The sequence below is a fragment of the Arachis ipaensis genome, chromosome B7 (assembly GCF_059453495.1).
Source record: "Arachis ipaensis isolate K30076 ecotype BB chromosome B7, ASM5945349v1, whole genome shotgun sequence".
NCBI lineage: Eukaryota > Viridiplantae > Streptophyta > Magnoliopsida > Fabales > Fabaceae > Arachis > Arachis ipaensis.
Window position 1 is genome coordinate 27,891,063 of NC_142442.1, and position 72,089 is coordinate 27,963,151.

At 36.2% G+C, this 72,089-nt stretch overlaps 2 protein-coding genes and 1 non-coding gene across 3 annotated transcripts; 2 read left to right on the plus strand and 1 right to left on the minus strand.

The window, feature by feature from the left end:
* Positions 1-9,990: 9,990 nt before the first annotated feature.
* Positions 9,991-11,091, plus strand: LOC107608473 (protein STRUBBELIG-RECEPTOR FAMILY 7-like). The gene is made up of 6 exons (XM_021107522.2): positions 9,991-10,175; positions 10,257-10,322; positions 10,448-10,519; positions 10,618-10,689; positions 10,853-10,924; positions 11,013-11,091. The coding sequence occupies exons 1-6, from the start codon at positions 9,991-9,993 to the stop codon at positions 11,089-11,091; spliced, it is 546 nt and encodes a 181-aa protein (XP_020963181.2).
* Positions 11,092-14,601: 3,510 nt separating this feature from the next.
* Positions 14,602-19,057, minus strand: LOC107608137 (putative peroxygenase 5). The gene is made up of 6 exons (XM_016310020.3): positions 18,829-19,057; positions 18,599-18,718; positions 17,356-17,441; positions 16,141-16,235; positions 15,904-16,029; positions 14,602-14,892 (listed from the first exon to the last, which is right to left on the minus strand). The coding sequence occupies exons 1-6, from the start codon at positions 18,866-18,868 to the stop codon at positions 14,745-14,747; spliced, it is 615 nt and encodes a 204-aa protein (XP_016165506.1). The 5' UTR covers positions 18,869-19,057; the 3' UTR covers positions 14,602-14,744.
* A 25,248-nt stretch (positions 19,058-44,305) lies between these two features.
* Positions 44,306-44,412, plus strand: LOC148550663 (small nucleolar RNA R71). The gene has a single exon (XR_015892986.1). It is a non-coding gene; the product is annotated as a small nucleolar RNA R71 (small nucleolar RNA).
* Positions 44,413-72,089: the final 27,677 nt, after the last annotated feature.

Below are 72,089 nucleotides of genomic sequence, written 5' to 3' on the forward strand. Positions count from 1 at the left end.
ACCAATTTCAGAGTGTTGCAGCCCTGGAGGAAGGGACATGTAGACGTCTTCGTTTAATTCACCGTGTAGAAAAATAGTATTGACATTCAACTGCTTGATGTGCCAATGCTTGGCTGCTGCTAGTGCTAGAACAACCCTCAATGTGGTCATGCGCACGAGTGGACTAAATGTATCTAGAAAATCTACACCCTCTATTTGCGTGAAATCTTTGGCCACAAGTCTGGCCTTGTATCTTTCGATTGAGCCGTCAGGGTGAAATTTGATTTGAAAAATCCACTTACAACCTATAGCTCTTTTGCCATCAGAGAGCTTCATGATCCGCCAAGTTTGATTACTCTTCAAAGTTTCAAGTTCACTTTGGATGGCTTCTCTCCAGCAAGGATGGCAGCAGACTCCCCATAATCACTAGGTACAATAGTTGTAGCAACAGCCAAAGAGAAGGATTTGTGTGTTGAACTAAGTGCATTATAAGACATGTATGTTGAGATAGGGTACCTACAAAAAGAGTCAGCAATAGTATGTGTGCTATTTATCTTACAATGATAGTCCTGAAGATAAGATGGAGTTCTTTTAATTCTGGTTGATTTTCTTGTTTCAATTGGAGTGGGTGCATTGTTGTCAAGCTCTCGAGTTAACTCGTAAACTCATACGAGTTTACGAGTTTAGGTAGTGAAATTGAGTTAATTCAGGTACAAACTCATTTCCGGGTAGACTCAAGTAAACTCGCATAAACTCGGTCAAACTCACAAGTTTACGGGCGAGTCAGTGAGTTTGTTTTGTTTGGCCTTTTTTGCAAAAACAGAGCCGTTTTAGGCCCAAAAAAAGGAGAAAAAAATGGGATCAACGTATGAACGTAACCCTAAACAGCTAAATCCCTCACTTTGCTCGCCGCACTCATTCAATCACTCTCTTCTCCAAGCCCTTTTCACATTTTATGTTGAACTAGATGCATACTTGTGAAGGATTTGAATGTGTGTTTTAGAGTACTTGTTATAATTGTAGTATTATGTTAATTTATTATATTTTTTATGTTAAAATTATTGAGTTTGAATGCCTATATTTGAGTAAACATATATATTATACACGATATATATATTTTTTGCAAAATAATTATAACAGGTAAACTCATACGAGTTTACAAGTCAAGTCTAGGTCAGCTCCACGAGTTTACCTAGACTCGCGAGTTTGACAACCTTGAGTGGGTGTGTGTGAAATGTCATGAATGCATGGAGTATTTTATGAAGTTTGATTTGTGGCATGAGTTTTTTGAGATGAGACTAATGGCGATGAAATTGGTAAATTTAGTGTGAGTGGTGTGTGTGCAGTTAGGGCCGCTGTTGTGTGTGTGTCACTAACATAAGAAGTGTCATAAGTGAATGGGTCAAATGAATGATTTTCTGAACTATGCAGGTATGGTGCATATTGAGGCAATAAGTCAACATGAGATGCACAAGATGTTATTGAGTATGAAAATTGAGATTCATAAAAAATTATATCTTTTGAAGTGAATATATTTTTGGAGCTTAGATCCATAAAAGTAAAACTTTTAGTCCCTTCTTTGAATCCTAAGAAAATGCATTTCCTAGCTCTCGGATCAGGTTTACTTCTTGCATTAGTTAGAGTAGAGGCATAGGATAAGCAACCAAAGACTTTTAAGTTTGATAAATCTGGAATTTTGTTAAAAAGACGTTCAAATGGGAACTTGTTTTTAAGAAATTGGCTTGGCTGCACACTGATTAAATGCACAGCATGTTAAATTGCAAAACTCCAAAAGTATTTTGGCAAAGAAGAATGAAAGAGTAGTGCTCTTGCCACATTGAGGATATGTTGATGCTTTTGCTCAACTATTTTATTTTGTTGTGGGGTTTCCGCACAAGATGTATGATGCATGAAACATAAACTTTGAGGCTCAATAGCTAAATACATGGCAATTGAATCATGAGTAGTGGTAGAAATACAAAAATATTTCATTATCGAGATTCTTTCTGAACTCCCCTATGACCGAGAAGCTTTTTCCTACCGTGTATGGTGTAACGGCATCTCGTGCCAAGAAAAAAGAAGGGGGGAACCTGGCTCACAAACCGGGGGATATGGGGCTTTTGCCCGCTCATCATCAATAGAATTCTACTACATTCCATTTGATGCATAAATTTTTTTTAAAGAAAATTCAGGTCCATTGTCAGTTCTTAAACATTTCATAGTTTTATTGAATTGAGTTTGTACAAATTTGACAAAATTCTTTACAATTTCAGAAGTTTAAAATTTGGCTTTCATGCAATGTACCCAAGTGTATCTACTCTTATCATCGACAATTGTAAGAAAGTATTTGTAACCATGAATTGAAAGAGTGGATATGGGATACCAAATGTCAAGATGTAACATATCAAAACAGTTACTTGATTTTAAAGTGCTATAAGAAAAAGATAATTTCTTTTATTTAGCTAAGTGACAAGAATAACATGGATTTATTCCTTCGTTACAATCAATAAAGGGATGTGTTTTATGCATTATTTGCAATCTATGTAGAGGTATATGGCCTAATCGAGAATGCCAAAGTGCATTCACTTTATTAGATGATGCAGTGCTAAGTTGAGTGTGGTTGCCATCTGTTATGATAGTTGTAGCAAGAATGATTGATGATTTGTGTGTGTCATGCATATTATGAGGGTTGCGTGAGTTAAAAACTTGACTATCCATTGTATAGAGTCCATCTGCACACTTAGCTACTCCAATCCTTTTCAAAGTAGCTCGGTCCTGTATCTCACAAATGATATCATTTATAAGCATATGGCACTTTAGTCCGTTAGTTCATTTTGAAACCAAAATTAATTTGAAGTCAAAACTTGGAATAAACAGCACATTTGAGAGAAATAGTTGGTTAGAAAACCTAATTGTGCCAACAATGCTACTAATTATGTGGCTTCCATTAGGCTTCCATTTTAACCTGTGACACAGACAGAGTTTTTTATTTCCACTTTTATCTTTGTTATCTTTTTTTTTATTTTCATTTATACCCTTCTCCTTTTAACCTTAATCCACTTCTTTTTCTCTTCTTTCTCACCTTCTTCCTCAGTGCCTCTTTTCTTCCTCCATGCCTTCTACCCCAACCGCCGCCTCACCTTCTCTGTCCCTCTCCACCACCTCCATTCCTTTGTCCTTTTTTGCTGCCTCTGCTCCTCCTCCTCCATTGCCTCTCCTTATCTTCCTTATCTCCACTGCCTCAAGTCTTCTCTCCCTCCCTGGCTCCCTTATCTTTGAGCCTCCCTCTGCTTAGATTCGTCGCTGCCTCTGCTTTGCATCTGTCTTTACCAAATCCACCGACGTCGCCTCTGTCGCGCCTCCCGTTTCCTCTCTCAATCTACCTCATAGATCTACCTTCGTCTCTCCGGCTATTCCAATTTTGCCTCCACTTCTCTTCTACAATTCTTCCGCCTCTCTTCCACGTTACCAGATCCATTTAGTTTTCTATTTTTTTTAATTCATATATTATTTATCTATTTTTTATTTAGATGTTGATTGAAAATTGTGTTTATATATTAAATTAGATTGGATCTGAATTTTTAATTTATTATGTGTTTGTTATTATTAATAGTTGTAATTTGTATCGAAATGGTGGTAGAGAGGTGGTTATGGTGGTTTTAATGGTGGTAATTTGATCTGAAATAATGATAAAGAGGTGGTGTTGATAGTTTGTGGCAGGGATAACATTGTCATTTTGTTAGAATGGTAAATTGTAAATAGTGTTATGTCCTTGAGTACCAAACAAGTTCTCAAATTTCATGTCTCATTGTGTCTATGACATTTTGTCTCTTTGTATCTGTGTCCTATTTATCTCTACCCACTAACCAAACGAAGCCTTAGTAACATATATATACCTCTTTTTTTCATTAATCAATGTCATCAACATTCTTTTCATATGCATCAAACTGAACCATTAAGAAAAAGAAAGAAAGAGAGCGAACCATGGGTGAGGAGAACCGTGGAACCTTCGAGCTTCTGGTTTTCATTTCTTGAGATCCGTAACTCTAATAAAAAATATAATCCAATAAAAGTATTCGTATCTTCCTCCTCTTCACATTGATGTCACTTTTGTTTGGGAGAAATCGATGGTGGAGTTGCTGTCCTTCCATGCAAAGTTTGGCCGAGGAAGCCCCGGAGGTGGAGTAGCCAATTCTAACGTTTTCCTCTTCAGCAGCTCGGTCAGAAAGTTTCTCCGGAGCTTCTGTTGATTTGATTTCACACGGAGGTAGGGTTTGGTAATTTTATAATAATTAAATGTGAATTTGATAAGTGAATATTTGTTTGATTGATTATTGTTTGAGTTTGATTAAGTTTATGTTGAATTATTATTGTTTGCTTGAGAGTTATGTATTTTGGGGTTTTGTTTTTAAACAGAATTAAAGAATGGACTTTTGAAGTTGATTTGAGACTTTTGGTTTAATGAAAATGAGTTTAAGGAAAGAGAAATGGATTTGATTTGTTTTTAAAGAGAGATTCTGATATTTGAAAATACATGGACAATACGCAAGGGTTATAACTTAGTCCCACTTGCTCCGGAAAAGAGATGAGGAAGAAGAATGATGAAAACTGAGTTTGAATTATGAAATTGAATGAATATGATAAACAAGGCATGATTGTGGTTGATTGATGATAAGTATGTCTGTGTTTTCTCTCTGGTTGTAAGCGTGACAGGGCATCGATACCCACTAATGGTGACAGGGTACATATACCCTCTAATGGTGACAGAGCACGTATTCCCTCTAATTGTATTAAGGCGCAACAGAGAGACTGTGCCCCGATTAGCTACCGGACATGTCGGGTTGGCTATATAACCGACAGATGATATCATCACCCATAGGAAAGGCATGCATGATATGCATTGTTTGTCTTGCTTGTTTATTCATACTTCTTTATGATATGTGTTGTCTGTGATTATGTGTGTGTCTTGACTTGTGATTTTCTCTGTATCTCTGGTCTATTAAAGTTATTTGTATTCTGAGGTTTGCTGCCATTGGCCACCTGTTGAGGATTGCAAGTACGCTGTTATGGAATTCCTGTATAACAAATAATAAAATGAATATAACTATACACTCCGACTCTACTAAGAACTCCACAGTTCTTACCCCCTATTTCCACCCCCTTTCAGCTACAGGTGTGAAGGTTTAGTACGGAGTTGCAGGAGCATAGAAGATTGAGTTTACGAGTTAAGTTCTTAGATTTTATTTTCCCCTCGTCGATTAATGTTTTAGTTTTTAGAAGGGATAGGACTTGTATTTCAGAATCTCGAAATAAGTCTATGTATATAATGCTATATGTGAATATATATATATATATATATATGTATGTATTTTGTGATTAAGTGATTAAAAGTAAAAATTTTCCGTGTTCTTAATTAAAGTTTCGGTTCGTATTCGTGAAGGCTCAATATTAAATAAACGTAGTATATAAATAAAGGAATACAGGTAAGTAGCGCTCGGACTTTTAGTGCGATCATGAGGTGTTAAAAGTTAGGGTTTTACATTATGGTATCATAGCAGTTCGTTCCTATTAGAGCCTTGGGAATGGACTGACTATATTTCACTGCATACTCTGAGTGTCTGTCATGCGATAGAACTTGTCTTAATGACAAGAGTATAGATTTTATATGCATGACTGTCTGTTGATTAATGCTGTTAGCTTACAATTGCATTTCTCATGGTATTAGGTCTGGCCAATTTAGTACTGATGATTTTTGTATACGGGAACGCTAATGGATTATGATAGACGAAATAAAAATAATAGGTTATACGAATCACAGGGTTTGAGAACGTTAGAAGTTACATTTTAAGGATTCGTTTTGACATAAACCATTTATTCGTACTATGTGACTTGGTGTCATCTCTTCTTTCATTATTTTCATTGGAATCCGTTGTTTCGGATTCCCTCCTTAAAATGTGGTTTGATTATTTTTCGACCAAATCTTATTGTCCCTATATATCTCTGTTTACCTATACTTCTCTTCGTGGACCCTATTTTCTTTGATTTGAGCTTTAACTTATTTCAATGTAATAATTTTCGAGGATGAAAATTTTTATAAGTGGGGTAGGATATAAGACCCGAAATTTTTGAAAATTAAATAATTAGCTATTTATGAGTTAATATATTATATTGAGATGTAATTTTTTAAAAAAATTATTTTTAACAAAAATAATTAAATAGAATTTTATAGTTTATTTTAATTATTACTTATTCTATTAAATTTGAATTATTTATTAAAAAAATTTGATAAAACAAAAATTAAATTAATTTTTATAATAATAATAATAATAATAATAATAATAATATTATTATTATTATTATTATTATTATTATTATTATTATTATTATTATTATTAAAGTTTAAAAGAGAAAAAAAAAACAAGAAGAAAGTGGCCGAAGCCTTTAAGAAAATGAAAAAAGAAAATTTAAAACTTGGTTCATATGCATATAATATATATATAACATGGATTCATTAAGCCAATATGAAAGCAAAAGAAAGAAGTTGGTATGCATGTGTATATATATAACCTTGACATGTGGAGTTAGTAACATATATATATACCTTTTTTTTTCATTAATCACCGTCATCATCATTCTTTTCATATACATCAACCGAACCATTAAGAAAAAGAAAGAGAGTGAACCATGGGTGAGGAGAACCGTGGAAACCTCTGAGCTTTCGGTTTCGATTTCTTGAGATTCATAATTCTAATAAAAAATTTAATCTGATAAAAATATTCGTATCTTCTTTCTTTTTATATTGACATCATTTTTATTTGGGAGAAATCGATGGTAGAGTTACTGTCTTTCCATGCAAAGTTCGGCTGAGGAAGCTCTAGAGGTGGAGTAGCCGATTCTAATGTTTTCCTCTTCAACAGCTCGGTTAAAAAGTTTTTCCGGAGCTTCCGTTAACTTGATTTCATACAGAAGTAGGGTTTCGTAATTTTATAATAATTAAATGTGAATTTGATAAGTGAATGTTAGTTTGATTGATTATTGTTTGAGTTTGATTAAGTTTATGTTGAATTATTATTGTTTGCTTGAGAGTTATGTATTTTGGGGTTTTATTTTTAAATGGAATTAAAGAATGGACTTTTGAAGTTGATTCGAGACTTTTCTTTTAATGAAAAGGAGTTTAAGGAAAGAGAATGGATTTGATTTATTTTTAAATAGAGATTCTGATATTTGAAAATACATGGGCAATACGCAAGGGTTGTGGCTTAGTCCCACTTGCTCCGGGAAAGAGATGAGGAAGAGTAATAATGAAAATTGAGTTTGAATTATGAAATTGAATGAATATGATAAACGATGCATGATTGTGGTTGATTGATGATAAGTATGTCTGTGTTTTCTCTCTGGTTGTAAAGGTAACAGGGTACCGATACCCTCTAATGGTGACAGGGCACATATACCCTCTAATGGTGACAGGGTACAGATAGCCTCTAATGATGACACAACACAAATACCCTCTAATGGCACTACAAAAAAAGAGACATAAAATGGCACTAATATTACGGCGGTTCTACAAAATCGCCGTAATATTCGGATATTACTACATTTTTTTGTGGTGCCATAATTAATTTACACTTGATGGCGGTTCTTGTGGATTCAGGCGGTTTTTAAATGCCATTACCACAATGTATAAAAAGGTCCAACCCTAACTTAACCTTCATTACATTGTTCCATGCGAGACGATGGCCACTGTTAGAGAACGGTTGAATCTCTGCCACTCGCGATCTCCTCTGTTTACAATCTCCTCCGGCGATGATCCTCGATCTCCAACGATGACCTCCTCCGGCGATGTCTCCTCACGCGACAGTCTCCTCACACGACTTCTCCTCCAGCAACGGTTTCCTCACACGATGTCTCCTCCTGCGACATCTCCTCCAGCGCCGGTCTCCTCTTATGACGTCTCCTCCAGTGACGTCTCCTCTTGTCTTCTCTGGCGACGTCTCCTCTAGTGACAATTTCCTCCGACGATGTTTTCCTACGCGGCGATCTCTTCCATCAAGCTACCGTGCTGCGAATTTCTCCTCCAGCGGTAGACTGGCGAGGTAGGTTCTTCTCCCTTTTTTCCTTTGTTCTCTTGAAAATATTTCATTCTAATCGATTGTCTTAGGGTTTCATATGCATGTGAATGGCAATTAGATTGTTGTTTCTACCATTGATCTGATAAGCAATAAGTAAATCATTTGGCTCTTTGCGATGATTCCAAGCTTTTGCCCTTGTGCTCCAAGCTCATATCTCTCTGCATCTCCTCACTCTCCTCAAACTCTGTGCTGTTCGCAACAAGGTTTGTCAATTCTCTATTTATCAGCAATTTTGAGTGTTTTTCTTTTATAATTGAAGATGTTGTTGCTGATGTGTGTTGATTGTCCACTTTTTGCTAATTCCAGGACTTCCGTCTAGATAATATGTCCTCATAAGAAAAGTTGAAAATTGAACTTGCAAAGGTTAGAGATGAGTTCAAAATGTCAGAGTCAGATTGTGGATCGGCTCGAGTTCAAGGTAAGGACTATTATTAATTAAATGTTTTATTTATGAGAAACATGTGGAAAGAAGGGAATGAATTTGCTTTAGTTACCTTCCTATCAATTTGAAACATTGTGTGGCTGTCTTATTGCAATATAGGTTCATAATTAGATGAAAGTGATAATATTAAAAGTGTCTTGAAAATACTTATGAAAATGGTTATAAGAACTTGTTAAGGAATCAATGATGTCATTTTGGATTCATGCAGTTGCACAACTCACAACTAAGATTTAGCATCTATTAGCTGTTGTACACAAGAAGGTTAGTTACTTCTTTCAACATCTCTCGTTAATCTTAATCTTCTATATATTGAAATGAAAATAACTATTGGTGGCAAAAGAGAATTTTGAACCAACCAATTTCATATGGATCTGGAGCTATTTCTGTTTGAGTTGGACTTCTATCAAGCTGTATGTATGTAAAGTTATGGATAAAAACTAATGGTCCAAATAAGCATCCTTACTACTAATATATCAGATGAACGAAAAATAGTGTATTATTATTGCTGGTCATAAGATTGCTTCTTAATTCAATTTGCACTTTTGCAGTCTTGCCATGATCCATCTTATTAGTTCACCCTTGAAATCCCTTTTGTGCAATGTCACCACTGTTTTGATTTCAACCCGTTTCTTGACCCTTCGATTTTTATTTCAGATTACATGGTGAAAATATTTCTTAACATATTACTCTCTTAAATACCTTACTTGATTCATTCTATCATGATTTAGGATGTGCATTCTCGTAAAGGCTTGATAGCAATGGTTCAGAGGAGAAAATGATTATTGAAATACCTTAGCAATGGTTCTTTGGCTTCAATTTGTGGATTCAATCTGGTTCTCTAGCTGCTGCGAAGCTATTGTTGCTGCCTCTAACTAAGCTTGTATGATTTGGTTCTGTCATCTATATCAATTCAGTAATCTACTTCATCTTCGTTTGATTTTCCTCCTCTATACGATTAAAATAGTGTTAACTAATTTAAATTACATGATTAATGTGCAATTAATTGATGATTACCTTACTGATATTAAAGTTTCAGGAAAAAAGAGGCTGCAAGTACGTTTGTTCTACTGTTAACAAGGTACTCTCATCTCACGATTCTTAGCTATCATGTTCACATTAAAACATTATTTTACGTGAATAGTCGCTGTATTAGTATTTCTAACATACATGCTTTAGGGTGAGGAGCAAAAGAAATTGAACGTGCTTTCTAATGAGGTGTTTGTTAACGCCTTAATCAGTAGCGGGCATGCTGTAAGTCTCTCTATCTCTGTAACTGTCAAATGCTCCAAGTCTAATCTACCTATTACATATAAATTACTGCAATTTGTTTTCTTTTCAATGCCTTCTTGTTTCAGAAGAGCTTGAAGATGCTGTTTTTGTGAAGCCAAAACAGTAGGAAAAGTGAGTTCTGGAGCTTTAGAAATAACTAATACCCATAACATGCTCAAACAACTGAGTTACAGAGATGTAGTCTCACACTCTTCACTTTATACCACTTTTTATCATGATTGCATTTTGATGCTGATTTCTAAAATTATTGTTTTATTTACCAGTAAGTTATCCAATCTTAAACTAATGGGAACATTGCCTTATGGATTACAACCCTTGACATCTTTGACCAACCCGTATGATTCACTATTCTTTCATACAATATCCAGTTTTGTGTGGAAATGTAACTCGCGATGTGACTCTTCTTTTTATTGTAGAGACCTGAGTAGCAACAATCTTGGAGGTGGCATACCATACCAGCTTTCTCCAAATATGCAGCGCTTGTATGTTTCTATAATATATATATATATATATATATATATATATATATATGGTTGTTACCCTTAAGTTTATTTCACCCATAATATTATGATTATAAGTTCTAACATAATTAATTCTTTGTATGCAGGAATCTGGCTTATAATAACTTCACTGGGGCAATCCCTTACTCTGTTTCTGATATGACCTCTCTTACAGACCTGTGTGTAATTATCTTCTTGAGCATTTATCATAATAATACCTTATCAACCAACTCCATGAGCTATTGGAGTAACTTTTTTATTATTTTTGAGAACATAGGAATCTTGCTCACAATCAGTTCCAGCAAGGATTGAACGTTAACTTCATGAAGCTTTCTGCCCTCTCTTCATTGTGAGACTTCCTCCTCCTGTGAACTGTATAGAAATGTAATCTAGATGGCTGTCAAGTTATTGTTCATGTGCAGTCTAAATGTATAGAACTGCTGAGGCTATATTTGATTTTTCTGATTATTTAGGACCAAGATGATAAAACAAATTTTTTTAACTTTTTGCAGGGATCTCTCCTTCAATTTATTGACAAGTGACCTTCTGCAGACTTTGAGCTCACTTTTAGGCATTACCAGCATGTGAGAATCTAGATTATCAATATTCTTTCTATCAATACTTTACATCATATTGATTATATTCCAAGTTGACTTATTTATATTTGTGCAGGTATCTGCAGAACAACCAGTTTACAGGCACTATTGATGTCCTTGCTAATCTGCCTCATTATGATATCATTGGTTTGTAAGAGATGAGTTTGGATAATAAAGTTGGAGTGTTGGAGCAAGAAACAAAGATGTCGAAGCAAGTCCTCGGGATGAAACTCACACAAGAGACCAAGAAACTAAGGCATGCTTGTTTTAAAGTTAATTACAAAAGGAGGAAACTTTTGGCCTCTAAATTTTATTCATCATCACTTATCTAAGCTAATTGTCTTGTATGTTCATATTCTAAGTAGTAAAAATAGCACTTATTAGATGGTTTAAATACATTATTAGATATTAACATAGTTTAGGGAACTCGATGGTAGATTTGACTGATTAGTGTTTATTGCAATGCTTGTATTTTGGTAAGTTTAGTAAGACAAGGTTTTGTATAGGAGTTATTACTTTTGATATTCAATAATAAAAAATTATATATTATATTAATATTTTGTTTATGACTTATATAATATTTCATTTATGGATTATGATTTTTTGCTATTGTGAAATTTTAATCACAATTATTTATTTAACGCGATAAAAAAGACGGTAAAAATTATTTTTTTAAACGATAAAAAATGTCACTGTCAGGGTAAAACGTCGGTTCAAAAATGCCATTTTAACCAACCAAAACGCTACTGTCAGGGTAAAAATGGCGATTCAAAAATGCCGTTTTAACCAACCAAAACGCCACTCTGCCAGGGTAATAATGGCGGTTCAAACCGCCGTTTTAACCTATCTAAAAACCGCTATTTTAACCCTGAAAATAACGGCGGTTTGAACCGCCATTTTAACCAACCAAAATGCCACTCTGTCAGGGTAATAATGGCGGTTCAAACTGCCATTTTAACCTATCCAAAAACTGCCATTTTAACCCTGGAAATAACGGTGATTTGAACCGCCGTTTTAACCTATTCAAAAACCGCCGTTTTAACCCAGGGAATTGTGGCGGTTTTCAGAAAACTGCCGTAATAACCAGAATGGCGCTCAGAATTACATCGCTTTATGAAACCGCCATTATTGGTAATAATGACGGTTCAAACCGCCGTAAATACAAAAAAACCGCCGTTTCTACCAAAATTTTTTGTAGTGTGGTATTAAGGCGCAACAGAGAGACTGTGCTCGGCTTAGCTACCGGACATGTTGGGTTGGCTATATAACCGACAGATGATATCATCAGCTACAGGAAAGGCATGCATCATATGCATTGTTTGTCTTGCTTGTTTATGCATACTTCTTTGTGATATGTGTTGTCTGTGATTGTGTGTGTGTGCTTCTTGAATTGTGATTTTTTCTGTATCTCTAGTCTGTTAAAGTTGTTTGTATTCTGAAGTTTGCTGCCATTGGCCACCTGTTGAGGATTGCAAGTACGCTGTTATGAAATTTCTGTGTAACAAATAATAAAATGAATATAACTATACCCTTCGACCCTATTAAGAACTCCCCAGTTCTTACCCCTATTTTCACTCATTTCAGTTACAGGTGCGAAGATTTAGTGCAGAGCTGTAAGAGCATAGAAGATTGAGTTTACGAGTTAAGTTCTTAGATTTTATTTTTCCCTCGTCGATTAATGTTTTTAGTTTTTAGAAGGGATAGGACTTGTATTTCAGAATCTCGAAATAAGTCTATGTATAGAATGCTAGATGTGAATATATATATATATATATATATATATATATATATATATATATATTGTGATTAAGTGATTAAAAGTAAAAACTTTCTGTGTTCTTAATTAAAGTTTCGGTTCGTATTCGCGAATGCTCAATATTAAATAAACGTAGTATATAAATAAAAGAATACAAGTAAGTAGCGCTCTGACTTTTAGTGCGATCATGAGGTGCTAAAAGTTAGGGTGTTATATTGTCACTAATTTTTTATTTTTCAGAATTTGATACTTGGAAAACAGATGAGAAATTAAAAAATATAAGGAGGTAGAGAAGCCTGAAGCAGATGATCAATTCATGACTCCACTGTTTGAATCAATGGACACAATAATAATGAATGGTTTCTGTACAGATGAAGTTCCAATTTTAGAACCTGATTAAGCAACCTTATTGTATATTGACTTAATTAGAGGACAATAGTTGATGTATCAATACACTTTGTTGATATATGGTTGTTACTTATTATTATAGTTGATGTATCAATACACTTTGTTTATGTTTTGAATTATATTGACTTGCTTGTTTATAGTATTTTTCTTTTAGTTTGATAATATGATGAATTTGTTTATTTTTTAAAATATTATAAATATTCGAATACAAATTAGATAAAAACTTGTATTTATTAAATTTATATTTATTTTGTATGAAAACAGGTTTATTTTGTAATAAAAAATCTAAAAAAAATTTATTTTACCTTACTGACGGATTTTCTGTCTGTATTCAAAGTTTGGAATGGTTTTCCAAGGCTCCAATTACCGACGAAAAATCTGTTGCTAATTACCGACAGAAAATTCATCCAAAAATCTGTTTTTAATTACTGACAGAAAATCCGTCGAAAAGTTTGATGTTCTAGGGAAATTTAGGAGAGAATTTACTGAAAAAAAATTTGTCGGTAACTGTTAAAAATCTGTCGGTAAATTACCGACGGAAAAAATATGTCGGTAAATAATTTCCAATGAAACTTTTACAGAGAGACGAAATCTGTCGGTAACCAAAAATTCGTCTATAATAAAGATCAAATCTATCTGTATTAAATAATTTTCTAGTTATGTGTCCCACATAATCTGTAACCTATAATTTTCTCTTTTCATCTCACAATTTTATTTAAGAAATTTTTTTTCTAGGTTTTCTTCTCTGTGTTTAGCCTTTTTTGTTTCATCCTTAATTTTCTTTATTAATCACTTTCAACACTTGAATTTCTTGTTAATTTCTTTATCTTCAAAGCTCTTACTCTAACTTTCTAGCTCGAGATTTCATATTTTTTTTAGTTAGAGTTTTACTGTATGCATGAAGCTTTGTAATTTCATGGATATATATAGAAGGCAAAGATTGGTTAAATATTTAAAAAGTTCAAGGGTTTGCCATAAGATCCAAATACTTCAAATTTATAATGGTTGTATTTTCAGTTCTCTCTATATCTCGGGCTAACAAATTGGTCGGATTGTCTTGAATTAGATGCCTAATAATTATATACCAATAAAGCAATAAGTGATTGGACGTCCAATTTGGATAAACAACTTAATTAAGTTATTTTTGAAAAAATAGCTTAAACAATAAATATTTATATTAAAAGTAACTTATAAATAAATTATTTTGTGTTTGATTTTTTAATTCTAAAAGTACTTATTTTAAGAGAAAAGTGATAAAAAAATTTTTATTATGGGAGAAATCATTTTTTTTAGCTTCTTCTTAAGTACCAAAATAATTTTTTAGAAAGTTGTAATTTCGTTTTAAAAATTATACCAGACATTAATATTACACTTTTTCATAAGCCAAAAGTTAAAAAAAGTCAGTTATGAACCTATTCAAACGGGTCATAATTTGTTGAGAGTTTGTTATAACAAAAAAAACTTATTTATATAATAAGGCCGAAAATAAGAACATAGAATGTATAAAGGAATACTAAACATTTTATTTCATTATAAGCATCAATTCTTAAAATATCAATCTTTGTACCTTATACAACATGTGCATTTTTATCCAAAGAAATAAATTATCATTATTAATGATTATATCAAATGGATTTTGATTAATCAGTTCTTTTTGTCCGACGAGTGCTCCTTTTTCAGTATTTCAAAGACGCTACCATCATAAACGCCTCTGATAGTTTCTTTTTGTAGGAGTCCGTCCTTGTCTTTACCAATCTTGTACAAGAGGTGCCATTCAACAAAACTTCCAATCCTGATCATCAAATGGTTATAATCAAGTTTTGAAATGCAAAATTAAATTAGCATTACTATCCGTACCCTATATTTGAATTTGATATCCAATTTGGCATTCATCATAATTTCCAATATTCTTAGACTATTGGTTGAAATGATCCTAACCCTTTTTAAGATTAAAAATATAAAATAAAAATAAAAATTTAATTTTAATACACTAACAAATAAAAAATTATATACATTTATTTAATTATGTTCGTTTCTTTTAATAATTTTTCATGCGGTTAATATTAATAGTGTATCAAAATAAATTCTAAAGATAAAAGGTTTGTAATCTTAATTATCACTTTTAAAACAAGTCAATAATATGTCACTATTTTGTATGATAATAAATGTTTTATTTATAAAAATTTTCTTAGAGTTTTGAACCCCAAAATTGCTTTTGGGTAGAAAAAATTAACTCAAACTATTATATTATTGATTGAGTAGGAAATTTTTTAGAATTTGAAAAAACCAAGTATTTTGAAAATCGGATTGAATTAGTTGGTTTAATGGAATTAACCAAAAATTGATTATCATAGATCGGTCAAAATTGATAAAAGTCGATTAATAAATTGAATCAATACAACTTTTTTTACTGAAAATTCGGTTCAAAAATAAAAAAATTAAAACAAAATCAGTTTCTCGTCTTATGCATAAATATATTATTTTATTATGTTCAATTTAATTTTGATCAAATTTCAATTAAACTTTTAAATTTTTAAAACTTTAATTTACTAGTTCAACCATCGATTTGATTTTCATAACCTAAAAAACTCCAAATAACATACCATAAAAAACCATGACAAAATACAATATTTTATTTGTTATATATATGAAAATCAATGGCACATTATTATTAGTTTGTTTCAAAATATGGTATTCAAGTAATCTTTTTTAAACATAGAGGTAATTAAGTGGATAAGCCAAGATAAAAGAAAAAACGGAAAATAATGGATTACCAAAGATATGGGGTACACAACAGCCCTACCTTCCTTTCAAATCTTTTGGCTGTCTATTGGCCTTTATCATCTCCTTCAACTCATCATATGTCAAAGCATTTGGATGTGTATGTGCATGCTTAATGAAAATTTCTTCAAATTTTGAAGGAACAAACCTAAAACGTTTGTCAACAAGTACATTATTATTATTATTTGTACAAATAAAAATAAAAATAATAATAATTAAGACATACTGGAAAGTGAATGTATAAAATAAAGCAAACTACCTTCCTTCGGTATCATAGACACCGGTGTCACTTCCATGTTTGCCGAGTTGTATGTTCTTCACTTCAATTGGTAAAAGTGGAGATGGAAATTTCCCCTACATCACCACAACAAGTATTTGATGATATAGTAATGTGTGTTAAGTTTTATGTATATACATGCATGTGTGAGAATGTTTCCTTTACTAGTAAATTCTAATAAATTCTAATATATATATATATATATTTTAAGCTGACACACTAAGAATTAATCTGTCACAAATTTAAGTTTAATTTAAGAGTCTGTTACTGCATATATAAAGGATTCGAATTTTCAACAACTTGCTTAAGCGGACGAGTGGTTTACCACTCCATCAACCAAGTTAGTTTGTAAATTGTAATACTATATTAACATTTTCGTCCTTTAATGAAAATTTTAGTGGCTAATTCTCTATTATTGTAGGTGGTGTTTAGTTTCTGTTTCTAACACAAATATGCATAGGATATAATACAAATAAAAACGCACGCGTACTTGGGTTTCTGTAGTGTTAAAAAAAATGTGTGTATTTTCTAAACTTTGAAAATGTAAAAATAAGATTAAATTAGTTCTCCAAATTATTCATAACAATTATCTTTGTCCTAGTGCTAGCAAATTATAACTTAAATGACATAATCTTTCTATACTCACCTAAAAATTGCGAGTTCGAATCTCATTCTTAACCTTAAAAAAAATGTTTGTCCTAGCTAATTCTGAATTCACACAATATTATTCTACTCATAGGAGACGTTTTTTAAATTTTTCAAAAATATTTAAATTATCTATTATGTGTTTTAAGTGCACGTATTAAAATTATAAAATAAAATTTTTTTATTAAAATATAAAAAATTTAATTTTTTTATTAAAATATAAAAAAATTAATTTTTAAATATATTTATTTTATATTTATTAAATAAAAATATTTAAAATTTTTAATTAATGATAAATTTATCATGTGTTCTAAGAACACATATTAACTAAATTTTATTTTTTATATTAGAATAATTAAATTTAACGTGATAAAATAATCAAATTTATTATAAATAGATGAATAATTAAATTTATAATAATAATATAATAATAAAAAATTCATATGAAATATTAAATAAGTATTTTTTTTATATGTAGTAACATACTAACGTTGTTGATTAATGCTTTTATACATTTAACATGTTTTCAATTTAAGGAGCAGAGAGTCGTACTGGGCGAGTGCTGCCACTGAGAGACACATTGATAAAAAGAGAACCGCCAATTGACAGTAATATCCCAACTCCAATTTCTCGCAACCCTAAAATTGTAGATAATTTAACTTCATTAATTAATCAACACGATAATGGATTCAGCAATTTCTTTTTTTATTTATTGATTAATTTTTACTTTTTTTAATTAACTAAGTTAAATTTTAAAGATCATTTTATATATAAAAAAAATTAAAAACAAAAAACCTACTACTTAAATACAAAAATCGTACATTTATCCGATCCCCTAATATCGAATCATTAAGTCAACAACATTTGAAAATTTTTTTCATTCATCAACGATTCTATTCATATCGGATATTCCGAAAAAAAAAAACGTTTGAAAGGTCATATTTATTAAAAAAAAAAATATAGGCACATTTATCCGATCCCTTAATATCGAATCACTAAGTCAACAACATTTGATTTTTCATTCATCAACGATTCTGTCTCGTGTGTGTCTTTTTTAAATACTTTTCTCCCCGAAATAATCTTTATCATTGACATTTAAAAGAAAATAAAAGCAAAAGCGTATATATAAAGGAATGTTAGCCTTCACTCTTTTGCTAACTTTCATTCTTATAACAGAGTACACGTTAACAATAGAGGAATGCTAGGGAGTCAGCAATTTTGTAATTTGTAGACATTAAATAGTCATTAATGATAGTTTTAATAGTGTGAGATGGATGTAAAATTTTATCCAATAACTCACTTTTCTTTGCTAGTTATATGCTGACCAGAATTTAACAAAATTGCTGACCTCCTAAACTTTTCCTAAACAATATTCACTTTTTATTGTATAAAAAGGTGAAATATCAGGCTAAAAAATTTGGATATAGAAATCTATACGTTGACGTGGTGATTTATGGTATTTTTTAAAACTATGAGAGGTACATAAATTAAAGGGTCCGATTTGTATTTAAAAAATTTTAAAAGTTTGGAGTACACAAATCGGTGGTCGGTCTGAGTACAGAAATCGGACGATTCGATTTGTGTACCTAAAAATCAGACGATCCAATTTCTGTACCTCTTAAAAATCGGTCCGATTTATACTTTATACATTAAATCATCCCACATTTTAAAAAAATACTACAATAGATCACAATTTAAAAAAATACCATTATTAATTTAATATTAAAAATAAAAAAGTGAAAAAGTCACACAGATAAAAATAATTAAACACCGTCATGAAATTTGAGAGAGAGACCTTTATAAGTTTCCCATGGATAAATAACACCATCATGATTGGTGTCAAAGAATGCAGCGTGCTTTTGCATAACATTCTCATGAAGTGGAATTGGTTTCTCTTCGGCACCACCTCCAACTCCTGCACATTAATTTACAATGAAATTTCTTAACATCATAGAATTCCAAATATATAAATAAGAGACCAAAACTAAGAAATTGAAATTTGAGTTTGTATATATATATATATACCCTCAAGTGTTCTGTTTTCTGCAGCAGAAGTAGCAGCCATATGGATAGATGGATAATAAAATAACAAAAAAATAGAGGGGACGAAATCACGGAGGAACTTATAGATGTTTTATTCTTAGAATAAGCTTTAGCAATATGATGATAATAATAATGAGTTCTGAACTTCTGATTTTAGGGGATATATAATAATATTTAATTAAATATAAAATATTATTATATTGCCATTGATTATTATATTGATGGTGAATGGAAGAGTATGGAATAACATAACGTGTGGGCCTTTAATTGAGTTCTCAACGCCTTCACTGATTTTTAGAAGATGTGATATGAGAGTTATTGCTGTTCCTTCCAAACAACATATTATAATCATCAAAATCTTACTTGTATGCCACGTTCTGGTGCAGAATTCAAATTTAATATAACTATAATAAATTAATAATAATGGATTTAAATTTTTTAGAGTTTAAATTTTATTTTAAAAAATAAAATGTGATTTATTATCATTTATTTTATAGGTAGAATCAAGAATAAACATGAGAGAAAAATCATTTAAAAGTAGAAGATCACGCTTTGTCCTTTGAAATATAAATTTAAAATTTAGAGAATCTAAATTCAATAATAATAATATAATAGAATAAAATAATATAATATAATTTTAATTTTTAAGCGAACTGGGCTTCTAAGGCAATGATTGTTTTCGCAATAATATAAGGTGCCAAATATCAGTTTATGACGATGACTTGTGACTTAACTCAAATGGACATCAAATGAAAAATGAAGAGGAAGAAACCAAATTAAAGTGGAATGGATAGATAGCAAATTCCCGACCCAAAAAAAAGAGAAATTAATTATATAATCCTGCTCGTATGTAACCTTGTATATTGTTAATGTTCACTGTTCACTCATGAATAATGTTTTAGCCCAGTTAAACAAAATTCGTGAAATCTATATATAGTCGATTCTTTTTAATAAAATAAGAATTGTATAAAAGTAATAAAAAAGTAGACCAATAGTAAGGATAAATTATACGGAACGTTCTTGAAGTTCAGTGTAATTACACTTTTATTATTCTCTTTAATAAACTAGTATAAAAAATATTTAGAATATAATAAAAAATAGTCTAGGATAAAATTATTTTATTTTATATTTTTAATTATTATTTATCTTATTCTATAAATTCTTTAATTACTGTTAGAATAGTTAAGTAATATTAAATATAATAGGTGTATAATTATAAATATTATACATATAAAATTATATATATTAAAAATATAAAATAATTTTAAATTATTATCATTTTAGCATTATAAAATTAGTATATACTAAGTTACTAACATTTTTTTAATAATACATATTTGTTTTCTGCTAAAACAACTATCTTTTTTTTTGTATTTATCCCATATTTTTTTTCGTAATTATCAGAATCAAATCCGCAATCAATCCATTTAAAATGCTGAATTAACGGATCACTAGTTTAACTGTTAGGTGATTAGTGAATTAATTAACTTGGTCATAATTAAATAACTATAATTTTTTTCATAACAAGTATCTTTTATTTTATTTTTATATTAAATTGATTATTATTTTTTTATTTTAAAAATTTATTAATTAATTTGTATAATATAATAATGATTTTTATTTATTTAATTTTGTTATTAGTCTGATTGAAATTGATAAACAAAAATTATTGTTCTAGATTTTTGGTATCTAAAAAATAAAAGAAATGATATTTTAATTTTTGTTTTATAAAAAATAAATTAATTAAACAAGTTCAGTAGACACCCAAAAAAAACAAAAAAGTTCTACAACTAAGTATTTTAAGTAACCAAGTCTAACCAAGTTATTTTAACCTATTTTTCATCCATGCGTCATATCAGAATCCTAACTAACTGATTTTTAACATTTTTTTCATGATTTTATTGCGAATTTTTTTTTGTTTTTCTTCTCTGCATTTTCAGATTTTTTGCTCTTCTTCTCTTCTTTCTTAGATTTTTTAATCTTCTTCTCTGCGTTCTCGCTTTCGATCGTTGTTTCGCTGTGTTCTGAATCAAACATTTAAAGCAAACAATGTATGATGCAAGTTCGAATGCGTTGAACCAGAGCGAGTTGGATGATGAAAGTTCGAATATATTGAATTAGGGCGAGTTGGATGATTTTTTCAATCGAATGTAGTCAATGAGGTTTGATTGAGAAAATAAATGTAGTTAGTTTTTGTTACGTTTATCTTTGTGAAAATCAATGTTGATGATTAAGGGTTTAAATTTGAATGAAATATGAGTTTTGAATCGTTTTAAATTTGATTGTGAAAATATGTTTATGTTATGTTTAATGAGAGTTTCGGTGTTTTCCAGAATCAAGAATGGCATTGTATTGATAAGTTTGTTTTTGTCATGGACTGGTTTGTGAAGATCAATGTTAATGATTTGGTGTTTTGTACATTAAATTTCTGTGCTAAATAGAATTAGTGATTGTGTGCTTAGTTTTATGTGATTTTCATTTAGCAATGAGTTAATGAAATTCTTTGATGTCAAATATGAATAATCTCGCTGTTGTTTTGAGTTAATAATGGTGCTGTATTGACCAGTTTTCTATGTTATTGCAGTTTTTGTTTGATGTTGATGAGCAGTTTGTGTCAAAAGTTGAGATGACTTTCAACACACTTGAAGAAGTTGGAAAATTTTACAAAGATTATGCTAAACTAGCAGGTTTTGCTACGAAAATAAGGAACACAAATAGAAAGGAAAATTAAATAAAAAATCAATTAATTACATGCAATAGAGAAGGGAAATGAAAATCCAACATATCTCCTAATGAGAAGACAAACCCGTTAGTTGGATTAAATTGTCCAGCAAAAATTTATATACATATATTGAAGGAGACTGATGTTTGAGTTATTTTCAAGGTTGTTTTGAATCATGCACATGCATGTTGTCCAAATCAAGTAGAGATGCTTAACCAACATAGGCAGCTAAGCATGTTTGACCGTCGAACAATTGAGAATAACGATGAAGCTGGTATTTGGCCAAGTAAGACATATCAATCCTTTGTTGCAGCGGCAAGAGGTCATCGTGAACTAAGGTTTATTGAAAAAGATATTAGAAATTACATTACAAGAAAAGTTCGTAATATTTTTGAACAAGATGAAACCAAAGAATTTGGAACATACTTATTCAGAATGAAAGAGAAGAATTAAAACTTTTTTTATGAGCTTGAACTTGAGGCTGGTGAATAAATTAAAAATGCTTTTTGGGCTGATGCACAAACCCGGGCTGCTTTTGAGTATTTTGACGATATTGTTTCATTTGATACCACTTATATACAAACAAGTACTTTGTTGTGCTGGTCTGAAACATTTTTTGTGTCAATTATAAACAGTTGTTGTGTTTTTAGAAATACATTTCGGTGCATATTTGAGTTTTTTTGTTATGTTGTTGAGTTTAGGTATAATTTAGTTTTTGGTTCTACACTTCTTGGATGTGCTTTGATGAAAAATGAGGATATTCAATAATTCAAATAGTTATTTGAATGTTGGCTTTGTTGCATGGGAGGAAAGGCTCCAAAAGGCATTCTTACCGACCAATGTGCGTCAATATAAAGGGCTATTGATATTTTCATGCCAATTACAATTCATAGGTGGTGTATTTGGCATATTATGAAAAAGATTTCACAAAAATTAAACGGCTACAAGAGACATGAAGAATTCAACAAGAGATGAGTCATGTTGTTTGAAACTCTTTTGCAAAAGATGCATTTGATAGAAATTAAAATGATTTTGTTACGAAGTATGATGTTGTAGACAATAAGTGGCTATCAGGTAACAATGACTTTATTAGATATTTCGGTGTTGTTGCATTGTAATACCAGTGCGAAATTATATACATTTTGGGTGTTGTGCTATCTAATTTATTGTTTTGATGTTTTTCAGAACTTTTTGAAGATCGGCATTTTTGGACATCAATATATCTAGATCACCACTTTTGGAATGGGATGAGAAGCACATAAAGGAGTGAAAGCATGCATATTTTTTTAACAATTTGTGAAACAATATGATAATTGCCTAGGAAGCAAGGAGCAAAAAGAGAAAGAATCTGATGCTACAAATTTTTATACTATCATACCTTGTGCAACAAATTCATCAATAGAAGCTCATTTTTAGCACGTGCATACTCATGTGAAGTTCAAACACAATTTAAAGGAAATGTGAATTGTATCACAAGATTGGCAGAATTCACTATAGGTTTCACGGTATATGAAGTTTTAGAACATGTTTCAAACTCCAAATTCAATAAGTTTGTGGATACATACGACGCAATATCATGTGAAGTAAAATGCCAATGCTTATTATGCGAGTCAAGAGGCATTTTGTGCTATCTTTCTTTGAGTGCATTAAGTTTTGAGCGAGTAGATAAAGTGCACCAAGATATATATTGGAACGTTGGAGTAAGAATATAAAAAGGAGGCACACACATATTAAGAGCAGCCATGATGAGACTTTATTGGAACCAACAAGTAGGAGATTTGATGATTTTGTATTTCGGTCACAAAATATATATGAATTTGTATCAAAATCATTAATTGCGATTTTGCAGTGTGCTTATGCTAATGTAATGGTTGAGATGCAAGAACACAAAGCCAAACGTAAAGGAAAATGCTTGTTATCACATGAGGTTGCTTCCTTGGATGAGATTAATGACCATCAAAGCCTGCAATGTGTAAGAACAAGAGAATATCCCAAAAATAGATTGAGATCAAATACTGAAAAGTAAATTGCAAATGCATCAAAGAAAAAGACAGAAGTTAGTGTGGTAAAATTGATATGTTTTGATTAGGTAAAATCGAGGTTTTGCAAATACTTATGCTAATATATGTGACGTGTCGGAAAATTGACGATTAAGAAATTTATAATAAAAACGACGTTGCAAGTACAGTTCTTAACCGACGAAAATTCCGCTTATCAATTTAGAAAGATTGTCATAAATTGAGAATAAAAATACTGGGAGTAGAATCCCAGGTCGTCTCCCAACGAGTTGACAAAAGAGTGCAGTTTATTGGTCAGGGGTTTTCTGAGAAATTTTTGAGTTTGAGAAACAGAAAAATAAATGATTGTAAATTAAAGCAGTGAAAATTAACAAGAGAATTTATATAATCAAAATAAAAAGCCTTGACCGGGAGAAGATTAATTGGAGGTTCTATCCTTGTTGAATTTTCTCAAGTATAATAATAAGAGGTTGTTGTTCTACTTAGTCATCCCTTACTTAATAAAGGAAAGTCAAGTAACTAACTAAACAACTCTATCCTCAAGTCCTAATCCTCTCCTAAGGAAGGATTAGAGTCAGAGACTAGAGCCAGCCAACAACTTCCAATTAAGATTAACACTTGAGTATTCCAACTCAAGGTTCTCATCTTAATCAACTCCCAATCAAGTTAGGAGTCTACTCCATTGACATGAATACAATGTTCGCAGGCATATAAAGGGAATAAAAAGAAGACATAATAAATTGAATAATAACTGAAAATTGATTAAAGGTAAAAATAGTTCTTTGCATTAATAAATTCCAAAATCAAACATATCTATCTGAATAAGGTTAATGGAAGATAAAAGTAAGGGAATAAGGAAACAAACTAGAATAATGGAAACTTCAACGAAGGTAATGACTCTTCTCAATATCCAAATCAAAAGCATAAAACTCTAAAAACTATGAATATAAAGAACCCTAGAGGAAGTAGTGATTTCTCTCTCTAAGATTCAAAAACTAAAACAAAATTATGCGTGATGTCAGTGTGTGTTGAGTCTCTGCTTGTCTCCTGACTCTAGTCTGTGTTTCTGGGCCGAAAACTGGATCTAAACTCAGCCCAAAATCGCCCCCAGCGTTTTCTGCACGTGGCGCATATCATGCGTACGCGTCAGGTACGCGCACGCGTCGATGGTCAATTTCGCGTGTCACGCGTACGCGTCAAGTACGCGCACGCGTCGCTGTACAAAGCTTCAATTCACGCGTGTGCGTCAGGTACGCGTGCGCATCGATCCTCGCTGGTCATCTCCTTTGTTTCTTGTGTTCCTTCCATTTTTGCAAGCTTTCTTTCCATCCTCTAAGCCATTCCTGTTCTATAAAACCTGAAAATACTTGACACACAGATCACGGCATCAAATGGTATAAAGGGAAATTAAAAATACACAATTTAAAGGCTTAGGAAGGAAGTTTTCAATCATATAACAAAATTAGGAAGGGATTGTAAAATCATGCAAATTGTGTGAATAAGTGTGCAAAGACTTGATTAAAACCACTCAATTGAGCACAAGATAAATCATAAAATAGTGGCTTATCAATCTGCCCACACTTAAACATTAGCATGTCCTCATGCTAAGCTCAAGGAGATAGAAAGAATGAGTAGGCGAAAATAAGACTCATGCAATGCAATGCAACCTATGAATGAATGCAACTATATGCTAGGATGTTTCTATTTACTTGGTTAAAAATAAACAAGTTCTCCAAGACAAATATAAATCAAATTCCACTAATTCAAATCATACAATAAGAAGCAAGTAAACTTGTAAGAAGATAGCTCATGAAAGCAGGGAACACAGAATCAAGCATTGAACCCTCACTGGTAGTGTATATGCACTCTAATTGCTCAAGTATCTAGGGTTAATCCACTCTACTCTTCTCTAGTCATGCTTTCTAAAACTTTGTTCTTCATCTAACCAATCAACAAATATTTAGTGTACCAATGCAAACATCATGAGGTCTTTTCAGGGTTGTAATGGGGCTAAGGTAAGGGTAAAGACATATGTATGGCCAAGTGAGCTATAAATTGAATCTTTGACTAACTAAGTTCTCACCTAACATACATACACACTCTATATACTTTTAAAATTATGCCTAGCTACCCTTTATCTCACTTTTTGTGTATTTCACATACTCATGTATCAAATTTCCTTTAATTTCACCACATATGCATTGATCTTTTATTAAACTTAACATTCAGGTAATTTTGCCCCCTATTTATTTATTTATATTGAAATATCAGGTATTTTTATTTTTATTTTTATTTTTATTATATTTTATTTATTTATTTATTTATTTTGTTTTTTTTTTTTTGTAAATATGAAAGCAAACATAACATATCAATGCATATGATTTTTCTGGTTTCACATAAGTATGCACCCAAAATTCCAATATCTTCTCAATACAACTCAACACTTCCTCATCAACCCAAGTTCTCACAATTCCCCACACTTAATTGACACACAATCTCTATGTTAAGCTAACCAAAGATTCAATTGGGGTAATTCATTGTTTTTCTTCTTAAGACTAGTAATGTGGTAAAATACAGAACAAATGGGGATTAAAAGGCTCAAAGTGACAGACAAGAATAATTGAAATGGTAGGCTTATTTGGGATAAGTGAGCTAATAATAATTAATGGCCTCAATCACATGCATGCATGAATATACACTAAACAATGGACATATAGAGTGGAGCAAAGCAAAGATTACAATCACAGAGAAGCAAACACACAAGAATAAAAATCATGGTTAAATAATGTAACCATATAATTAAGCTCAAATCTCACGGGTTGTGTGTTCTTAGCTATAAGCTATGTTCCAAGTACAATCTTCAAACAAGTTTAACACAAATTTTCAATTTAAATTAGTGAAATACTATAAAATAGGGTCTTGAAAAGAAACTCATTACTTTAACCAAGCAAGTCATACATGCAAACAATTATTATCATGTAATCTATCCTATTTAACAAAAGAAAAACTAAAGTGTTGGTGTTAAGAGAGATAAGTTACCTCCGGAAGTCAAGGACTGACCTCCCCACACTTAAGGCTTGGCACGGTCCTCCGTGCCATCAGTAAGGAGCAAGGTAGGGCTGGAAGCATCGCCTCCACTGTCGGGCTCGTCATGGCTCCCAGTGCTAGTAGGTGAAGTGGAGTCCGGGGTATCCTTCTCTTCTGGAGGTGGGTGAGCACTAGCAATGAGCTCCCTCAGATAGGTGTATCGGCGCTTGTTACGGCTCTCCATTCGCTCCAACTGCCGGTCTTGCCGGTCCAATCTCTGAAGAATCTGAAGAAACATCTGAGTAGTGGATGGTATAGGAGGGGTGGGTGATGGCGGGGCGGATGTGGAAGGAGTGTCTGAAGATGGGCCGGGATGTCGGCTCGCAGAGGGTACTGGTGGTCTGATGTACTTCCCGTTCGGGACATACTGATCAGCTCGAGGGGATCAGTTCCTTGGTATCCCCAGTCCTAGAAGAGACTCCCGCTACAGAGATAAGATCCGAAACTAAGGCGGAGAAGGGTAGGTTACCCGCAATCTGTACGTGTCCCATAGCCCGCCGGATGTGTCTAGGTAAGTTGAGGGGCTGCTCTTTAAGGATGCACCAGATGAAGACAGCCATGTCCGCAGTGAAGGTGGACTTGTGAGTGCTCGGAAAGACATAGTGGGACATAATCTGTGCCCACATGCGAGCTTCCAAGGTGAGTGCAGGAGCCGAAATGCTCTTAGGTCGAGTCCTATACTGTCAGTAGATCCACATGCTGCCATGTTGTGCTATGACGCCCAGGACGCTATTCCAGTCAAACGGGTATATTTGGCGCTTGAAAGAGGCCTCTTGATAGGCGTCCTATCCCTCTGGGTTAGGTGGAAGGTCCAATGCTCTCTGGATGGCTTCTTCGAAGACGGGTACTTGCTTTTGACGAACATAAACAGACTGCAGGGTAGGCGAGTAGAAGTTAGAGTAGAATTCGACTACCTATGACAGATTGGCCTCCCGCGGCTGTCTTCTCAAGAATCCCCACTGTCTCCTCTCAATGCGGGGCTCCACAAACTCAACAAAGTGTGTTGGAACAATGAGGAGGTGCTCATTATTGTAGTTTCGCTCAGCCAGGATAGGGAACATTTTCTCACAGTAACGGTTAGTGAACCGTGTAAAGTCCCTAGCAGGAAATGCCTTTTCCGCCTCATCAACCTTGATTATCCGCTTTACCCGCTTCGTGGATGGCTTAACGCTTGTGGTGGGTTGTGCCTTAGCCAAAGTTCTTTTAGTGCCTTTCCTTGTCGGTGTCTTGTCAATAGCCTTCTCTTTTCCTTTCTTAGTACCCATCCTAAGGAAGAAGGAAAGAGGAAGAACGTTAAATATAGATAACTAACGACCGGAAGGAAGGAATTCCAAGTGATAACAAATGCCAAGGAAAAGATAATAGCTTAAATACATGGTCGCAACAACATGTAGATAAGACATCAAGTAGAATCATAAAGGCAATTCATACAATTATATGCAAGAGGGTTTAATGGCATGCAATTAAGAGGCATAAGAAGCATAACTCAAGAATTAAATTGAACAAGAAGTATCACATGGAAGAAAATGGTGAACATTTGTATGATGACAATTGTGAATGATAATCCTAATACATGTGAAATGCAAGTGGTGTGAAAAAGAGGCATTAAAGTAATAGGAATAGAGTAGAAAAGAATTTAAGATGCCATATTGGCTTTTTCACAAACACTTGGTGTTCAAGTTAAAATAGGGATTCAAATAAGTAATCCAAGTGTATATGAGATCCATGTCAATTGTCAAATTACTCCTTATAATGTCCACAAGCTCAAATATAAGAATATAAGACCCAAATAAAGCTCCAACACCAACATAAAAATGCATGAAAAAGGAATGACAAAGAAAGCTAAAGTAAGTAAACTAAGATGAAATTGAGAAGAAAGAAAAACAATTAAATGCAATAATTAAAGGAAGAATGAAAGAGTAAAGGAGAGAGAAGAAAAGAAACTTGATGAAGAAGATGAAAAGAGGAAGAAGGAAGAAGTAGGAAGTAAGAAGAAAGAAAGAAGGAAGAAGAAAGAAGAAGAGAGGAGAAAGAAGAGGGGGTGAAAGATAATTAGGATTTGGGGGGAAAGAATATCAAAACTGGGTGGCGTACTAGTGTAGGTGTGCGGCGCATGCGACGCGTACGTATGGGTCGCACGATTTTGATAGTGACGCGTAAGCGTTTGGCACGCGTACGCGTGCCCTTGGTTTGTGCGAATCGCGCGAAGGCAGCCGTGTCATGCACGCTCATGCGTGGATGGCCATTTGTGGAAAGGACGCGCACGCGTCAGGGACGCGTACGCGTGATCAAGTTTGTGCCTCTAGCACAATTCTAGCCCCAAGCCATCACAACTCTCTGCCCAAACACTCATTGACGCCGATTTTTAGAGTCAAGCGTATGCGTCAGGGACGCGCACGCGTCAGGGACGCGCACGCGTGGGTGGCTAAAAGCGCAAACGACGCGCACGCGTGAGGTACGCGTACGCGTGGGCTTGTTTGTGCGCAAAACATAGTTCCAGCGCCATTCCTGCTCAACTCTCTGTTCACTTCGTCGGTGTTGTGTACTTACGCATGATGCGTACGCGTCAGCGACGCTTGCGCGTCAAACACCCCTTTTTTTTAAATGCAGAATGTAGATGATATATGCAGAGATTATAAAATGACACTGATAAAAATAAGGTAAAACTAAGAATAAAAATGAAAGATTGTACCATGGTGGGTTGTCTCCCACCTAGCACTTTTCTTTAACGTCCTTGATAAACCCATATTTTATGATATATTTTGTGCTTAGTTTGAATGATTTATTCAATCCTTCACCCACTTATTCATGTTAATTGCATGGTTTTACTTTCCTTTCCTTATTATGTGACGTATGTGAAAAACATGTTTCCTATGCTTTTAAATTAATTATTTTAATCACCTTTAATTCCATTCGATACCGTGATTAGTGTGTTGAGTAGTTTCAGATCTTCTAAGGCAGGAATGACTCAAAGGATGGAAATGAAACATACAAAAATGGAAGGAAAGTGCAAAACGGAGTCCTTGAAGAAACTGCTATCCACGCGATCGCATGGACGACGCGATCGCGTGCCAAAAGCGAAGAAGCATCGACGCGGCCGCATGACTGACGCGACCGCGCACCTTAAGCAGAACGCACATGACGCGGTCGCATGACTGACGCGACCGCATGGCAAGGAAAGCTCCGAATGACGCGACCGCGTGACCCACGCGGACGCGTGACAGAGGCCACGCACCAGAAATTGCAGAAAACGCTCATAGTGAATTCTGAAGCCCTTTTTGGCCCAAATCCAAGTCCAGAAGGCATAGACCAGAGGTTATGAAGTGAGGGAATGCATCCATTCTGAGAGAGCTCGCCAATTTTTACTTTCCATGATTTAGATTTAGTTTTGAGGGAGGTTCTCTCATCTCTCTTTAGGATTAGGATTTAGATTTAGGATTTTTATTCACTTTCAGGATTATCTCTTTTGATCAGGTTCAATATTCCTTTTATTTACTTTTGCAAGCTACTTTTTGAATCCTTTCATGTTACAGATTACTCTTTTATTAATGTTATTTGAGGTATTTCAGTTTAATATTGATTACTCTTATTCATGCTATTGTTATTTTTACTCTGAAGACATTTTTATTCCAAGTAGATTTATTTTTCTCCTTTTGGTATTGGTTAAGAAATCAGTAACTCGGGATTTATCCAATTCAATAGCATAATTGATAATTGTTATCTTTGTTAATTGCATTGAACTTCCATAATCCCAATCTTTTCTTAGGAAATAAATAGGATTCGAAGATCAAACCAATTAATCCCTTGACCTTCCTTTATCTTAGTAAAGGTTAACAAAGTGGAATTAGGATTCAACCATCATCATCATTGATAAGGATAGCTAGGATAGGACCTCTAATTTCTCATACCTTACCAAGAGTTGCTTTACAGTATTTATCTATTTTCAATTGCCATTTAATTTACTTGTCATTAAATTACTCGTTCCTCATTCTTGAAACCCCAATTTTACAATCTCCATAACCAATAATAAGAACATACTTCCCTGCAGTTCCTTGAGAAGACGACCCGAGGTTTAAATACTCGGTTATCAATTTTAAAAGGGGTTTGTTACTTGTGACAACCAAAACGTTTGCACGAAAGGGATTTTTGTTGGTTTAGAAACTATATCTACAACGCGTCTATTTTTATGACATTCTTTACTGGCAAAAATCTTGCTCGTCAAAATGGCGCCGTTGCCGGAAAACTGCTAACGTGTGCCTTATTATTGGTTATTGTAAATATTTTTCTTTTACTTGTTTATTTATTTTTGTTTTTCCTTTTTAATTTTATTTGCTACTATGAACTCTCACCCCTCTCGCTTTGAGTTTGGTTCTAACTTTGTTGAAGGAAATAGAAGTTACAGCAGGAATATGCATCAAGGTCAGACCAATCATGGATGGATGGAGCCAAGAGGATCTAATCAATCTTTCAGGCAACAACACCCTCCAAGATATCATGGACAACGACCATTCTACAATGCATACCCAGCTGATAGATATGGTGGACAACCTTGTAACTACCAACAAGCCCCACCCCGTACCTATAGACCATCCTCTCAACATAACCTCGAACCACCACGCTCACAAGCTTCTCTTCACCATTCGCCGCCGTATAATCCTTCCCTACCCCAGTTCCAATCCAATCACTCCCAAGTACCATCACTTTCCTATGTATCATGTCCAAATCCATCACTCCGAGAATCAGAGGTTCGCCTTAAGGAAACAGTAAATAAACTTCAAGCAACCATTCGACAACTGGAGCAAGCAGTAATTCAATTAGTTTCTAGACGCGCGAACATTCAAGGACCAACCACAACCCCATGTGGACAATCTAATGAAGAGCGTAGCATGAAGAAAACACTAGAAGCTCTAGTGGACAAGACAGAGAATGAATTCGTACTAGAACAAGTAGAAGAAGCTGTCATTGTACAAGAAGAAGAGTTGGTTGAAGATCTAGGAGACGCTGAACCTCCATGGGAATCCAGAGTTGAGGAGAAATCCGTCAAGGACATTATAGTTAATGCTAAGGAGGATAGCGCACAATCCCCAAGGCAAGTCATTTATGAAGAATCAGACAGAATAATCCAAGAAGCAAATTTTCTTGATGATGATAGTCACAAGTCAAGTTCTCTTAGTAATGAACTTGCATCTGCAAGTGAGTTCTCTGAGATCGAAGAATCTTCCCCAAATGAATACGAAGATGATGTAGAGGTAGATTTCTCTCAACCTCCAATCTATGACTCAAGTGATGAGGAAGACATAGAAGACTTTGACCAGGGTGATGATGCATTTGAAGATCCTTGCAAAGAAGTGGAGGAATTCACAGAAGATTACCAGGGAGTAGAACTTACAGAACCACTGGAAACACCTATCCCAAGGCCATTACCACCTAATACAAGCTTCAAGTGGGTACAATCCTTAACCTTTAACTTTACTTTTTCACTTGAATACGGTTTGCTTGAAACAGATGGCCAGCTTAGAGCTCTCTGTGGCTTTAAGAGTAAGAGGGAAATGGCTCGTGCTCAGAGCTGGTGCACAAGGTTCAATAAGGTTCCACGCTTCAACTCGAAGTGCACGGATTGGCATCAAAATCAATCAGATGGATGTCGAAAAACGTTTGGTTACCATGGTGAGAATTTACTTTTTAAACCGCCCGGATGGAAACATGGAGATCAAGACAGAGGCGGATTTAAAAACAAGGCTTGGGATCATGGACTCTATCCTGACATTCGTCCCCCCGAGAGCCTGACAATCTGTTTGAAGCTGTTCAGAAGCTTTACATGCCTAGTTTAGGACCCCAGAGGCTATTGGTATTCTAAGCACTGGTGGAGATTTCTGGATGAATTTAAACACAAGCCACCATAACAGGAAGCCCTTCCGATGTCCAACTTAAGGACTTTAACTAAAAGTACTAGGTGGGAGACAACCCACCATGGTATGATCATTCCTTTCGTACTTTAAATTTTATTTAGTCTTGTTTGTTTTTGAGTTTTATTTTATTTTATTATTAAACCTGGAATCATGCATAGCATTCACATTAAGCATTGCATTCTTCAGTTAAAAAAAAAGGGTGCACGACGTGACCGCATCACCCATGCGATCACGTTAAATTGCGAATTACACTTCCCACGCGACCGCGTCATCCACGCGGCCGCGTGACTTGGAGATCGGCGTAAACATCCAACGTCCAGAAAGTTAGGCTGGAATCGTGCGGCCATTGTGCGTCTAGCACAAAATGGCCCACGCGATCGCATGTCCCATGCGATCGCGTCACTTTCACACAATCAATCCCACGCGACCGCGTGAGCGACGCGACCGCGTCGCATGGATTGCGCGAACACCCCCAAGGAGATAGAGAGTTGCGCTGGAACGGCGCTGGAACGACGCTGGATTCGTGCGTTTAGCACAAACTCTAGCGACGCGATCGCATGCCCCATGCGATCGCGTCATTTACTCTTTTTGCCCTCCGCGCGATCACGTCATCCACGCGATCGTGTCAACCACCTTTTTCGCTCCAGCCACGCGACCGTATGCCCCACGCGGCCGCGTGGATTCAAAAATATAACCCCCCCAGTCACGCGAAACCCCGTCAGTCGCGACACCCCCCCAACTCTTCTTCTCCCTCTCTTCTCCCCCAACCCTCAACCACCATCACCCAGCCACCACCGCGCCACCACCCAGACGCCGCGGACCACCCAGACGCCGCCGCCACCTACCCCCTTCCTCCTTCCCCCTTCTTTCTTCCTCTTTCTTCTTTCTCCCTCCTCCTCCGCCACTGCTCCTCCGCGCCACCACCCACCGCCGCCAACCGTCCCAACCACAACCCCCCTTCCACTAGCAACACCACCCCTCTTCTCCCCTCCCTGCCCCGAACAGCTGCGCAGCCGTGCCCACCACCGCCAACCGCCGTGCCTAGCACCGGACGCCACCATCATCACCACCTCCATCCACCTTTCTGCCTATCCTCATTATTCGGCCTTCCAGGTTCCGCAACACGCAATCCCTTTTATCCATTCGTAGTTTATTCTTATTTTTTTCCGTTTATGTTCATGTTTAGGCTAGTTAGATATGCATGTTGTAGTGGATTTTAGGTTGTTAGGTAGCCTAGGATGTGGTTAGTGGATTTAGGTCTGTTTATTTGCACTGTTCTTGTTTCTGTTTTATCAAATCTGCAATTCTGCTGTTGTTGTGTTCATGTTCATATGCTGTACTTTCCTGTATTTGCTGTTCTTTACATTGAAATTTCATGTTTATATTCATTATATGTAACTGCAGCTTGATTTTTTTTTAAATTCATATGAACTGTTTGATTGCTGTTTATCTTCCGGGAAAGTCCAATTTTAGCCGGAATGCTGCCCAAATTTTTATAAATCTTTTTGACTTTCATTCATGTTTTGGTTTTGGAATGTTGAACTCTGTCTCCTCTTCTTTAACCAAACCATTCATGAATGTCAGGGCATGCATTCTTATCCTCTTTGATTTCCTGCTTCCTAAACTGCAATTTTGATGTTTGATTCCTATTTTTGCTTTCTTTATCTCTATTCGAATCATCATGAAACTGTTTTACTTGTTTGAATATGAGTTACCTATAGCTTCTACCTGTGATTACTTGTTACTTGGACTATTTTTATTATGCCTCTTACTTTAACCCATTTTTCGCTAACTCACTAATTTTAACTCTAACCAACCTAACCTTTTCAAAACTTCTTTTTTGCTTTTCTTTCACTTTCTTTTTCCATTCTAACCAAGGCATGATGTTAATTTTTCTATTTAACTTGCATTCAATTACATTTTGGATTGTGATTTCTTCTTTTCAGACTTTTCACTCCTATACAATCCTAAATGCACATTTTACTTAACTCATATTCAGTCTCCTATTGCTCCTTTGCCACTTTGTGTTTTCTTTGATTATTTGCCTATTTGCTTTCCTATTTTTATTATATCCCGGTTTTCTGTTTTTCAGGATGTCAGATTCCCAGAGAAGGGGAAAAGGCAAGGCCACTACTGGCAAAAGGAAAAGAGGAGAAGCCTCCGTGTCTATCATCGACCTCATGCATGATGCCTCCTTGCAGGAGAAAGCCTTTACCCCGCAGGAGAAGGCCGACCAGCTACTTCCCGCCAATGACCCAGTAAAGTTTGCAAACCGATACTGCGAGCTGAAGTATCCGGTGTTTGCAAACTCCAAGAACCTATACCTGGAGCGAACTTTAAAGATCCCAGAAGAACTCCAGCAATACACCTCTGATCAGATCAAACAAAGAGGCTGGTTCTTTCTGGAGAGACCTCTGACTGAGGTTAATGCATCTTGGGTTAGGGAATTCTACTGCAACTACTTCAAAACTTCCCTAGATGCTGTGAACCTCAGAGGGAAGCAGATTCTGGTTACTGAGGAGGCAATAGAAGAGGTTCTAAAACTTCTGCCTAAGGCTGATCAGACAGATGGCTATCAGAAAGTTGAGGAGGATATGCGCTATATGCGATTTGACTGGGATGCAGTCCAGGCCCGGATTGCCCTTGACCCGTCAGTTCCTTGGATCATGGGTCAGAACACCACCATGCCGAAAGGGATCAAGCGGATCTACCTAAACGATGAGGCTCGGCTATGGCATCAGATATTCAGCAACTACATTATGCCGAGTACTCACGAGACTGAGATACCAGCCGCTATGATCACCCTCCTATGGTGTGTAATGGAGGGTAAGGACCTGTACCTGCCACGCTTTATCCGGCACTATATGGCCAGGGTCCACGTCCGAGGCACTCTTCCCTTTCCCTATCTAGTTACACAGCTGGGCCGTCGAGCTGACGTGCCATGGGAGGATGCTGATGAGAGGCCACCTACTGCGGAATGCAAGAAGATTATCCCGCACAGCAGAAACTTTCTGGCCCTGGGCTACAGACCTCCATTCCTGACTGCCACTACTGATGATACAGCTACACCATCTGCCGGTCCCTCTTCCTCCACTGCTGCACCATCCACCCCTGCCACCACCACTGCACCTCCACCTGCCACAGAGCCTGTCTATCATCTGGTGCACCGCTTATTTCGACGAATTGACCAGATGAAGCGTCGCAACAAGCGACGCTATGAGCACCTGAAGCTGATGATACGATCCGGCGACATTCCCTCCGAGCCTGACACACCTTCTGAGGCATCTGAGGAGGAGGCAGATGCGCCCGAGGCAGAGACCCATCCCCAGGGAGAGGAAGAGCAGGTAGACACCGAGCAGGCTGCACCACAGGCAGAGGTCCCACATCAGATTGAGGCTGCAGATCTTGAGATACCTATCCAGTCAGCACCTCCTCTACAGCAGCCAGACCTTCAGCCAGTCACCACCACAGAGATACCAGCTACCATCCTTTCCAGTGATGACACCCCTTCACACCCGGCTTGAGTGAGCATCGGGGATGATGCTACATTTTAAGGGTGGGGAGGTCGCCATCTCTGGCGTATTATCTTGGTGAACCACTACAGACTCTTTTTCTTTTATTTTGGATATTTTTCTGTATTTTTCTCTTTATTTTTATTTTTTTCTGAGTATTTATACATTGCTACTGTTTATGTATTTTTACTCTATTTCTGCATTTTGCATTTTTAGTTCATATTTTAGCCACTTAGTTACAATTCTAACTTATTAGTTATAGAAATTGTGGATTGATTAGTATAGTTTACCCTTTTTAGCATAAGATAGCTTAGTTAAAATTGAAAAGAAAAAGGAAGTAAACTAGAGACTTTAACAGAATCAAAACAACCCACACCTTGTATATATAGTATTACATGTTAGTTAACAACACTTCATCAAGGAGAAGCACTAGAACTTTAAAGCCATTCAATATAAGTTTTACATTGACAATAATGAGAATTTTTAACTAAACCTGCATGACATACATAATTGATAAATGACTTTTGAGCTAGAGAACACATAGCCTGTGAGTTTTGAGCTTAATTGTATGGTTACATTCAAACCATAATTTTTATTCCTGTGTGTTCCGCCCTTCTTTTATATTCTGATGTTCTTTACTTTGTTTTAATCTATATGTCCAATTATAGAATATAGAATATAGAATATAGATACATACCAAAAGAATGATTGAGGCCATTATTTGAATTTAGCTCACTTATCCCAAAATAACCTACCTTTCACATCACCCTTGTTAGCCCCCTTGAGCCTTTAAATTCCCTTTTTATTCTATTAGCCACACTACTAGCCTTAAGCAGAAAAACAAAATAAAATCCCAAGTTGAATCCTTTGTTAGCTTAAGATAGAAAATTATGAATATTTTAAATGTGGAAAACCTATTAGGAACATGGATGATAAAAACAAAAGGTAGAAAAGTTGAAAAGAATAAAGCAACTCAAAATAAGAAATTTTGGGAAGCATGCTCATGAAAAAATCAAATTAATTAAATTACCATGTGCATTTCAAAAAAAAATTTATTTATGTGAATAAGGGGATACAAAAGAATTCCCCAAATGCAAAAATAAAAGCAATGCACATGGAATAAAAGAATAAAAATTGAAACATGAGCATGTAACATCAAAAGTGAGAAAATATGGGAAAATAGGTAAAAGAAGTTTTGTTTTACTAAGTATGTATGTTAGTTGAGATCTTAGTCTAATTAAGGATTCACTTATTAGCTCACTTAGCCTTATATATATATCCTTACCTTTACCTTGGCCCCATTACAACCTTAATTAAAGACCTCATGATTTTTGGTATGACTGTATTCTATAATTGTTGATTGGTTAGATGAAGAACAAAGTTATAGAAAGGAAGAATAAAAAGAGGAATAGAGTGATTAACCCAATAAACACTGAGTGACTAGAGAGTAAACACAAATCCAGTGAGGGTTCAATAGCTCATTAACATTTATCTCTGTTTGAATTATCTAATTGTCTTGCAAGTTCATAAAATGCTTTTTCTCCCATCTCAATTGTAAAAGAGCTTATTGATTATCTAAGGCTTGGCTATATACATATATGACTCCTTGAGAATGTGAATTAATTTAACTACCTGTAAGCTTTATATATGAGTGAATAAATTAGAATTGCATGACTTATTTAGATAGTTGCATTTAGAATAGGTTGCATTGCATGACATTCCATCACTTTAACCTTACTTATTACCTTGGATTTAGCATGAGGACATGCTATTGTTTAAGTGTGGGGAGGTTGATAAACCCATATTTATGATATATTTTGTACTTAGTTTGAGTGATTTATTCAATCCTTCACCCACTTATTCATGTTAATTGCATGGTTTTACTTTCCTTTCCTTATTATGTGACGTATGTGAAAAACATGTTTCCTATGCTTTTAAATTAATTATTTTAATCACCTTTAATTCCATTCGATGCCGTGATTAGTGTGTTGAGTAGTTTCAGATCTTCTAAGGCAGGAATGACTCAAAGGATGGAAAGAAAACATACAAAAATGGAAGGAAAGTGCAAAATGGAGTCCTTGAAGAAACTGGTATCCACGCGATTGCATGGACGACGCGATCGCGTGCCAAGAGCGAAGAAGCAGCGACGCGGCCGCATGACTGACGCGACCGCGCCTTAAGCAGAACGCACATGACGCGGTCGCATGACTGACACGACTGCGTGGCAAGGAAAGCTCCGAATGACGCGACCGCGTGACCCACGTGGACGCGTGACAGAGGTCACGCACCAGAAATTGCAGAAAATGCTCATAGCAAATTCTGAAGCCCTTTTTGGCCCAAATCCAAGTCCAGAAGGCATAGACCAGAGGTTATGAAGTGAGAAAATGCATCCATTCTGAGAGAGCTCGCCAATTTTTACTTTCCATGATTTAGATTTAGTTTTGAGGGAGGTTCTCTCCTCTCTCTTTAGGATTAGGATTTAGATTTAGGATTTTTATTCACTTTCAGGATTATCTCTTTTGATCAGGTTCAATATTCCTTTTATTTACTTTTGCAAGCTACTTTATGAATCCTTTTATGTTACAGATTACTCTTTTATTAATGTTATTTGAGGTATTTCAGTTTAATATTGATTACTCTTATTCATGCTATTGTTATTTTTACTCTGAAGACATTTTTATTCCAAGTAGATTTATTTTTCTCCTTTTGGTCTTGGTTAAGAAATCAGTAACTCAGAAGTTATCCAATTCAATAGCATAATTGATAATTGTTATCTTTGATAATTGCATTGAACTTCCATAATCTCAATCTTTTCTTAGGAAATAAATAGGATTCAAAGATCAAACCAATTAATCCCTTGACCTTCCTTTATCTTAGTAAAGGTTAACAAAGTGGAATTAGGATTCAACCATCATCATCATTGATAAGGATAGCCAGGATAGGACCTCTAATTTCTCATACCTTACCAAGAGTTGCTTTACAGTATTTATCTATTTTCAATTGCCATTTAATTTACTTGTCATTAAATTACTCGTTCCTCATTCTTGAAACCCCAATTTTACAATCTCCATAACCAATAATAAGAACATACTTCCCTGCAGTTCCTTGAGAAGACGACCCGAGTTTTAAATACTCGGTTATCAATTTTAAAAGGGGTTTGTTACTTGTGACAACCAAAACGTTTGCACAAAAGGGATTTTTGTTGGTTTAGAAACTATATCTACAACGTGACTATTTTTATGACATTCTTTACTGGGAAAAATCTCGCTCGTCAGTCCTTAAGTTGGACGGTCCACAAGCTCAGTCTTCCTCTGTTGGTGGATCCTCCAAGAGGAAGATCTCCAGCTCCTTGTTGTTCTTCATCTTCTCACCATGATACAACTTTAAGCGATGTCTATTGACCTTGATGAATTTGGAGCTTGAAGGATGACTCAGGTGAAAGACTCCGTATGGCTCTGCCTTCTCTACTTTGTAGGGACCTTCCTAATTCCCATCTTGATCTCAGCTTGCCTGGCATGAGCCTCAGTCTGGAGTTGTAAAGGAGGACCAGCTCCCCAGGTTTGAACTCTCTCCTTTTGATGTGCTTGTCATGCACAGCCTTCATCTTCTCTTTGTATAGCCTGGAGTTATCATATGCTTCTAGGCGAAGGTTCTCTAATTCTTGTAGTTGCATCTTCCTTTTAGCTCCGGCTTTCTCAAATCCCATGTTGATTTCTCTTACCGCCCAAAATGCTTTGTGCTCTACCTCTACTGGGAGGTGACAGGCCTTTCCATAAACTAGGCGGAAGGGGCTCATCCCAATCGGTGTCTTGTATGCTATCCGATATGCCCAAAGCGCATCTTGTAGCCTGGTGCTCCAGTCCTTTCTATGAGGCTTGACAATCTTCTCCAGGATACGCTTTATCTCTCTGTTTGACACCTCGGCTTGTCCATTAGTCTGGTGGTGGTAAGCAGTTGCCACCTTGTGAACAATGCCATGTTTCTTCAGTAGACCTGCTAATCTCCTGTTACAAAAGTGAGTACCTTGATCACTCACGATTAATCGTGGTGATCCAAAGCGATAGATAATATGATTTCTAACAAAAGAGACAATAGTGTTAGCATCATCAGTACGGGTAGAAATTTCTTCCACCCATTTGGAAACATAATCTATAGCTAACAATACATATAAGAAACTATTAGAGTTTGGGAATGGATCCATGAAGTCAATGCCCCAAACATAAAAAATTTCACAGAACAGCATAAGCTGTTGGGGCATCTCATCCCTCTTGGATATATTACCAAACCTTTGGCATGGGGAAGAAGATTTACAGAAAGCAGTAGCCTCTTTAAAAAGAGTGGACCACCAGAATCCACAGTCTAAAATTTTTCTAGCTGTTATTTGAGGGCCAAAATGTCCACCACTCTCAGAAGAGTGGCAGGCCTCTAAAATAGACTAGAATTCTGATTGAGGCACACACCTTCTAATTATCTGGTCAGCACCATACCTCCATAAATATGGGTCATCCTATATATAATATTTTGACTCATTTTTTAGCTTGTCCTTTTGATGCTTAGTAAAATTGGGAGGGAAGGTATGACTAACTAGATAATTAGCTATAGGAGCATACCAAGGAACTACTTCAGATATTGCGTGCAAGCTGTCAAATGGAAAAGCATCATTGATAGGAGTGGAGTCACTCTGAATGTGCTCTACGCGACTCAAGTGGTTCGCCACTAAATTCTGGGAACCACTCCTATCCTTAATTTCTAAATTAAATTCTTGCAGCAACAATATCCAACGTATTAGCCTTGGTTTGGACTATTTTTTTGCTAATAAATATTTTAGAGCTGCATGGTCTGAGTACACTACCACCTTAGTACCAAGTAAATAGGCTCAGAATTTATCCAGAGCAAAAACAATAGCCGGAAACTCTTTTTCAGTGGTAGTGTAATTAGATTGAGAAGCATCTAATGTCTTAGAAGCATATGCAATTATGAAAGGATCCTTACCTTCGCACTGAGCTAGCGTTGCTCCTACTGCATGGTTGGAGGCATCACACATAATCTCAAATGGCTGGCTCCAGTCTGGTCCTCTCACAATTGGAGCTTGAGTCAAGGCGGTCTTCAGCTTATCAAACGCTTCCATGCAGTCCTCACTCAGCTCGAACTCAACATCCTTCTGCAGTAGTCGGGATAAGGGCAATGCTACCTTACTGAAGTCCTTGATAAATCTCCGGTAGAAACCTGCATGACCAAGGAACGAACGGACTTCCCTCACGAAGGAGGGGTAAGGTAAACTAGAAATGACATTTACCTTGCTGGATCTACAGAAATACCAGTATTAGAAACAACGTGTCCTAGAACAATACCTTGTTTAACCATAAAATGACATTTTTCAAAATTCAATACAAGGTTTGAACTAATACACCTGTCTAATACTCTAGCTAAACTATCTAAGCAAAGGCTAAAAGAATCACCATACACACTAAAATTATCCATGAAAACTTCCATACAGTTCTCAAGAAAATCAGAGAAAATACTCATCATGCATCTTTGGAATGTAGCCGGTACATTGCATAAGCCAAAAGGCATCCTCTTGTATGAATATGTTCCAAAGGGACATGTAAAAGTATTTTTCTCCTTATCTTCAGGAGTTATATGAATTTGAAAATATCCAGTGTAACCATCTAAGAAACAGTAGTGTGATTTACCTGACAGGCGATCAAGCATCTGATCGATGAAAGGCAATGGATAGTGATCTTTGTGAGTGGCCTGGTTGAGGTGCCTGTAATCAATGCAGACCCTCCAGGAGTTCTGCACTCTGGTTGCTATGAGCTCTCCTTGCTCATTCTTCACTCCAGACTTCTTGAGCACTACTTGTACTGGGCTGACCCATTTGCTGTATGAGATTGGGTAGATGATGTCAGCTTCCAACAGTCTGGTCACTTCTTTCTTGACAACTTTCAAGATGGTGGGGTCCAGCCGCCTTTGAGGTTGAGGGACAGGCCTTACTCCCTCTTCTAAAAATATCTGGTGCTCACAAACTTGAGGGCTAATGCCTACTATATCTGCCAAGCTCCACCCAATGGCCTTCTTGTGTCTTCTCAGCACGCGCTAAGCAACTGCTCCTCTTATTGGGAAGTGAGTTCACTTGCAATGATAATTGGGAGCTTCTGATTATCCTCAAGGTAAGCATACTTGAGGTGGGGTGGAAGGGGCTTTAACTCCATTTTCTACTCATGGCTAGGCACTTGATCTTCTGGAGCCATTGGTGGGGGTAAGTTATCTTCAGTAGGCTCAGAGGGTTTCCCCACACTTGCACCTTGCTCCATGTGCATCTCTTCTACGTCTTCTTGGTGGACTTCTGCCACGGTCTCATCAATGATGTCGCACTGGAAGATGGAATGGTCTTCCAGAGGGTGCTTCATAGCTTCATCCAGATTGAAGCTTATTGCTCGGCCGTCTATCTCAAAAGAATAAGTTCCTGAGAAGGCATCCAACTTGAACTTTGAAGTCTTCAGGAATGGCCTTCCAAGCAGGATGGATGATGGTCTTCCTGAGTCATTAGGGGGCATCTCCAAGATATAGAAGTCAACGAGAAATGTGAGCCCCTTAATGCTCACCAGCACGTCCTTAGCAATTCCAACCACTGTGATTATGCTTTTATCTGCTAAAACAAAATGAGCTGCCGACCTTTTTAAGGGAGGGAGCCTCAAAGTATCATATACAAACAATGGCATAATACTCACGGACGCTCCTAAATCACACATACAGTCAGAAAATAACACACCCCCAATGGTACAGTTAACCATGCATGGACCTGGATCACTACATTTTTCTGGTATATCACTCATTAAAGCAGATATAGAACTACCTAAAGGAATAGTTTCTAATTCATTAATTTTATCCTTATGCATGCACAAATCTTTTAGAAATTTTGCATATTTAGGTACTTGTTGTATAGTATCAAAAAGAGGAATAGTTACCTCAACCTTTTTGAAGATTTCTACCATTTTGGGATCGAGTTCCATCTTCTTTCTGGACTTCCTTGCAAGGTGTGGAAAGGGAATATGAATGTCGTCTCTTGTAGCTTCAGCTTCCTTTGGTTCTCCATTCCTTGGTTGAGCTGCTTCTTCTTCAACCATGTCTTGTACTTTATCCTCCTCTTCAACATCCTCCACTTCAACCATGTCCTCAATTGGGGCATTTTCTTGTGAGCTTGGCTCCTCATGATTCCTCTCTTGTAGTGTGGTTCTGGACCTCAAAGTGATGGCATTGATTTCATCTTTGGGGTTGGGTAAAGGTTGAGAAGGAATTCCACTAGAGTTTGAAGGCTGATTATTGAGAGGAGCTAATGAATCTATCCGGGAGACGAGAGCTTGTAAAGTGGCATTCAGACCGTTGATGGTAGAGTTAAATATAGTCTGCATGTCTTGTTGCCCTTGTGCAAGAAAACGAAGTATCTCATCATTAGAAGAGGAAGGGGGATAAGTGATCTGAGGGGCCTGCTGTTGGTTGTTCTGAGGTGCTTGGGACTGTGTTAGGTGAGGCGCTCTGTAAGGCTGGTTCTGGTTCTACTGTTAATAGGGAGGGTTCTGCTGCTTGCGGTTCTGCTAATTGTTATTATTATTCCACCTCTGATTTTTCTGGTTGTCTCTGCCTCCTCTATTATAGTTGTCCCTCCATCCTTGGTTGGAGTTATCCCTCCATCCTTGGTTGGAGTTGTCTTGCCAGCCTTAGTTATAGTTTCCACCTTGGTTATAATTGCCGCCTTGTTGATAGTATCCTTGATTCAGGTAGTCATAGAAATTGTGAGTAGCTGCCAAGGTGTTGTCTTCCTGTTGGAGCTGCAGACACTCATCAGTGTAATGAGTATAACAGACACATATCCCGCACACTCTCTGAAGAACCAACTGCTGATTCTGTTGCTGTGGGGGAGGCTGAGGTTACTGTTGATTCAGTTGTAGCTGCTTTAGTATGTTAGTAATCTCTCACAGAGTCTGTGTGAGAGCAGCAGTCTCACTACTAGAGGACACCTCCACAACAGCCTTGGGATGGTTGGTCCTATGCCTAGCATTCCGGGTAGATTCAGCTAGATCGGTGATCAGCTGCCACGCTTCTGTCTCCGTCTTGTACTTCTTCAGAGAGCCATTACTTGCAGCATCTGATGTGGTCTTGTCCTGAGGCTTCATGCCTTGTGTGAAGTAGTTGATCAACACAATCTCATCAATATTATGGTGGGGGCATGAGTCCAGGAGATTCCTGAAACGTTCCCAGTACTCATAAAGGGTTTCGGATTCACCTTGGATAATGCAGGAAATCTCCTTCCTCAGTCTGTCTGTAACTTCAGCCGGAAAGTATTTGTCTAGGAACTCCCTTTTGAGCAGATCCCAGTTGGTAACGACTGCTTTCAGTTGAGTGTAGAACCACTCCCTTGCCTTTTCCTCAAGAGAAAATGGGAAGGCAGATAGCAAAATAGTAGTTTCATCCACACCATGACGCCTAATAGTTGAGCAGGCTGTCTGAAAATTCCTAAGGTGCTTGATAGGCTCTTGAGCGGGTAAGCCATGAAACTTAGGTATTAGGTTGATTAGCAAAGTCTTTAGTTCAAAATCTGCAGTCAGATTTGGGTGACGCGCTAGATACGGTTGCAGGGTAAAGTCTGGAGCTCCTGCTTCCTGGAGAGTAATTCTTCTAGGCTCCGCTATATTACCTACACGTAAGTCAACCGAATTAGTAGAAGAGGAGCTTGTTTCTTCCTCAAATGGCGCTTCAGATTCGCTCTCAGATAAGACTGGTGAATTGGCAATAACCACTTCACCACCCTCAGAGGCTAACCAACGCCGAGCTCGCCTAATACGTGAAAGAGTTCTTTCAATTTCAGGATTAAATGTGGCTAAGCTCGGGTCAGGCAGAGAACGCGTCATTCAATGAAAGAAACATACAGCTCATGGTAATAAAATAAAATAAAAAATACAAATAAATAAATTCTAACTAAGAAATTAGCACACTGTTGCAACTCCCCGGCAACGGCGCCAAAAATTGACGTGTCAGAAAATTGACGATTAAGAAATTTATAATAAAAATGGCGTTGCAAGTATAGTTTTTAACCGATGAAAATTCCGCTTATCAATTTAGAAAATTGTCACAAATTGAGAATAAAAATACTGGGAGTAGAATCCCAGGTCGTCTCCCAACGAGTTGACAAAAGAGTACAGTTTATTGGTCAGGGGTTTTCCGAGAAATTTTTGAGTTTGAGAAATAGAAAAATGAATGATTATTGTAAATTAAAGCAGTGAAAATTAACAAGAAAATTTATATAATCAAAATAAAAAGCCTTGACCGGGAGAAGATTAATTGGAAGTTCTATCCTTGTTGAATTTTCTCAAGTGTAATAATAAGAGGTTGTTGTTCTACTTAGTCATTCCTTACTTAATAAAGAAAAGTCAAGTAACTAACTAACCAACTCTATCCTCAAGTCCTAATCCTCTCCTAAGGAAGGATTAGAGTCAGAGACTAGAGAGCCAGCCAACAACTTCCAATTAAGATTAACACTTGAGTATTCCAACTCAAGGTTCTCCTCTTAATCAACTCCCAATCAAATTAGGAGTCTACTCCATTAACATGAATACAACGTTCGCAGGCATATAAAGGGAAGACATAATAAATTGAATAATAACTGAAAATTGATTAAAGGTAAAAATAGTTCTTTGCATTAATAAATTCCAAAATCAAACATATCTATCTGAATAGGGTTAATGGAAGATAAAAGTAAAGGAATAAGAAAACAAACTAGAATAATGAAAACTTCAACAGAGGTAATGACACTTCTCAATATCCAAATCAAAAGCATAAAACTCTAAAAACTATGAATATGAAGAACCCTAGAGGAAGTAGTGATTTCTCTCTCTAAGATTCAAAAACTAAAACTAAAATTATGCATGATGTCAGTGTGTGTTGAGTCTCTGCTTGTCCCCTGGCTCTAGTCTGTGTTTCTGGGTCGAAAACTGGATCCAAACTCAGCCCAAAATCGCCCCCAGCGTTTTATGCACGTGACGCATGTTACGCGTACGCGTCAGGTACGCGCACGCGTCGATGGTCAATTTTACGTGTCACGCGTATGCGTCAAATACGCGCACGCGTCACTGTGCAAAGCTTCAATTCACGCGTGCGCGTCAGGTACGCGCGCGCGTCGATCCTCGCTGGTCATCTCCTTTGTTTCTTATGTTCCTTCCATTTTTGCAAGCTTCCTTTCCATCCTCTAAGCTATTCCTTCCCTATAAAACCTGAAAATACTTGACACACAGATCACGGAATCGAATGGTATAAAGAGGAATTAAAAATACACAATTTAAAGGCTTAGGAAGCAAATTTTCAATCATATAACAAAATTAGGAAGATTGTAAAATCATGCAAATTGTGTGAATAAGTGTGCAAAGACTTGATTAAAATCACTCAATTGAGCACAAGATAAACCATAAAATAGTGATTTATCAATCTCCCCACACTTAAACATTAGCATGTCCTCATGCTAAGCTCAAGGAGATAGAAAGAATGAATAAGAGAAAGTAAGACTCATGCAATGCAATGCAACCTATGAATGAATGCAACTATATGCTAGGATGTTTCTATCTACTTGGTTAAAGATAAACAAGTTCTCCAAGACAAATATAAATCAAATTTTACTAATTCAAATCATACAATATGAAGCAAGTAAACTTGTAAGAAGATAGCTCATGAAAGCAGGGAACACAGAATCAACCATTGAACCCTCACTGGTAGTGTATATGCACTCTAATTGCTCAAGTGTCTAGGGTTAATCCACTCTACTCTTAATTCCATTCGATACCTTGATATGTTTTTTGAGTGATTTTAGATTCAAAAGGCAAGTATTGGATAGAAGAGGTGAGGAGAAAAGCATGCAAAGTGGAGAATTCATGAAGAAATGAGCATTTGGAGAAAACAAGGCCACGCGAACGCGTCACCCACACATACGCGTGAGAAGAACTTTCATGGCCACGTGCACGCGTCACCCACGCGTACGCGTGAGGAAGAATATTGGCCAGCGATGTGTACGCATCGTCTACACGCACGCGTGACGAGAGGCACGTGACTCACTTAAAGTAAATTCGCTGGGGGTGATTTCTGAGCTTCCTAGACCCAAATCCAACTCGTTTCTGAGATTATTTCATGCAGAATTGAAGATTGGATAAAGGGGGAGCACTTAGTTTTAGGTTAGCATCATGTAGGTTAGTTTTCTAGAGAGAGAAGCTCCCTCTTCTCTTTAGAATTAGGGTTCTTAGGTTAATTTTCCATCTTAGATCTAGGTTTAATTTATTGTTCTCATCTAGTTTTCTTTACAATTTCTTATTCTTGCATCTTTATTCTTCTTAGTTCTTTTGTTAATTTCTCCTTTTATGCCTCTTTTTATGTTGATGAACTCTTGTTAATTTCCATTCTCTTTAATGGAATTTCGAGGTATTTCATGTTTAATATGCTTTCCTTAGTTGTTATTGTTAATTTCTTGCATTGGGTAGTAGTAGATTTTATTATTCTTGCAATTTATCATGCTTTTCTTTTATGCCTTCCAAGTGTTTGACAAAATACTTAGTTGGATGTTAGAGTATTTTTTTTGAGCATTCTTGGCTTAAAAAGAGAAATTATGCAATCTTGAGTCATTAAGACCCAATTTAGATTAGTGATCTAGAGTTGTTACTTAATATTGTTTCCATTAACTCTAATCTCTTGCTAATTCAATTAGTAAGATGATTAGGACTTTTGGATTGAGATTAACTAGTCTTATTTGACCTTCTCTCATGTGAAGATAACCTTGTACTGTCTTCCATTATTGGAGATGACTTAATAGGATTAGCTCTTGTTAATCATTGCATGATAATTAATGACTAGGATAGAAAGTATATACTCTTAATCCTAGCCATGAATGTCTCTCTTTATTACTTGCTTCCTTTAGTTGCTTGCTTTACTTTTGTTGCATTTTTAATTTCTTGTTTTACCAACCCATCCCTTAGATACCATAACCAATAATGTGCACACCTCACTGCAATTCCTTTGAGAGACAACCCGAGGTTTAAATACTTCGGTTACTTTTATTGGGTTGGACTTGTGACAACCAAAAATCTAAACTTTGATTTGAGGATCGATTATTGGTTTGGGCTATGCTCACAACGAAATTAATTTGTTAAATTCTGAACCGGTATAAATCTACTCATCAAGTTTTGGCGCTGTTGCCGGGGAGTTGCAATGTGTGCTTGTTATTGGTTATTGTAGATATGTGAATAGTGTGAATAGTTTGCTTTTTGTGGCTTGCTAGTTTTGGTTTAGGAGTTTGTTTTCTTTATCTCTTAGTTTTTTTTGTTGTTGTTTTCCTTTTCCACTATAAATTCTCACCTCTTTGGCTGTGAGTTTGGTTCAAATTATGTTGTAGGAAATGGGAACTACAATGACAACATGCATCAAGGTTGGAACACTCAAAGACGGGAGGAGCCTCAAGGAATTGATCACTCTTCTTGGCAACAACCTCCACCGGTTTCTTATAGGTATAATCCAACTCCTAATGCATACCAACCTAATGGATGTGGTGACCCTCATTGTGGTTGTCAACCACAATAGCCATATTCCTATGTACCACCTCCTCAACATAGTTTTGAACCACCATACTCACAAGCCCCCTATCACCAAACACCTCCATATGACCTTAATCCTTATCCACCATACCAACCACCTTATGAGCCATGTGAACCATACATAGAACCATAACAATTCCAACACAATTACTCCCAAGAACCACCTCAATATACACCATCTCCATACCCTTACCAAGATGAACCACCTTCCAATTATGAAACCTTTCTCCTAAGCAATGAACCCTCTCTTCCACCACCATCTCCAATGAATGAAGCTCTCAATGCCTTCATGCTAGAACAACAAAGAGATATTAGCTCTTATATCCAAAGGCAAGAAGAGAAGCAAAATGAGCTGAAGAAGCTAGAAGTCATGGTTGCTACCATGGCAAAAGACATTAACGACATAGCCTCCCACCTAAGCTCATGCATCCCAAGTACTCCCATTGACGAATGTGAAGGATCAACCAAGGAGCATAGTGAGAGAGTGAACTTGAAGTTTCAAGGTGAAAAAAAGGAGTTGAAGCAAGAATTGCAACAAGGGGAGAGAATAGAGACAATTGAACTGGAAGGAGTGGTTGAAGATTTAGGAGATGCTGGAAGTCCATGGAAATGTAGAAATATAGATTCCTCTTTCAAGAAGCTTGATATTGATGTTGAGGAGGGTATATGATGAATCCATATTTGATGATGAGTTTTGTTGGAATTGAATGGATTTCATCGTATAAACTTGCACTTATTCCCTTAAATAGCATGCTTTTGAACTTTCCTCCCAATTTGTGCTTGATTATGAAAATATGCTCTTTTGTGCCTAATTTAATCTATTTTATTCTATTTTCCTTCCATTCGATGCCTTGATGTTGTTTGTGAGTGATTTCAGGTGTGTAAGGTAGAAATGGCTTGGAGAAAATGGAAGAAGAGCATGCAAAGTGGAGGAAGCATGAAGAATCAAAGGAGATGAGCTCAGTGATGTGTGCGTATGCACAGGCTTACGTGCGTACGCATAGCTGCCAAATCAGAGCGCGTGGATCACTTCGAGCGCATCGCGCAGTCATTCAGAGTATCGCCTAGTGTGCGTGCGCACAGCTACTTGTGCGTACGCATAGGAAGAGATTTTCGCAAAGTGTGCGAACACACAAGTCTGTGCGTACGCACAGGTGTCCGCACATGCCTTCATTAAAATGGCACGTGACTTGCGATTTTGATGGATTAGAGGCCCATTTTTGAAGCCATTTAGCTCATATTGAGGGGAAAATGAAGACCATAACATAGCATATCATTAGGATAGCTTAGGAGTAGTAGTAGGAAGCTTTAGTATAGTTTTTTTTCTCTAAGTTTTTCATCATCTCTATTAGGGTTTTACATTCAAGTGCCATTTTCATTTTTGATCTTGGATTTTGCTAGCTTCCATTGTAAGTTTATCCTTGTTATTACTCTTTATAGTTACATTGTTCTTACTCTTTCTTATAATTCAAGTTATAGTTCAATTTTACTTCTCTTTTGCAATTTCAATTTCTTGTTGATGAATTTGATGTTTGATATTTGTTTCATGCTTTCTTGCATTATTCTTGTTGATTGAGATCATTTGTTGCTTTTAGTTTCAAGCCTTTTCTCATCTTTCCCATGTTTAATGTTTTTGCCCACCAAGTGTTTGACAAAATGTCAACCATGGTTTTAGGCTAAATTTTTGGCTCTTGGCTTGGGGAAAGTGAGCAATTGGATTCCTAGAGTTGGAATGTCCAACATTTAGTGTCAATTCTTGGATAGTTAATTGTTCTTGTTCCCACTAACGCTAATTTGTTGCTAAGGCAATTAGCAAGCAATTTAGGATTTGTGGGTTAAGAACACTTATGCTCATTTAACTTACTCTCCGATGTGAGGGTTGATCAAGTGAGACTAATCCATTATAATTGTCATAGTTGTGGTTCCAACAAGGAAAAGACCCTTAGCTCACTCTAAGTCAAGACTCTTTTTATGTTTTCAATTCTTTATATACATCTATGTTAATCTCTTTTATACTTTACTTGTTTATATTGCATAGTCGGTTCTTTAATTTCTTCATTAGTTCAATTATTACAATTTTGCATATTCTTTTATTGCTTTATATGTTCATTTCTTTATTGAAAACCCCTTGATCACTACAACCGGAATTGTACACTCATTGATCTCAAGTGTTCTTGGGAGACAACCCGGGAATTAAACACTCCCGGTTTTGAATTGTGACATTTTTGAATTCAAACTTTGGCCGAGAGTCGATTGTGGTTTGGGTCTATACTTGCGACACCAACTCTATTTTTAAGGAAAATTCCTAGACCCACTACCGGCTCGCACCAGTATACAACCTCCAATGTATATCATAGTTGAAGAACTTGAAGAGGATGATCAAGAGATGGATTCAATCATTAATGAATTCCTATCTACAATCGAATCCTCTCCCATTGGACTTGACATAGAGATCAAGGAAGAAGATACACAACATCCAAAACCCTTGGTAAATGACAAAGAAGCAATTGAATTGGAAGAAAGCTACCAAGAGGAGGGGGTTGAAATTGAAAAAGGTTGTAAATAAAGAGCACAAGGGAATGGATCTCGCATTGGCTTAGTATGGGGAGGTCCCCCTTCCTAAGTTACCATCCATCCTTCAATTCAAGTAGGTAAGTATCTTATCTCTAAGCTTTATTATCCCACTTGAATATGGTTTGCTTGAAACAGATGGTTGATAAACCACTATTTTATAGTTTATCTTGTGCTAATTTGAGTGGTTTTTATCAGCTTTTCACCCACTTATTCATATGATTTGCATGGTTTTACAATTCCTTCCTGGATTTATTCTATGATTGAAAATTTGCTTCCTAAAGCTTTAAATTGTGTATTTTAATTTCTCCTTTATACCATTCGATGCCGTGATCTGCGCGTTAAGTGTTTCAGGCTTTATAAGGCAGGAATGACTTAGAGAATGGAGAGGAAGCTTGCAAAAATGGAAGGAGCACAAGAAATAAAGGAGACAACCAGTGAGAAGTGACACGCACGCATGGCTCACGCGTGCGCGCAAAACGGAGAAAATCACAGCGACGCATACGCGTGCTTGACGCGTACGCGTGGAAGCAGATCAGCACAACGACGTGAGCGCGCGCCTGACGCGCACGCGTGGAAAGGGAATTCGGCAAGTGACTTATACGCATGACCGACGCGTACGCGTGACATGCGCGATCTGCAGAAAATTCAGAAAACGCTGGGATCGATTTTGGGCTGCGTTTTGACCCAGTTTTTGTCCCAGAAACACAGATTAAAGTCAGGGAACATGTAGAGACTCAACACATTCTCATAATTCATAATTTTAGGTCTAGATGTAGTTTTTAGAGAAAGAGGTTCTTTCCTCTCTCTTAGGATTTAGGATTAGGATTCCTCTTAAAGGATTTAGGATTTCTTCTTCTCAATTTCCAGGTTCAATGTTCCTTTTATTTATTTTCTCAATTTAGTTTATGAACTCTTTATGTTTAGATTGATTTTCTATTTAATACAATTTGAGGTATTTCAGGTTTATGATTTTTAATTTAGCTTTTTTACATTCTTAGCTTAAATTGATTAATTGGAGACACTTGAGTTATCAAACTCCTTGTAATTGATAATTGTTATCTTTGCTGATTGATTTGGATCCCTCTAAAGCTAGTCTTTCCATAGGAATTGACTAGGACTAGAGGAATCAAATTGATTCATCCACTTAACTTACCTTCATAGTTAGAGGTTAACAAAGTGGGAGCAAAATTCAATTCTCATCACAATTGATAAGGATAACTAGGATAGGACGTCCAATTTTCATACCTTGCTAAGAACTTTATTAGTTACTATCTTATTCCCTGCAATTTACTTTTCCTGTTCATTATTCAAAACCCAAAAATATTGTTTTTCATAACCAATAATAAATACACCTCCCTGCAATTCCTTGAGAGACGACCCGAGGTTTAAATACTTCAGTTATAAATTTTTATTAGGTTTGCTTAAGTGATAAACAAAACTTTTGTATGAAAGGATTCTCTGTTGGTTTAGAAACTATACTTACAACGCGATTATATTTGTGAATTTCTTTACTAACAGAAAATCAGTTCTTCAAAAATGGCGCCGTTGCCGGGGAATTGCAAACGTGTGCCTTATTATTGGTTATTGTAAATATTTTCTTTTGCTTGTTTATTTGTTTTTATTTTTGTTTTTAATTTTTATTAGTTACTATGAGTTCTCACCCCCGTCGCTTTGAGTTTGGTTCTAATGTTGTTGAAAGGAATGGAAGCTATAACAGGAACATGCATCAAGGTCGAAAAAATCAAAGATGGAAGGAGCCACGAGGATCTGATCAACCCTTTCGGCAACAACACCTTCCAAGATACCATAGACAACGACCACCCTACAATGCATGCTAAGACAACAGTTATGGTGGAACTTTTCGTGACAACCAACCTCCACCAAATTACTATGATCAAGAACCATTCCGAGGTACGTACCAAGATGATAGATATAGTGGACCCTCTTGTAGTTACCAACAAGCCCCATCATATGCCAATGAACCACCTCCTCAACAAAGCTTTGAACCACCATACTCACAAGGCATCTACAACCATTCACCTCTATATGACCCTAATCCTTATCCACCACACCAACCACCATATGAACCACACCCAGAACCACCACCTCGATATTCACCATCTCCATATCCTTATCAAGAAGAACCACCACCTCGATATTCACCATCTCCATATCCTTATCAAGAAGAACCACCTTCCTATTATGAACCCTTTCTCTAAAATAATAAACTCTCCTATCCCCCCCAACCTCCATTGGATAACAACGCCCTTAGTGCTATTCTTCAAGGGTAAGAAGACATGAATAAGAGTGTGCTAAATTTTGCGGCCGCCTTAGGCGAGTTAATGAATCGATTAGCTTCCCAACGTTCAGACACTCAAGGAACTCCCACGGCTTCATGTGGAGAATCTACTGAAGAACGCAGCATGAAGGAGAAGCTAGAAACTCCGGTGGACAATGAGCAGCATGAATTTGTATTGGAACAATTGGAGGAAGCTGTAATCATTGAAAATGAAGAAGTGGTCAAAGACTTAAGAGATGCAGAACGTCCATGGGAACCTCCAGTCACAGAACCCCCTTCCAAGAAGCTTGAAATTTATGTTGAGGAGGGTGTACAACCTCCAAGGCATATCATGGTTGAAGACTTTGAAGAGGTTGATCAAGAGATGGATTCAATCATTGATGAATTCTTATCTGCAATTGAATCCTCTCCCATTGGACTTGACATGGAGATTAAAGAAGAAGAAGCACAACCTCCCCTGCTGTTGGTGAACAACGAAGAAGAGATCGAATTAGAAGAAAGCTACTAAGAGGAAGAGGTTGATATTGAAGAAGCTTGCAAGGAGGTGGAAGTTGTCAAAGAGGAGTCCAAAGGAATGGAGCTGGAGATCACCTTGCCAAGGTTGTTGGAGACCTCTCCCCAAAACCATCACCATCCATCCCTTCATTCAAGTGGGTAAATCTCTCATCTCTGAGCTTAATTAGCTCACTTGAATATGCTTTGCTTGAGATGGATGGGCAACTTAGAGCTCTTTGTGGCTTTAAGAGTAAGAGGGAGATGGTTAGTGGTTGGCAACACAATCCTAGGTTCATTGTGGTAGGAAGCTCACGGTTGAAGTATCATGGTTGGAAGAATATTAAATTGAATGGGTCTAGGAAGCTGTTTGGATGCCTTAGTGAAAATTCGGATTGCTTATCACTCGGTTGGAACACTAATGATCAACAAGAAGACGGGTGCAAAAGTAAGGTTTGGGACCCCGGAATTCAGTCTAACAATCAACACTTTTGGGGCCTTGTCACTTGCTTTAACTTGCTTGGAGGCTCTTTGCGCCTAGTTTGGGATCCCGGAGGCTATTGGAAGTACAAACATTAGTGGGTATTCCTGGATGAGTTCAAGCATAAGCTGCCATGACAAGGAGCTCACCAAATGTCCAACTTAAGGACGTAAAAGCAAAGTGCTAGGTGGGAGACAACCCACCATGGTATGATCGTTCCATTTCAGTCTTAGTTTTATTTTACTTTGTTCTATTTTTATTGTGTTAATGACTCTTCTCATAATCTCTACATATAGCTGCATATAGTTTGCATTTGCATTTGCATACTGCATAAAAAAAAAGCACGTGACGCGTCCGCGCCACAAGTGCATTAGGAAGAAAAGAAAAGTGAACAGAAAGTCACGCGAGAGCGTGGCTGGAGGCATGCCTCAGGCACAAACATGCCCACGCGACCGCGTCAGTCACGCGGCCGCGTCAATTAGAAAATAAGCCTCCCATGCGTCCGCGTCACCCACGCGAACGCGTGCCCCTAAAAATCGACGTAAAAGAGGTGTATGGCAGCAAGTTATGATGGAGTGGGGCTGGAATGATGCTAGCAGCACCAACCCTATCACGCGACCGCGTGCCCTACGCGTTCGCGTTGTTTTTAAAATATGGCCATTCACGCGATCGCGTCACCCACGCGAACGCGTCACCCCAGATTTTTGGCAAAATGCATTTAAAACAGAGAGTTGTGCGTACGCGAGGCTGCACTCGCGCCAATAGCACAAATCAGGCCACGCGATCGCGTGTCCTACGCGTCCGCGCCACCTGAAAAATATCGCACACCACGCGACTGCGTCACCCATGCGTCTGCGTCGCCTACGTCTGCGTCGCCTGCGTCGCACAACTTATCCAGATCAGCGCCAATTATCTTATCTTTTCTTTTCTAATCGTAATTTCTTCTATCTTTTCTTCTTTCTCTCTCCTTTCTTACTTTCTTTTTCTCCATCTTTTTAACTTCTTATCCTTTTTCACTTCCATTTTATTTTATTTTATTTAATTGCATACTTTCATCCATTGCATTTTAATTTTGTGCATATTTTTATTTTCTTTTCTAAATTCATTATTTTTTCTTTGGTGTTAAAATTTTCTTCTTCAACTGTTGCATCTTTTCTTGAATTATTCTGGTGCTTAGTGACTTGTTTTAAATTGTTGGGTGATATTATCTATCTGTCAATGTCAATCTTTTATGATACTAAGTATTCCTTTTGCATTGACCTGAACTTATATTGTCTTTCATGACCCACACTCTTTTCCATTGTTGCAAATTTTTGCACTATTGATATGCCATGTGCCTCTACTGTTTTCTCACTTGCATGTTGTAGCTACCATGTAATTGAGACCCTTATTATTTGGCATTAACACCCATATTTTATTTATTTTCTTATATTTATTTCTGGGTTACTTTTCTTATTTTCCTCTTCTTTCAGGATGGCCACCAAAGAAGGGAAAGGGAAAGCTTCTAAATGGGGAACAACAAGTCCATCTGCATAATCCACTAAAGAAAGAGCATCAGTTGGAGCAACCCGTCCACTTGCACATCTCAGCATGCACCGAGGACGGTGCAATCTTTAAGTGTGGGGAGGTCGATTCCGACTTCCATGGGTTAGTTACTTCATATTTTAACACCAATGTTTAATTTTCTTTGTTAATTCATTGTTGCATTTGCATGTTTGTTTGATTTTGTGCATATTTTACCAACTACTTGGTTGAAGTAATATTTTCTTTTTCAAGAAACTTTTTAGAGTATTTCACTAATTTAAATTGAAAAATTTGTGTTAAACTTGTTTGAAGATTGTAAATTGGAACATGAATTATAGCTAAGAACACACAACCCGTGAGATTTTGAGCTTATTTATATGGTTACATTATTTAACCATAACATTTTATTCTTGTGTGTTTCCTTCTCTATAACTACAATCTAGATTTTGTTCCATTATATATGTCCATTATTTAGTATATTTACATGCTTGCATATGATTGAGGCCATTACTTGTTTTTGCTCACTTATCCCAAATAAGCTTACCCTTTTACGTCACCCTTGTTAGCCACTTTGAACTTTTTAATCCCCTTCTGTTCTATAACTACATCACTAGCCTTAAGCAGAAAAAAACAATTAAATACCCCAATTGAATCCTTGGTTATCTTAAGATAGAGATTGTGCATAAACTAAGTGTGGGAAAACTGTGGGAACATGGGTTAATAAGGGAATGTATCATATTTCTAACTTATTTGAATATTGAGAATTTGGGAACCTACTCCTGAAAAAAAACAAAATAGAAAAATAATGAAAAATCCATGTGCATTGATAAGTTATGTTTGCTTTTATCATAAAAAAAAATTCAATAAATAAGTAAACAAATAAGGGGACAAAATTACCTCAATGTTAAGCTTTAAAAGAAAGATCAATGCACATGTGATAAAAGTAAAAAAATATAAAAAATTTGGTACATGAGTATGTGATACAAAAGTGGGAATTATGGGTAGCTAGGTATGATTTTAGAATTACATAGAGAGAGTGTGTGTGTGTGTGTGTGTGTTAGGTAAGAGCTTAGGTTAGTCAAAGATTCATATTTCAGCTCACTTGGCCGTACATGTATCCTTCCCTTTACCTCAGCCCCATTACAACCCTGAAAAGACCTCATGATGTTTGCATTGATGTGCTAAATATTTGTTGATTGGTTAAATGAAGAACAAAGTCTAGAAAGCATGAATAGGGAAGAGTAGAGTGATTGACCCTAGACACTTGAGAACTAGAGTGATATACACTACCAGTGAGGGTTCAATGCTTGATTCTATGTTCCCTTCTTTCATGAGCTATCTTCTTACAAGTTTATTTGCTTTTTATTGTGTGATTTGAATTAGGGGAATTTGGTTTGTATTTGTCTTGGAGAACTTGTTTGCTTTTAACCAAGTAGGTAGAAACATCTTAGCATATAGTTGCATTTACAGTTAGGTTGCATTTCATGAGTCTCACTTTCCCTTATTCATTTTCTTTGCCTCCTTGAGCTTAGCATGAGGACATGCTAATGTTTAAGTGTGGGGAGGTTGATAAACCACTATTTTATGGTTTATCTTGTGCTAATTTGAGTGGTTTTTATTAGCTTTTCACCCACTTATTCATATGATTTGCATGGTTTTACAATTCCTTCCTGGATTTATTCTATGATTGAAAACTTGCTTCCTAAAGCTTTAAATTGTGAATTTTAATTTCTCCTTTATACCATTCGATGCCGTGATCTGTGCGTTAAGTGTTTCAGGCTTTATAAGGCAGGAATGACTTAGAGAATGGAGAGGAAGCTTGCGAAAATAGAAGGAGCACAAGAAATAAAAGAGATAACCAGCGAGAAGTGACGCGCACGCATGGCTCACGCGTGCACGCAAAACGGAGAAAATCACAGCGACATGTACGCGTGGAAGCAGATCAGCACAACGACACGAGCGCACGCCTGACGCGCACGCATGGAAAGGGAATTCGGCCAGTGACGCGTACGCGTGGCCGACGCGTACACGTGACATGCGCGATCTGCAGAAAATTCAGAAAATGCTGGGGGGCAATTTCGGGCCGCGTTTTGACCCAGTTTTCGGCCCAGAAACACAGATTAAAGTCAGGGAACATGCAGAGACTTAACACGTTCTCATAATTCATAATTTTAGGTCTAGATGTAGTTTTTAGAGAGAGAGGTTCTCTCCTCTCTCTTAGGATTTAGGATTAGGATTCCTCTTAAAGGATTTAGGATTTCTTCTTCTCAATTTCCAGGTTCAATGTTCCTTTTATTTATTTTTTCAATTTAGTTTATGAACTCTTTATGTTTAGATTAATTTTCTATTTAATACAATTTGAGGTATTTCAGGTTTATGATTTTTAATTTAGTTTTTTACATTCTTAGCTTAAATTGATTAATTGGAGACATTTGAGTTATCAAACTCCTTGTGATTGATAATTTTTATCTTTGCTGATTGATTTGGATCCCTCTAAAGCTAGTCTGTCAATAGGAATTGACTAGGACTAGAGGAATCAAATTGATTCATCCACTTAACTTACCTTCATAGTTAGAGGTTAACAAAGTGGGAGAAAAATCCAATTCTCATCACAATTGATAAGGATAACTAGGATAGGACGTCCAATTTTCATACCTTGCTAAGAACTTTATTAGTTACTATCTTATTCCCTGCAATTTTCTTTTTCTGTTCATTATTCAAAACCCAAAAATATTATTTTTCATAACCAATAGTAAATACACCTCCCTGCAATTTCTTGAGAGACGACCTGAGGTTTAAATAATTCGGTTATAAATTTTTATTGGGTTTGCTTAAGTGACAAACAAAACGCGATTATATTTGTGAATTTCTTTACTAACAGAAAATCAGTTCGTCAATTGTCAACTTAGAGCTCTTTGTGGATTGAAGAATAAGGGAGAATTGTGTAGTGGTTGGTAACATGATGTTAGGCTCATCAAGGTTGAACCCTCAAGGCATAGGTCCCATGGTTGGAGGAATGCTAAATTGTGTGGATCTAGGAGGGTGTTTGACTGCCCATATGAGAATTCGACTTTCTTACCAGCCAGAGGGAATCATGATGATCAACTTGAAGACGGGTTTGAAAACAAAGTGTGGGATTCCGGATTACAAGATATGGATCAACTTTGGGAGCTCATGGTTTGTCAAGAACTCCATTAAAGCTTGGAGCTATTCATTTTGAATGATGGAGCTTATTGGAAGTCCAAGTATTGGTGGATGTTCAAGGATGAATTCAAGCACAAGCCACCTTGATTAGAGCTCCCCATAAGTCCAATGACGATCGGATTTTCTATCAGTAAAGAATTTTCACAAATATAATCGCATTGTAAGTATAGTTTCTAAGCCAACAGAGAATCCTTTCACGCAAAAGTTTTGGTTGTCACAAGTAACAAACCCCTAAATAAATTGATAACTGAAGTATTTAAACCTCGGGTCATCTCTCAAGGAATTGTAGGGAGGTGTTCTTATTATTAGTTATGAGTCTTAAAAATTGGGGGTTTTGGATTAAGGGATAAGAAGAGAGTGAATTGTGAAAGAAATAGATTAATAACAATAAAAAAACCTTGACTAGGAGAAGATTAATCGGAAGTTCTATCTTTGTTGGACGTTTCCAAGATCAGTTAATAATTGATTGTTGTTTCTACTGAGTTACCCCTTATCTAATAAAGGAAAATTAAGTAGGGAGCCAACTTCTATTCAGAAGTCCTAATCTTCTCCCTCGGGAAGGATTATCGTTAGTAACTAGAGTGCTAGCCAACAACTTCCAATTACCAATTAATTCTTGAGTATTCCAACTCAAGGGTCTCCTCTTAATCAACTCCCAAGTCAAGTTGGAAGTCTACTCTATTGACATAGATGTCAATTTCACATAATAAATGACTAAATAAATACTTAAAGATAATCAAACAAATAATGAGGTAAATAGAAAAATACTCTTTGCATTAATAATGTCATAAAAGCTTTCCAATTGTAACTTTGAATAATGATTAAAGATATAAAAGAGTAAATAAGATAAGTCAAAAAATAAACTAGAATGATGAAGTCTTCAATGGAGGTAGTGACTCTGTAATATCCAATTCAACAGCATAAAACTAGGAATCCTAAATCCTAGAGAGAGGAGAGAGCCTCTCTCTCTAAAAGCTACATCTAAATTATAAAAAGTGAATAATGAGTGATGTATGAATTGTTCCATGATGAATGGATGCATTTCCCCACTTTATAGCCTCTAATCTGTATTTTCTGGGCCGAAAACTGGGTCAGAAACAGCCCAAAATTCGCTGGTTGCGAATTCAAACACGCTAATTTTTGTCACTGCGACGCATCCGCGTGGAGCACTCGTTCTCTCACTTATTCTCAAGGAAACTATAGCAAATTATATATCATTTCGAAGCCCCGGATGTTAGCTTTCTAACGCAACTGAAGCTGCTTTATTTGGACCTCTGTAGCTCAAGTTATGACCATTTGAGTGCGAAGAGGTCAGGCTGGACAGCTTTAGCCGTTCCTTCAGTTTCTTGTATTCCTTCCACTTTTGCATGCTTCCTTTCCATCCTCTGAGCCATTCCTACCCTGTAATCTTTGAAAACAATTAACACACATATCAAGGTATCAAATGGTAATAAGAGAGAATTAAACATAGCAAATTTAAAGCCCAAAGAAGCATGTTTTCAATCATAGCACAAAATCCGGAAGGAAAATGTAAAACCATGCAATTTAGTATGAATAAGCGTGCAAAGACTCAATAAAAACCACTCAATTGAGCACAAGATAAACCATAAAATAGTAGTTTATCAACCTCCCCACACTTAAACATTAGCATGTCCTCATGCTAAGCTCAAGAGAAGCTATAAGAGTGAAGAGGAATGGTAGAATGTATGAAATACAACCTATCTATATGAATGCGACTACATGCTAAGATGTTTCTACCTACTTGGTTAAACTTAAATAAGTTCTCCAAGACAAACATAAGTTAGATTCCACTAATTTAAATCATACAATAAAAGACAAGTAAACTTGTAAGAAGATAGCTCATGAAAGCAGGGAACATAGAATCAAGCATTGAACCCTCACTGGTAGTGTATATCACTCTAATCTCTCAAGTGTCTAGGGTTAATCACTCTACTCTTCTCTAATCATGCTTTCTAAACTTTGTTCTTCATCTAACCAATCAACAAATATTTAGTATACCAATGCAAACATCATGAGATCTTTTCAAGGTTGTAATGGGGCTAAGCTAAAGGGAAGGATACATGTATGGCCAAGTGAGCTGAAATATGAATCTTTGACTAACCTAAGCTCTTACCTAACACACACATACACTCTATGTAACTCTAAATTCATGCCCAACTACCCATAATTCCTATTTTTGCATCACATACTCATGTATCAAATTTTTTTCTTCAATTCTCTTATCACATATGCATTGATCTTAACTTAGCATTGGGGTAATTTTGTCCCCTTATTTATTTACTTATTTATTGAACATTTTTGGATTTTTTTTCTTTTTTTCTCTTTAAATAAAAAAATAAACATAACTTATCAATGCACATGGATTTTTAATTTTTCTGGTCTCACATGAGTAGGTACCCAAATTCCCAATATTTTGTCAAAGTAAAAACATAACACATTCCCTTATTAACCCATGTTCCCACGGTTCCCCACAATTAATTGTTACACAATCCCTATCTTAAACTAACCAAAGATTCAATTGGGATATTTAATTATTTTTCTGTTTAAGGCTAGTGATGTGGTTATAGAACAGAATAAATGGGGATAAAAACGCTCAAGGTGGCTAACAAGGGTGATGTAAAAGGTAGGCTTATTTGGGATAAGTGAGCTAATAACAAATAATGGCCTCAATCATATGCAAGCATGTAAATACACCAAACAATGGACATATAGAATGGAACAAAATCTAGATTGCAATTATAGAGAAAGAAACACACAAGAATAAAATATTTATGGTTAAATAATGCAACCATATAAATAAGCTCAAAATCTCATGGGTTGTGTGTTCTTTGGCTCAAAAACCATGTTCCAAATACAACTTCAAACAAGTTCAATAAAAATTTTGATTCAAATTAGTGAAATGCTATAAAAAGTTTCTTGAAAAAGAAAATATTACTTCAACCAAGTGGTAAAATATGCACAAAATCAAACAAATATGCAATCAAACATGCAAATGCAACAATGAACAAACAGAGAAAATAAAACATTGGTGTTGAGAAGAAGGTAATTAACCCACGAAAGTCGGTATCGACCTCCCCACACTTAAAGATTGCACCGTCCTCGGTGCATGCTGAGATGTGCAAGTGAACGGGCTGCTACAACTAATACTTTTCTCTAGAAATTGTGCAGATGGACTTGTCTGTTGCTCCATATAGAAGTTTCTCCCTTTGTTTCGTCTTCGGTGGCTAACCTGAAATAAGAGAAAAAAGAAGAACAGGAACCCAAAAACAATGATAGAAAACAAATAAAATATTAGTGGGTAATGCCAAATAATAAGGGTCTCAATTACATGGTAGCTACAACATGCAAGTGAGAAAACAGTAGAAGCAAACGGCATATTAATAGTGCGAGAATTGCAACAAAGGGGAAAAGAGTGTGGGTAATGCAAGATAGTATAAGCTCATGTCAATGTAAAAGTAATACAAGTATCATAAAAGATGAGCATTGACTTAAATAATATTACCCAACAGTGGAAAACAAGTCACTAAGCACCAGAATAATTCAAGAAAAGATGCAATAGTTGAAGAAGAAAATTTTAACACCAATGGAAAAATAATAAATTTAAAAAAGAAAATAAAAATATGCGCAAAATTAAAATGCAATGAATGAAAGTATGCAAATAAATTAAATAAAAGATAGAAGAAAGAAATAAGAAGGGGAAAGAAAAAAATTAGGATTTGGAGAAGAAAAGATAAGATATTTGGCGCTGATCTGGATAAGTTGTGCGACGCAGGTGACGCGGACGCGTGGGTGACTCGGTCGCGTAGTGTGCGATATTTTTCAGGTGACGCGGACGCGTGGATCACGCGATCGCGTGGCCTGATTTGTGCTATTGGCGCAAGTGCAGCCTCGCGTTCGCGCAACTCTCTGTTTTAAATTCATTTTGCCAAAAATCTGGGTGACGCGTTCGCATGGTTAACGCGATCGCATGAATGGGCATATTTTGAAAATGACGCGGACGCGTTCGCGTGATAGAGCTTGTGCTTCTAGCATTATTCCAGCCTAGCTCCATCATAACTCTCTGCCATACACCTCTTTTACGTCGATTTTTAGGGGCACGCATTCGCGTGGGTGACGCGGACGCGTGGGAGGCTTATTTTCCAAATGACGCGGCTGCATGAGTGACGCGGTCGCGTGGCATGTTTGTGCCTAAGGCACACCTCCAGCCACGCTCTCACGTGACTTTCTGTTTGATTTTGTTTTCTTCCCAATGCACTGGTGACGTGGACGCGTCGCGTGCGTTTTTTTTTTTTTTTATGCAGAATGCAAATACAAATGTAGAATGCAGGTGAATATGCAGAAATTATGAATGAACACTAGTAGAAATAAAATAAAATAAGATTAAGAATAAAAAGGAACGATTATACCATGGTAGGTTGTCTCCCACCTAGCACTTTTAGTTAAAGTCCTTAAGTTGGATATTTGATGAGTTCCTTGTCATGGTGGCTTGTGCTTGAACTCATCCTGAAACTTCCACCAATGCTTGGACTTCCAATAAGCTCTATCAATACCAAGTAAATTTCTCAAGCTTTGATGGAGTTCTTCACAAGCTTTGAGCTCCCAAATTTGATCCTCATATATTCCCGGATCCCAAATCTTGTTTCTACACCCGTCTTCAAGTAGATCATGATGATTTCATCCGGGTGGTTCAGCCTTAGAATTCTCATTTAGGCACCCAAACATCCTCCTAGACCCAATTAGTTGAGAATTATGCCAACCCTTGCAATCAGGCCTTGAGCTTCCAACCATAATGAACCTAGGATGGTGTTGCCAACCACTACCCATCTTCCTCTTACTCTTAAGGCTACAAAGAGCTCTATGCTGACCATCTGTCTCAAGTAGCCATATTCAAGTGGGAAGGTAAAGGTTAAGGATAAGTGTTTTACCCACTTGAATGTCGTATTGGATGGTAATGGCTTTGGGGAAGAGGTCTCCAACAACTTTGGCAAGGTGATTTGCAGCTCCATTCCCTTGATCTCTTCCTTGACAATTTCCACCTCTTTGCAAGCTTCTTCAATTTCAACCTCTTCCTCTTAGTAGCTTTCTTCCAATTCGATCTCTTCTTCATTGTTCACCAAGGGCATGGGAGGTTGTGCTTCTTCTTCGTTAATCTCTATGTCAAGTCCAATAGGAGAGGATTCAATTGTAGGTAAGGCTTCATTAATGCTCGAATCTATCTCTTGATCAACCTCTTCAAAATCTTTAACCATGATATGCCTTGGAGGTTGTACACCCTCTTCAACATCAAATTCAAACGTCTTGGAAGGAGGTTCTATGACTGGACTTTCCCATGAAGGTTCTGCATCTCCTAAATCTTCAACCACTTCTTTCTCTTCAATAATTACTGCTTTGTCCAGTTGTTTTAGTATAAAATCGTACTCATCCTTGATGATTTCCCTTCCATGACAACTCCTTTCAACTATTCCTTCATCTTTAAGGGTTTATCCTACCTCCTATTTTGGGCCTCCTCTTGCTCTAAGACAAATTTAGACTCCTCCTTGATGTCTTCCTTCACTAATTCTTTAACCACTCCTTCGACTTCAAGGGTCTCCACTACCTTCATCTGTAGGGCCTCCTCTAGCTTCTTATGAAGTATGGATTCACGAAGATGATTCCTTCTTTCTTGTTCCATATCAATAGCATAATTGGGATCATCTTTCTCTTGGATTGATGGATGTGGGTGTTCTTCCATGGAAGATGGTGATGGGATGGAAAGATCATTATGTAGTTGAAAAGGAAGCGCACTAGAGCTTGAGGGTTGAATATTGGAGGTAGAGGGTTGGTTCATGTGGGATATAAGATTTTGAAGTGTAGAGGTGAGACCAATGATGTTAAAGATGAGTGTGTTGTTATCCAATGGAGGTTGGGGTGGATAGGAGGGTTCATTTGTTAGGAAAAAGAGCTTATGATACGGAGGTGGTTCTTCTTGATACGGATATGGAGATGGAGAATATTGAGGTGGTGGTTCTGGGTGTGGCTCATATGGTGGTTGGTGTGGTGGATAAGGATTAGGGTCATATGGAGGTGAATGGTGTAAAGGGGCTTGTGAGTATGGTGGTTCAAAGGTATGTCGGGGAGGTGGTTCATAAACATATGGTGGGGCTTATTGGTAACTACAAGGAGGTCCACCATATTCATCATCTTGGTACGCTCCTTGGAATGACTCTTGACTATAGTAATTTGGTGGAGGTTGGTTGTCACGAAAGGGTCCACCATAACTATTGTCTTGGTATGCATCACAGAATGGTTGTTGGTTATAGCGCATTGGAGGGGGTTGTTGCCAGGAGGGTTGATCAAATCCTTGTGGCTCCTCCCATCTTTGATTCTTCCAACCTTGATGCTTATTTTCATTATAGTTTCCATTCCTTACAACAACATTGGAACCAAACTTGAAACCAGAGGGGTGAGAATTCATAGAAGCTAAAGAAAATAAAAACTAATAAAAATTAATGAAAATAAACTCCTAAAACTAGAAACACTAACAACAATATAAGATACAAATTTGAAAAAGGTTTAAATTTTGAAAAGGTTTGATTTTTAAAATTTTAAATTTAAATTTTGAAATTTGAATTTTGAATTTTGGAATTTAAATATTGAAATTTGATTTTTGAAATAAGATAAGATAAGATAAAAAATTTTAAAATAAAAATCTGAATTTTTTTTGTAATTTTTGAAAAAATCAATTAAAATAAAGAGAAAAGATATTTTTGAATTTAATGAGGAAAGAGAAAAACAATAAAATGACACCAAACTTAAAATTTTTAGATCAAAACGAAGAAAACAACCAAGAACAACTTGAAGGTCAAGATGAACACGAAGAACAACTTGAAGATCAAGAAAGAACAAGGAACATTATTTTCGAAAATTTTAATATAAAAACTAATAACCTCTTAATTTACAAAAAAACAAAAATAAAAACAAATAAACAAGCAAAAAGTAAATATTTACAATAACCAATAATAAGACACACGTTTGCAATTCCCCGGCAATGGCGCCATTTTGATGATCGGATTTTCTATCAGTAAAGAATTTTCACAAATATAATCGCGTTGTAAGTATAGTTTCTAAACCAACAGAGAATCCTTTCGTGCAAAAGTTTTGGTTGTGATAAGTAACAAACCCCTAAATAAATTGATAACCGAAGTATTTAAACCTCGGGTCGTCTCTCAAGGAATTGCAGGGAGGTGTTCTTATTATTGGTTATGAGTCTTGTAAATTGGGGGTTTTGGATTAAGGGATAAGAAGAGAGTGAATTGCGAAAGAAATAGATTAATTACAATAAAAAAACCTTGACTAGGAGAAGATTAATCAGAAGTTCTATCCTTGTTGGACGTTACCAAGATCAGTTAATAATTGATTGTTGTTTCTACTGAGTTATCCCTTATCTAATAAAGGAAAGTTAAGTAGGGAGCCAACTTCTATTCACAAGTTCTAATCCTCTCCCTTGGGAAGGATTAGCGTTAGTAACTAGAGTGCTAGCCAACAACTTCCAATTACCAATTAATTCTTGAGTATTCCAACTCAAGGGTCTCATCTTAATTAACTCCCAAGTCAAGTTGGGAGTCTACTCTATTGACATGGATGTTAATTTCACATAATAAATGACAAAATAAATACTTGAAGATAATCAAACAAATAATGAGGTAAATAGAAAAATACTCTTTGCATTAATAATGTCATAAAAACTTTCCAATTGTAACTCTGAATAAGGATTAAAGATATAAAAGAGTAAATAAGATAAGTGAGAAAATAAACTAGAATGATGAAGTCTTCAATAGAGGTAATGACTCTGTAATATCCAATTCAACAGCATAAAACTAGGAATCCTAAATCCTAGAGAGAGGATAGAACCTCTCTCTCTAAAAGCTACATCTAAATTATAAAAAGTGAATAATGAGTGTTGTATGAATTGTTCCATGATGAATGGATGCATTCTCCCACTTTATAGCCTCTAATTTGTATTTTTTGGGCCAAAAACTGGGTCAGAAACAGCCCAGAATTCGCTGGTTGCGAATTCAAACACGCTGATTTTCGTCACTGCGATGTGTCCGCGTGGAGCATGCGTTCGCTCACTTATCCTCAGAGAAACTATGGAAAATTATATATCATTTCGAAGCCCCGGATGTTAGCTTTCCAACACAACTGGAACTGTTTCATTTGGACCTCTGAAGCTCAAGTTATGACTGTTTGAGTGCGAAGAGGTCAGGCTGGACAGCTTTAGCAGTTCCTTCAGTTTCTTGTATTCCTTCCACTTTTGCATGCTTCCTTTCCATCCTCTGAGCCATTCCTGCCCTGTAATCTCTGAAAATACTTAACAGACATATCAAGGCATCGAATGGTAATAAGAGAGAATTAAACATAGCAAATTTAAAGCCCAAAGAAGCATGTTTTCAATCATAGCATAAAATCCAGAAGGAAAATGTAAAACCATGCAATTTAGTATGAATAAGCGTGCAAAGACTCGATAAAAACCACTCAATTGAGCGCAAGATAAACCATAAAATAGTGGTTTATCATCCAACTTAAGGACAATAAATAAAAGTGCTAGGTGGGAGACACCCCACTATGGTAACATCTTTTTCATTTTTCTCTTTTGTAAATATTAGTAAAATTAGTTTAATTTCATGTTTTGTTTGGTTAGTTGAGTTTATTTGGGAGTCTAGTATGTTAAATAAGATTTTATGGTGTTTTGGTAGCTGTTTTGAGGTTTGGAATGCTTGGTTTGGTGCAAGAACTTGGAAAAAATTTGAAAAACAGAGCACCATGCCACGCATACGCGTCACCCACGCGTATGCGTGACCCCAAGAATTTCGACACATCACGCGTATGCCTCGCCCATGCGTACGCGTGGCACCCCAATTTTCATATTCCCATACAAATTCCCGAGAGTTGCGTGCGTTTTGGGCTGGAATTGTGCCTCTAGCACAAAATCCACCCACGCGTACACGTCACCCCACACCTACGCGTCGCCTTTCTTTGACTTCACCCACGCGTGCGCGTCGCCGATGCGTACGCATCGCAACCCACTTCTGCAATTCACGCGTATGCATGACATGAAGCGTACGCGTGACCGCACCCTGTTCCATCCACCTCTATTTCTTTCCTTCTTTTCTCGTCTCCTCTTTTCTTTCCACCCTTTAACCATTACCCAACACTACCAATCACCATATATCACCATTTCTCTTAGTTAGTTATTTAGTTAGTTGGGTTTTTGTTTAATTTTCTGCTTTTCATGATAAGTGTTGGATTATTAATCTTGTTTGCTGTTTATTGCTGTTGATTACTAATAAGATGTTATTTTAACATCATTGTTGTTAATTGTCATTGTTGGATTCCCTTATTGAGGTTATATTTTATTACTTAGTTTGAGTTCTTAATGCTTAATGTTTCTGAATACCAAGTACATGTTACATTGTCTTTGAGCATCTTAACTCTTTTGAATTGCATGTTTTGGCCACCATGCATTCATCATCCATTGTTAGGCAATTGTGTATTATCAATGTATTTTTTGTTAGGTGATGTTGTTTATGATTTACCTTTATTGACATCACCTATTTCATGCACTGAGATTTTGGAATTGTGAAATTGGATCGTAAGCTTGCCTAGTGACATATTTTTGAGCTTCTAAGCTTTGTGGACCATTCTTGCTATGTGATTTGATTTTAATTTCTATCTCTTTTCCTAAGTTTCATTGCACCAATGTCTTCCACTGCTATGTCACTTAGGTATTGCAAATAAAATTCAAAGTGTGATGTGTAAGTTTTATATTCCATTTTGTTCATTAAAGTTACCTTGCACATCAATCAATGTCCATTCATTATCCAATTCACAATTGCTTGATTAATTGCTTAAATGCTTTCATGCTTCTTCACTACTTGTTTGTCTCTTAACCTACAAGTCTTTTGAAGTATTTCAAGCACACTAGAATGAGTAAAGTGCACCCCTCTTTTGTATAATTGTGACATGGCTCTTAATTACTAGGGTGTGAGTTTTAAACCGCGCGCAATCTTAGAACTCATACACCTATTTTTCATCAATGTCACGCTAATTCACTCACTCCATTATAGTGATTTACCTTATTCCAATAATTTACGCCCCCTTACTTTTGCATTTTCTAATCTCCGTATGCTATTTTCTATTTTTCATGAGTGAGTCACCATAAGCAAAAATGGAAGTGGGAGAAAGAACGCGTAGAAACCAGTTGATCCACCAGTTAAAAGTGGCAATCCGAAAAGTCGTCGTACCCCTTGCTCATCTTAGAATGCACCGAGGACGGTGCAGACTTTTAAGTGTGGGGAGGTCTCTGACCAATCGGCACTTTTGGGTGACAATTTCTAATCCCAACACTTTCGCATCTCATTTTTAGTTAAAATAATGAAATTTTCAAGAAATTTATCTATAGGGCACCCCAATTGAGTTGAAAAAAATAATTTTTCTTTTTAGAACTTGCTTGAACTATATATATATATATATTGTGGATCATGTTTTTGAGCTAAGAACACATAAGCATGTGAGTTTTGAGCCTAATTGTGTGGTTACATTATATAACTACTATTTTCCTTCTTGTATGTATTACTCTCTTTCTATGATTGTAATCTTTGATTTGTTTGATTCTTTATGTCCATTATTTTGTGTATGAATGCACTTATATGTGTAACCACCCTACCCCATAAGGCCTGTGATTTTTTTTTATTCTTTACAGCGTTCGCTGACACGCATAGGTTTATATATAAGTAGCATAGATAACGAATTAGAAGTAGAACACGTAGCGCAAAACTTTTCTTTTAGTGCTTCCAAGCGACGAACCTTTTTTCGATTCAATTATTCTATGGAATAAGTATTCCCTTGAACCATATTAGTTAGATAATTCAAAATTTTGAACCGGTTTGATTTTTCTTCTCCCAGTTCAACCAAACCATGTTTTCCTTAAATAACCCAGACCTAGAGAAACTCTGATTAAACTCATCTTCCCTTCTTCTCTCACAACCGAATGTGTTGTCCAAGACCATGGTTACCTCTTCATGTAATCAATACTGTGATGTGGTGTTGCAAGAGGAAGAGGCCACGAAGCCTTGTCACACCAGCTCACCTCTTCCCACCTTCTGTAGATATATATAGATGAGCCAAGTCTCTCAATTTTCTTGGAAACCACACGAAGAGAAGAAAGGAAGCAAGAGTGGCGGCCAAGAAGAAGGAAGAGGAAGACCCAGCAGAAATCATCATCATCTGCGTGCGTCACCACCAAGAAGAAGGAGAAGGGTCATCAAGAGAGCTGCTACCCGAAGCCAAAGAAGGAACTCTACCTCTTTCCTTTCTTGGTTTTCTTAGTGTTCCTCTTGTTGGGTAAGAACAAGTAACTTGTGTTCTGTTGATTTTTCCTAAATTAAAGATTCTACCCTTATTGAGCTCCAATTCTTTTAATTGGTAACCAAACCAATCAATTCAGCCTATCACAAGAGTAAGAACTCTTCTCTTGCTCCATATGCAACTCGGCCAATTAGCTCTATGAATTGACAAATCTCTTTAATTATGTTTGTTAGGGTTTTTTGATTTAATATAGCAAAGGACAGACTTTGGTTTGTGAAATTCTCGAAGAGAGGTAAGGGATAGTCTATACAAGATATGTTACTTGCAGCTGTGTATACTGCTTATGATTGATGGTTTATCATGTGTTTGTTTGTTGAAAAGTGTATAGTGAATTTTTGTTATGATAAAGATGCAGAAAAGTGAGTTTGAGTTATGAGTGGGCCTTTGCAACAAGGGGTAAATTAATGAATATAAACTCTTAGAGTTGTGTTGATTATGCTAGCAACTTTAGTTAGTCAAAAGAAAGGTAAAATTATGGTTTTAGATGAATCCTAAGCTTGAATATAGGATTTGGTATGTGAGGTTGTTGGAAATGCTTTGTGCAGAATTTCTGCAGAAATATGCATAATTGGCAGTAAAACGAATGATTTCTGGGAGCAGTCCAGACCTATTTTTTAGATGAGATTATTTTTCTGTAAAACTTTATTGTGTCTTGAACATGCCATAAAAATTTCAGAGAATTTGGCCAAGCGGTTTGAAAGATATGATTTTTTGAAGTTTAGGGGTTGCTGCAGATTTTTCTGGTTTTCTGGTTCTGCAGTACCAACTTTCAGATGCTATAACTTTTAATTTAAACAGAATTTTGAGTTGATTCCAAAAGGATTTTAAAGATCTATCAGTATATTTTAAGTGAGTACTAGATTTAGATAAGTCACTTGGAAAATTAGTTGTTTGCTAGAAACTATGAACTGGTTTATGAAAACAGGGCTGTGTTCCTAAGCTCATAACTTTTTCATGTGACATGATAATAATCTAAAATTTAGTTTTCTGAAAAGCTGAAAGAATCTTGTCTAAGTACATAAATTTTGAAAGGCAATGGATGAGAACTGGATTTTTAGTGAATTTAACAAATTTACTGCTCACTGCTGTTTTTCTGCAATGATAGCAGAATTTTAAAACATTTGTACAATTTTCAGTTATGGTCGGAATGCCCCAGAACCAAGTTTTATTTTCTAAACCCGTGATTTTACAATAACTAAAGGGATTAAAGAGAGTATAATGACCAATTAAGAATGTTTACCTGGTAAATAGTTAAGGAAAGTTTGAACGTTGTTAAAGCTGAGGGAACCCGTAAGGGTGGTTTTAGTGCTATTTTAGAGGAGATTATGTCCTAATTTCTATAAAAGTTCAAGGACTTAGTTTAATGAA

What these genes read in the sequence shown, in the direction of transcription:
- LOC107608137 (XM_016310020.3), bottom strand. Translation starts at nt 18,868, where the DNA reads ATGGCTGCTACTTCTGCTGCAGAAAACAGAACACTTGAGG. An exon ending in TCCATGGGAAACTTATAAAG is followed by an intron (nt 17,442 to 18,598) that starts GTCTCTCTCTCA and finishes CTACAATTTTAG; the next exon opens with GGTTGCGAGAAATTGGAGTT. An exon ending in TCAGTGGCAGCACTCGCCCA is followed by an intron (nt 16,236 to 17,355) that starts GTACGACTCTCT and finishes GTGGTGATGTAG; the next exon opens with GGGAAATTTCCATCTCCACT.
- LOC107608473 (XM_021107522.2), top strand. Translation starts at nt 9,991, where the DNA reads ATGCTCAAACAACTGAGTTACAGAGATGTAGTCTCACACTCTTCACTT. An exon ending in ATGACCTCTCTTACAGACCT is followed by an intron (nt 10,520 to 10,617) that starts GTGTGTAATTAT and finishes TTGAGAACATAG; the next exon opens with GAATCTTGCTCACAATCAGT. An exon ending in CTTTCTGCCCTCTCTTCATT is followed by an intron (nt 10,690 to 10,852) that starts GTGAGACTTCCT and finishes AACTTTTTGCAG; the next exon opens with GGATCTCTCCTTCAATTTAT.